The sequence below is a fragment of the Arachis stenosperma genome, chromosome 7 (genome assembly GCF_014773155.1).
Source record: "Arachis stenosperma cultivar V10309 chromosome 7, arast.V10309.gnm1.PFL2, whole genome shotgun sequence".
Taxonomy (NCBI): domain Eukaryota; kingdom Viridiplantae; phylum Streptophyta; class Magnoliopsida; order Fabales; family Fabaceae; genus Arachis; species Arachis stenosperma.
In genome coordinates, this window is record NC_080383.1 from 34,976,942 (window position 1) to 35,049,030 (window position 72,089).

The window sequence follows — 72,089 nt, forward strand, 5'->3', positions numbered from 1 at the left end:
TGCTCTTTGAGGTAAATTCTATAAGCTTTGCTAGTGGTGGAGTATCCAACAAACATTCCCTCATAAGATTTTGGATCAAATTTACCAAGATTTTCTTTGTTGTTAAGTACAAAGTATTTTCATCCAAAAACATGAAAATACTTAAGATTAGGAGGGGTTCCTTTCCATAGCTCATAAGGAGTTTTCTTCAACCCTTTTCTAATGATGGTCCTATTCAAAATATAACAAGCTGTATTTATAGCTTCAGCCCATAGAAATTTTGGAACCTCATTTTCACATAACAAAGCCCTAGTCAACTCTTGAAGGCTTCTATTCCTTCTTTCAATAACCCCATTTTGTTGAGGTGTTCTAAGGCATGAAAAGTTATGAGCAATTCCAAAATCATCACAGAATTTTTTAAAGTCTTGGTTTTCAAATTCCTTTCCGTGATCACTTCTCAAATGGGAAACTTTTAAATCTTTTTCATTTTGAATTCTTTTGCAAAGAGTTGAAAAGGCATGAAAAGTGGTGCACGAAAATTACACTCACACTATGTAATTCCGCACAACTAACCAGCAAGTGCACTGGGTCGTCCAAGTAATACCTTACGTGAGTAAGGGTCGATCCCACGGAGATTGTTGGCTTGAAGCAAGCTATGGTTATCTTATTATTCTTAGTCAGGATACCAATAGGGTTCTTTAGTTTCAATTGTAAAAAGTGAAAGAGCATGAAATGAGTAATTGTTACGCAGTAATGGAGAATGTGTTGAAGTTTTGGAGATGCTTTGTCTTCTGAATCTCTGCTTTCCTACTGTCATCTTTTTCACGCATGCAAGGTTCCTTCTATGGCAAGCTGTGTGTTGGTGGATCACCATTGTCAATGGCTACCATCCGTCCTCTCAGTGAAAATGGTCCAAATGCGTCGTCACCGCATGACTAATCATCTGTCGGTTCTCGATCATGTCGGAATAGGATCCATTGATCCTTTTGCGTCTGTCACTACGCCCAACACACACGAGTTTGAAGCTCCTCACAGTCATCCAATCCCTAAATCCTACTCGGAATACCACAGACAAGATTTAGACTTTCCAGATTCTCAAGGATGCTGCCAATGGATTCTTGCTTATACCACGAAAACTCTGATTAAAGAATCTAAGAGATACTCATTCAATCTAATGTAGAACGGAGGTGGTTGTCATGCACGCGTTCATAGGTTGAGAATGGTGATGAGTGTCACGGATCATCACCTTCTTCATATTGAAGTGCGAATGAATATCTTAGATAGAAACAAGCGTGTTCGAATAGAAAACAGAAATAATTGCATTAATTCATCGAGATGCTGCAGAGCTCCTCACCCCCAACAATGGAGTTTAGAGACTCATGCCGTCAGAGAATACAAAGTTCAGATCTAAAATGTTATGAGGTACAAAATAAGTCTCTAAAAGTTGTTTAAATACTAAACTAGTAACCTAGGTTTACAGAAAATGAGTAAACTAAGATAGATAGTGCAGAAATCCACTTCTAGGGCCCACTTGGTGTGTGCTGGGGCTGAGACTTGAGCTTTTCACGTGCCTGAGCTGTTTCTGGAGTTAAATGTCAGGTCGTAACCTGTTTCTGGCGTTTAACTCCAACTTGCAACCTGTTTCTGGCGTTCAACGCCAGAATGCAACATGGAACTGGCGTTAAACGCCAGTTTACGTCATTTATCTTCGAGCAAAGTATGGACTATTATATATTGCTGGAAAGCCTAGATGTCTACTTTCTAACCCAATTGAGAGCGCGCCAATTGGACTCCTGTAGCTCCAAAAAATCTATTCCGTGTGCAGGGAGGTTAGAATCCAACAGCATCAGCAGTCCTTTTTCAGCCTGAATAAGATTTTTGCTCAGCTCCCTCAATTTCAGCCAGAAAATATTTGAACTCACAGAAAAACACACAAACTCATAGTAAAGTCCAGAAATATGAATTTTTCCTAAAAACTAATAAAAATATACTGAAAACTAACTAAAACATACTAAAAACTACATGAAATTACCCCCAAAAAGCGTATAAAATATCCACTCATCACAACACCAAACTTAAACTGCTTCTTGTCCCTAAGAAACTAGATAAATAAAATAGGATAAAAAGAAATCAAGAAGCAATAATATCTCAGAGTTCCAAGTGAAGCTCAGATTCTAATTAGATGAGCGGGGCTAGTAGCTTTTTGCTTCTGAACAGTTTTAGCATCTCACTTTATCCTTTGAAATTTAGAATGATTGGCATCCATAGGAACTCAGAATTCAGATAGTATTATTGATTCTCCTAGTTTAGTATGTTAATTCTTGAACACAGCTATTTTATGAGTCTTGGCCGTGGCCCTAAGCACTTTGTTTTTCAGTATTACCACTGGACACATAAATGCCACAGACACATAACTGGGTGAACCTTTTCAGATTGTGACTTAGCTTTGCAAAAATCCCCAATTAGAGGTGTCTAGAGTTCTTAAGCACACTCTTTTGCTTTGGATCATGACTTTAACCACTCAGTCTCAAGCTTTTCACTTGGACGTGCATGCCACAAGCACATGGTTAGGGACAGCTTGATTTAGCCGCTTAGGCCTGGATTTATTTCCTTGGGCCCTCCTATCCATTGATGCTCAAAGCCTTGGATCCTTTTGACCCTTGCCTTTTGGTTTAAGGGGCTATTGGCTTTTTCTACTGCTCCTTCTCTTTTTTTTTCACTGCTTTTTCTTGCTTCAAGAATCAATTTCATGATTTTTCAGATCAACAATAATATTTCTCTTGTTCATCATTCTTTCAAGAGCCAACAATTTTAACATTCATAAAATTTAATATCAAAAAATATGCACTGTTCAGGCATTCATTCAGAAGACAAAAAGTATTGCCACCACATATAAATAATTAGAATTTTTCTTATTAAAAACTCGAAAAAATATTGCCTCCTTATTCTAAAAATCTGCTATTTTATTTATGTTTGATGATGATGAGAAAAATAAATTATAGCTTAATTGGAGATAAAATCAAAATAGATATACTAATTACTACTACTCATATATAACTTCTAAGGTAAATTTCTAATAAGAATAATTATCACAGAGTTAAGGCTAAGATTAGGACTTAACAACCTTTATTTTGGGAGGTGGATGCTCCCTTAGTTTGTGGAGTGCGTGGTCCTTCAAGAGACAGCTTCTGACGCTTCAGTTCCATCAGTTCACGCCTTTGCTCTTCTTGTTCCCCAAGCAGTTTGCAAAGCATGCTATTTTGATTTTTCTATTCTTCCTTTAGTTGGTCCATGGCTTCTTGCAACTTGGTAATAGATGCTTCAAGATGCTCCCAGTATTCAATTTGAGGGATTTCTGGGAGGAACTCCTGTGCTTTCCTCTTGATGGGGTCGTCCTGCACTTGTTGTCCTTCCATTGACTTTTTGGTGATTGGTCGCTCAACTGAGATATACTCAGTTACTCCCATCTTCACTCCAGCATCTTTACATAGCATAGAGATTAAGCTTGGATAAGCCAATTTGGCATCTTTGGAGTTCTTGTTTACAATTATGTAAAGTTCACAAGAGATCAGCCGATGAACTTCCACTTCTTTTTCCAACATAATCCAATGGATCATTACTGCTCTTTTGATGGTGACTTCAGAGCGGTTGCTAGTGGGCAGTATAGAACGCCTAATGAAGTCCAGCCAGCCTCTGGCGACTGGTTTGAGATCTTCTCTCTTGAGTTGTCCACTTGGTTCTAGGGAGGCATATGTCCTATAGAATTTTGTCCAAGCTCTTATCTATTCTCATCATTCTTCTATTAAAGAAATCTGGGTCATTTTGCAGTTGAGGTAGCTTGAAGATCTCCCTGATTTTGTCAGGGTGGAGGTGAACAATCTTTCCTCTGACTAGCGTCCGATAGTCATAAAAGGCAGTTTCAAGCTATTCTCTGCCTGTCTGTTTGCCACAAATTAGAGTAGAATTCCTGAACCATGTTTCTTTCCACCTTTGTTTCAGGATTTGCTAGGATTTTCCAGCTCCTGTTTCGAATTTGCTCTTGGATTTCCAGATATTCGTCTTCTTTCAGATCGAATTTCACTTCCGGGATCACTGACTTTAGACCCATTATTTTGTAGTAATGGTCTGAATGTTCTTTGGTTAAGAACTTCCCTAGATTCTAAAGTGGTTTTAGAATATTCTCTTTTTTGCCTCTTGGAGTGGTTTGTTTTCCCTTAGGAGCCATGATCTTAGTGGCTATTGGTTTAGTGATCACGGATAAACACACCAAACTTAGAGGTTTGCTTGTCCTCAAGCAAAAGAAACGAAAGGAGAGGGATAGATGGAGAGCTAAGTTCGAATGATGGAGGAGGGAAGGGAGCCGAACGTGGATTTAAAGGGAGGGGTGGGTTTTCAAAAATTTTGAAGAGGATATGATAGAAGATATGATTTGTAAAAGATAAGTATGATAGGAAAAAGATGCAATTTAAAATTGAAAAGATATGAAAGATATTTGAAAAAGATAAATCTGAATTTTGAAAAGAAGATATGATGAGTTTAAAAAGATTTGAGAAGAATTTGAAAAGATTTGAAAATAATTCAAAAAGATAATTGAGTTTTGAAAAAGATTTGAAAAGAAGTTGAAGAGGATTAAAAAAGATTTATGTTTAGAATTAAGATACATTTGATATTTTTGAAAAAGGATTTGAAAAATTAGGATTTGTAATATGTTTATGCAAGAAATAATAGATGGAAACATGAAAATTTGAAAAAAATCAAGTTGGGAACAAAAACTTCCTCCCTTCCACAATCCTGGCGTTAAACGCCCAATTGCTGCATGTTTTGGGCGTTTAATGCCCAGTTGGTGCTTGGTCTGGGCATTTAACGCCCAGCTGTTGCTTCTAGCTGGCGTTTATGTTAAACGCCAGAAACTCCTTTATCACTGGGCGTTTTTCTGAACGCCCAGGATGCTGTAAATCTAGCGTTAAACACCCAGAAGTTGCTTCTTTCTGGCGTTTAATGCCCAGATGGCTATCTCTACTGGCGTTAAACGCCCATTAGATGCTTCTTTTGGGCGTTTAACGCCCAAAACAGCTCTTACTGGCTTTTTCGCACCAACGAGTTTCTTTTTGCTGTTTTATCCTCTGAATCCTTCTGTAACTCTGTGAACTCATGAAATTGCTATTTTACCTTGAAGATAATTAATATGAACCTGTAAAATTCAATTAATTAACAAATAAGCTTTGTTAATGGCTGGGTTGCCTCCCAGCAAGCGCTTCTTTATTGTCTTTAGCTGGACTATTAGTGAGCTTTAATCAAGTCTCAGTTTTGAGCATTCTTGCTCAAAATTACTTTCAAGATAATGTTTGACTCTCTGTCCATTAATAATGAACTTTTTGTTAGAATCATTATCCTGAAGCTCTACGTATCCATATGGTGACTCACCTGTAATCACATATGGTCCTCTCCACCGGGATTTTAATTTCCCGGGGAATAATCTGAGCCTAGAATTAAACAGCAGAACTTTCTGCCCTGGCTCAAAGACTCTGGATGACAGCTTCTTATCATGCCATCTTTTTGCTTTCTCTTTCTAAATTTTTGCATTTTCAAAAGCATTGAGTCTGAATTCCTCTAGCTCATTTAACTGGAGCAATCATTTTTCTCCAGCTAACTTGGCATCAAGGTTTAGGAATCTGGTTGCCCAGTAGGCCTTATGTTCCAGTTCCACTAGCAAGTAACAGGCTTTTCCATACACAAGCTGGTATAGAGAGGTCCCTATAGGAGTCTTGAAAGCTGTTATGTATGCCCACAGAGCATCATCCAAGCTTCTTGCCCAATCCCTTCTACGGTTAATCACAGTCCGTTCCAGGATTCTTTTAAGTTCTCTATTAGAGACTTCAACTTGCCCATTTGTCTGTGGATGATATGGAGTTGCCACCCTGTGTCTAACTCCATATCGAACCATAGCAGAGTAAAGCTGTTTATTGCAGAAATGAGCACCCCATCACTGATTAGTACTATAGGGACACCAAATCTGCTGAAGATATATTTCTGGAGGAATTTCAGTACTGTCTTAGTATCATTAGTGGATGTTGCAATAGCTTCCACCCATTTGGATACATAATCCACTGCCACCAGAATATAAGTGTTTGAGTATGATGGTGGGAAAGGCCCCATGAAGTCAATACCCCATACATCAAATAACTCAATCTCCAAGATCCCTTGTTAAGGCATGGCATAACTGTGAGGCAGATTGCCAGATTTTTAGCAACTATCACAATTAAGTACAAACTCTCGGGAGTCTTTATAGAGAGTAGGCCAATAGAAGCCACATTGGAGGACTCTTGTGGCTGTTCGCTCACTTCCAAAATATCCTCCATATTGTGATCCATGGCAATGCCAGAGGATCTTCTGTGCTTCTTCTTTAGGCACACATCTACGGATTACTCCGTCTATACATCTCTTGAAGAGATATGGTTCATCCCAAAGATAGTATTTTGCATCCGTGATCAATTTCTTTGATTGCTGCCTATTATACTCTTTGGGTATGAATCTCACAGCCTTGTAGTTTGCAATGTATGCAAACCATGGTATTTCTGGATGGCAAAGAGTTGCTCATCCGGAAAGTTTTCAGAGATCTCAGTAAGAGGGAGGAACGCCCCTTCTACTGGTTCTATTCGGGATAGGTGATCTGCTACTTGGTTCTCTGTCCCTTTTCTGTCTCTTATTTCTATATCAAACTCTTGCAGAAGCAACACCCTTATGAGTCTAGGTTTTGAATCCTGTTTTGTGAGTAGATAATTAAGAGTAGCATGGTTAGTGTATACAATCACTTTTGATTCTACTAAATAAGATCTGAACTTGTCAATGGCGTAAACCACTGCAAGTAACTCTTTTTTGTAGTTGTATAGTTCTTCTGTGCGTCATTTAAAACACGACTGGCATAATAAATGACGTGCAGAAGCTTGTCATGCCTTTGTCCCAACACTGCACCAAAGGCATGGTCACTGGCATCACACATTAGTTCAAATGGTAATGTCCAGTCTGGTGCAGAGATGACTGGTGCTGTGACCAGCTTAGCTTTCAGAGTCTCAAATGCCTGCAGACATTCCTTATCAAAGATAAATGGTATCATAAAGCTTCCGGGATCTTTAAGCTTTTATGGTAAGCTTTTCAGAATGACTGCACTGCATTCCTTAGTGAGGTAAACTTTTTCAGTTTCTCTCCAATCCTTCTTATGACTTAAGATCTCTTTCATGAACTTAGCATAAGAGGGTATTTGCTCAAGTCCCTCTGCAAACAGAATCTTTATTTCAAGAGTCCTAAGATAGTCTGTAAAGCGGACAAATTGCTTATCCTATTCTGCTTGGCGGAGTTTCTGAGGATAAGGCATCTTGGCTTTGTATTCCTCAATCTTAGTTGCTGCAGGTTTATTTCCTACAGAGGTGGTTGGGAAAGCCTTCTTAGAGGGATTGCTATCAGCACTTGTATGTGTCTGATCCCTCACTGGCATTTGAATGCCAGAGTTGGAAGCTGAATTGGCGTTGGACGCCAATTCCTTCCCTGTTTCTGGCATTTGAACGCCAGAACTGAGCTTCTTTTGGGCGTTTAACGCCACTTCCTTGCCTGTTTGTGGCGTTTGAATGCCAGAACTGAGCATGGGTTGGGCGTTTAATGCCAGCCCTTCACCCTTTTCTGGTGTTTGAATGCCAAAATTGTTCCTCTCTGGGCTCTTACTGTCCTCAGAGGGATTTTGGGTAGCAGTTTGTTTATTTCTTGGCTTCCTGCTGCCTTGAAGTGAGGTATTTAATATCTTTCCACTTCTTAATTGAATTACTTGGCACTCTTCTGTTATTTGTTTTGATAACTGCTGTTCTGTTTGCTTCAACTGTACTTCCATGTTCATATTATCCATTCTTGTGTCTTGTAGTATCTCCTTGAATTCGGCTAGCTGTTTTGTTAGAAAATCTAATTGCTGATTGAATTCAGTAACTTGTTCTGCAGGACTGAGTTCAGCAGTTACTATTTTAGCCTCTTCTTTCATGGAGGGTTCACTACTTAGGTACAGATGCTGATTTTTGGCAACTGTATCAATGAGCTTTTGAGCTTCTTCAATTGTCTTTCTCATGTGTATAGATCCACCAGCTGAGTGGTCCAAAGACATCTAAGCTTTCTCTGTAAGCCCATAATAGAAGATGTCTAGCTGCACCCACTTTGAAAACATTTCAGAGGGGCATTTTCTTAGCATCTCTCTGTATCTCTCCTAGGCATCATAAAGAGATTCATTATCTCCTTGTTTAAAGCCTTGGATGTTCAGCCTTAGCTGTGTCATCCGTTTTAGAGGGAAATATTGATTCAGAAATTTTTCTGACAGCTGTTTCCATGTCCTTATGCTAGCCTTAGGTTAGTTATTTAACCATCTCTTAGCTTGGTCTTTTATAGCAAATGAAAACAGTAATAATCTATAGACATCCTGATCTACTTCTTTATCATGTACTGTATCAGCAATTTGTAAAAACTGTGCCAGAAACTCTATAGGTTCTTCCTGTGAAAGACCGAAATACTGGCAACTTTGCTGCACCATGATAATGAGCTGAGGATTCAACTAAAAACTACTTACTCCAATGGAGGGTATACAGATACTACTCCCATATGAAGCAGTAGTGGGGTTAGCATATGACCCCAGAGTCCTTCTGGACTGTTCATTTCCACTTAGATCCATGATGGAGAAAGGGAGATGACGTGGATTTATTTTATTTATTTTATTATATAAGAAAAATTTTGAAATAATAAAATAAAATAAAATAAAAACTAAAATAAAAAATTTGAAAATGTTTTATGAAGATTTTCGAAAAAGTGAGGAGAGAGAAAATGGTTAGGATATTTTTGAAAAAGATGTGATTTTTTTAAAATCTTAAAAGGATAAGATTTGAAAAATTTTGAAATTGAAATCTGAATTTTTATAAAAAAAATTCGAAATAATTGCTTAAAAATAGTTAGAAAATATATTTTTTATTTTTGAATTTTATTATGAAAGAGAAAAACACACAAAAGACACAAGACTTAAAATTTTTAAATTAAAATGTTCCTTGTTTTCAAAAATTTTGGAGGGAAAATACCAAGGCACACCAAATTTAAAAATTTTAAGATCAAAACACAAAGAAGACTCAAGAACACCTTGAAGACTCACAAGAACACCAAGAACAAAAGAAAGAACACCAAACTTAAAATTTTTAGAAAACCAAATTAAAATTTTCGAAAACTAAAGAAAAATTAACAAGAGAACACCAAACTTAAAGTTTGGTACAAGATTTAATCAAAAAAAATTTATTTTTAAAAAAGTTTTAAAAGGAAGATACCCAATTACCAAGAACACAAGCCCACGCTCTAGCCAACTGAGCTATAAATTTAACGTGTTTTAATAAGGTATTTAATAAATAAAAAGAAAATATTTTTTTTGAAAATTAAAAATTTGAAAATGCACAAGAAAAATAAGAAAAGACACAAAACAAGACAAACCAAAGATCAAACAAGAAAAATTGACAAGAACAATTTGAAGATCAAGGAAGAACAAAGAACATACAATTCGAAAATTGAAAGACAAAGAAAAGCATGCAATTGACACCAAACTTAAAACATGATACTAAACTCACAGAAAAACTAAAAATTAATAAAGAAAAATAATATTTTTAAAAAATTTTTGAAAAGAAGATAAAAGGCTCTGACCCAAAAGACAAAATTTTCCTAATCTAAGCAACAAGATTCACCGTTAGTTGTTCAAACTCAAACATTCCCCGGCAATGGCGCCAAAAACTTGGTGCACGAAAATTACACTCACACTATGTAATTCCGCACAACTAACCAGCAAGTGCACTGGGTCGTCCAAGTAATACCTTACGCGAGTAAGGGTCGATCCTACGGAGATTGTTGGCTTGAAGCAAGCTATGGTTATCTTATTATTCTTAGTCAGGATACCAATAGGGTTCTTTAGTTTCAATTATAAAAAGTGAAAGAGCATGAAATGAGTAATTGTTACGCAGTAATGGAGAATGTGTTGAAGTTTTGGAGATGCTTTGTCTTCTGAATCTCTGCTTTCCTACTGTCATCTTCTTTACGCACGCAAGGTTCCTTCTATAGCAAGCTGTGTGTTGGTGGATCACCGTTGTCAATGGCTACCATCCGTCCTCTCAGTGAAAATGGTCCAAATGCGCTGTCACCGCACGGCTAATCATCTGTCAGTTCTCGATCATGTCGGAATAGGATCCATTGATCCTTTTGCGTCTGTCACTACGCCCAACACTCGCGAGTTTGAAGCTCGTCACAATCATCCAATCCCTGAATCCTACTCGGAATACCACAGACAAGGTTTAGACTTTCCGGATTCTCAAGGATGCTGCCAATGGATTCTAGCTTATACCACGAAGACTCTGATTAAGGAATCTAAGAGATACTCATTCAATCTAATGTAGAACGGAGGTGGTGGTCAGGCACGCGTTCATAGGTTGAGAATGGTGATGAGTGTCACGGATCATCACCTTCTTCATATTGAAGTGCGAATGAATATCTTAGATAGAAACAAGCGTGTTCGAATAGAAAACAGAAATAATTGCATTAATTCATCGAGACGCTGCAGAGCTCCTCACCCACAACAATGGAGTTTAGAGACTTATGCCGTCAGAGAATACAAAGTTCAGATCTAAAATGTTATGAGGTACAAAATAAGTCTCTAAAAGTTGTTTAAATACTAAACTAGTAACCTAGGTTTACAGAAAATGAGTAAACTAAGATAGATAGTGCAGAAATACACTTCTAGGGCCCACTTGGTATGTGCTGGGGCTGAGACTTGAGCTTCTCATGTGCCTGGGCTGTTTCTGGAGTTAAACGTCAGGTTGTAACCTGTTTCTGGCGTTTAACTCCAACTTGCAACCTGTTTCTGGCGTTCAACGCCAGAATGCAACATAGAACTGGCGTTAAACGCCAGTTTACGTCATTTATCTTCGAGCAAAGTATGGACTATTATATATTGCTGGAAAGCCTAGATGTCTACTTTCCAACCCAATTGAGAGCGCGCCAATTGGACTCCTGTAGCTCCAAAAAATCTATTCCGTGTGCAGGGAGGTCAGAATCCAACAGCATCAGCAGTCCTTTTTCAGCCTGAATCAGATTTTTGCTCAGCTCCCTCAATTTCAGCCAAAAAATACCTGAAATCACAGAAAAATACACAAACTCATAGTAAAGTCCAGAAATATGAATTTTTCCTAAAAACTAATAAAAATATACTGAAAACTAACTAAAATATACTAAAAACTACATGAAATTACCCCCAAAAGCGTATAAAATATCCGTTCATCAAAAAGCATCATTTTTATGAGTAAGAAAAAGTATCCAACCGAATCTAGAGTAATCATCCACCACTAAGCCATAGTGTTTACCTCCTAAACTTTGAGTTCTTGTTGGTCCAAAAAGATCTATGTGTAACATCTCTAATGACCTCTTGGTTAAAATTCTATCTTTTGTTTTTAAAGAGGATTTTACTTGTTTGCCTAATTGACAAGCATCACAAGTAAGATCCTTATCAAATTTAATATTTGGAATTCCTCTTACCAAGTTTTTCTTAACTAGCTTAGAAATTTGGTACATGCTAGCATGACCCAATTTCTTATGCCATAGCTATTTTTCAGATTCAAGAGAGATAAAACATATTACTTTTTGATCCTTCAAGTCCTCAAGAGTTAATCCATACACGTTATTACACCTTTTAGCCTTAAACAAAATATCCCCGGATTTTTCACATACAACCAAACACACAAACTTTCTGAAAACAACTTCAAAGCCAAGATCACACAATTTGCTAACACTAAGTAAATTATGTTTTAAACCATCAACAAGAAGAACATCATTTATACAAGAAGAAAAACTTTTACCAACTTCTCCAATGGCCACTATTTTTCCTTTACCATCATCACCAAAAGTGACAAACCCTCCATCATATTCATCAAGCTTTATGAAGAAGGTTGCCTTTCCGGTCATATGCCTAGAACATCTGCTGTCCATATACCACATATTGTCTTTCCGCTTGGATGCTAGGCAAACCTACAAAATGAGCTCAAGTGACCTTAGGTATCCAAATCTTCTTGGATCCTTTCACGTTAAACCATCTCCTATGTCCCAAGCCATTGTAGTAAAAAACAACTTTGTAAATTTTGTCACCAATCATTCTTTCACCAAAAAAGCATTGAATGGGAAAGTGGCCATTTCGGTTGCATAGTCTACAAAATCCTGGAGTTGCTATTTTGTTAAAGCTTATTGGGTTTTGAAACCTTGTATCATTTGAAGATGAGGCTATTTTTTCAAAATAAGGTTTTTCAACAGATTTGAAATTCTTGTGAAATCCCAAGCCAGCATTATAATACAATAGTTTTTGACTAGCCATGATTTGATTTAAATTTTCAGAACTTTGAGTAAACTTGGCTAAGTCATTTTCAAGATTTTTAATCTTTTTCAGCAACTCTTCATTTTCTTTAAAACAATTTACATATGCAATAACAGAATGGTCACTTTCACAGCTTCTAAGTTGGGCTTTTAACTGCTTATTTTCTTCAACAAGATCAGAAGCAGTTTTGGCCTCCCTTAGCTTATCTTTGAGAAAACCATTTTCTGCCTTAAGAATGGTGATTTGTTGTTCAAGATCTTGGTTATCAAGTAGGAAACATCTAATTTTTTAAAAAAGGTGATCTATCATAAGATGGAGATCTTCGGTGTTAGGGTTATGAAAGACTACCTGTTCAATGTGATCTGCCATGAGACATGGTTGAGACTTGGTTTCAGATTCTTCATCATCTTCCGAGTCATTTTCTAAGTCCTCCCAAGAAGCCATCAGTCCCCTTTTTCTTTCCATTCTTTGGCTTCTCTTCTTTCTTCAACTTGGGACAATCGGACTTGAAATGTTCAATCTCTTTGCAGTTGAAACATGTTACCTTACTGAAGTCTTTCTTTTGCTTTCTTGAGCTGCTTCCCTTGCCTCTTTCCTTGAGCTTCACAATTTTCCTGAATTTTTTGGCAAACAACACAAATTTATTTTCAGAGGAATTATCACTGGATTCATCATCTAGGGGGTTAGTAACAGATGTAAAAGCAATTCCTTTCTTTTTTGAATCCTTTTTCAAATAAGTGTTTTCAAAAGCAAGTAAGTTTCTTCTCAAGTCATCACATGTCATGGAATCTAAACTACTGCTCTCAGATATGATCAAAGCTTTTGTTTCCCACTCTTTTGTGAGACATCTCAAAACTCTTCTCACAAGCACAGAATCAGGATACATAATTCCCATAGCATCTAAGCCAACAATGATGATGTTGAATCTCTCGAACAGTTCATCAATAGATTCTCCTTCCTTCATTGCAAACATTTCATATTCTCTGTTCAACATATCTATCCGGGTCTTCTTCACTATGGTGGTTCCTTCATGGGTGATTTGAAGTTTGTCCCAGATTTCCTTTGCAAGTGCATCGTGATACTCGTCAATATTCCTCGAAGCTGATAGCACAGTTGAGCAAGTTGACAGCCTTGGCATTGAGCTCCACTTTCTTTCTATCTTCCTCGGTCCAGCTTGCTTCGGGTTTAAGAGAGATTACTCCTTCAGCACTTGTGGTGGTTGGGAATTGGGGACCCTCCAGGATGATCTTCCAAAGTCTATAGTCTACTGCTTGCACAAAATCTTCATTCTCTCCTTTCAATAGGTGTAGTTTTTCCCATTGAAAAGAGGAGGTCTGTTGCTTGACTGTCCCTCTGTCAGGTTGTAGGAAACCATATTTGAGCCACTGTTTTCTACCATCTGGATTTTCTCTCCAAGCTGTAAAACTTGATCTCTTTGAGACCAAGCTCTGATACCAATTGATGGTTTTCAGTGGCTAAGAGAAGGGGGGTTGAATCTTAGCCCCTTTTTCACTTAATAACACTTGCTGGTCTTTGAAACAACTTCTGGAGACTTTTTTATTTTTGTCTCGTTCCCAGCCACAAGACTTTTTCTTTTTATCTCGTTACCCAGCATGAGATATTTTTCAGTTTTATCTCCTGTACAGCAGAAACAGAAATGGAGTAGAAGAGAGAAAAATTACACCCAGATATATCCTGGTTCAGCTGCTAAGTGCAGTGCAGCCTACATCCAGTCTCCATCACAACAATGATGGAATTTCACTATAATCATCTTTGATTACAAACACCAATTCTCCCTAGGAACTACCCTTCCTATCTGGGACAAGTCCAGAATCTAAATCCCAACCCTGAACTTGACTTAGTTACTGCCAAGCTTTCAACTACTAAGTGCTAACCCAACTTGCAAGGGGATTCCCACAGAATCATGAAACACAGCACAAATGTACAAAGGAACTCTAAGGACATCTATGGATTTTTTTCTTTTAATTTTGCACGCTCTGCCTTTTTTCGCTCTATGGCTTTTTCACAGAAACCTCATTGTTTGCCTTTTTTCCATGAGACTCAAGATAGACAAAATTAAATAGAAAATTACAAAATAGAGAACATTGAAGGAGAAGAACTTCTGTTTAGCTTAGGTAGCTATGTGAACACTGTGCCTTGCACTCTCACTCCTTGCTCCTTGCTTCAAACCCTGGCTATTCTCCCTTATATATAAGGGGAAGCCTCCACGGTTGAAATCAAATAAACCAAGCTAAACTTCTTCTTCTTCATGCAATCCGGTTCGGCCAGAGAGAGAGGAGAGATAACCGAATGCTTAAACCAACATGCAATTACCTCTGTGTCTTTCTTTTGCACCAAACTCCACCAATCCGAGCCCTCCATCTTGTCTTGCAACCAAGAAAGATCCTTAGCCCTTGATGAGTTTTCTGATGCATGACAGCTCCTCCTGCTCCACTTTTGCTTCCTCCTTCATGTAGCCTCCCTAGCTACCTTCTGTGATGAGTGAACCCAAAAGCAGAGACGAGCCATCCCTCAAGATCTTCTTCCTCTGACCGAAATCTTCTTCTTCCATTTTTGGTATGGAGAAGTTGAGATATCTTCACCAAATCTTACCATTTGTGATGAAAATCTCAGCCACAGCATACTTTTTGTTTTCTTTTTCTTGCCATCATTACAATGATCTTTAACTTGCTTCTAGCTTCTTCTTGATAGCTTGCAAAAGCTTCTATGGTTGATTTATATTGGGCTTGGAATTTTTCTTTTCTTTTTGGCCCAAGTAACATAACCATAATTTCAGCCACCATAATCACAACAATTTAATACCAAGGATGAATATATTTTTGACACAATTGGTCTTGTTATAATTTTTTTTTCTTTTCGGCCCAATTATAAAAACCTGCATAGCAAAATTATTTCAATTAACATATTTGAATTGGAATCAAATTAATAATTTTGTAATTAATTATATTAATAATGTTTAGTCATCACTAATATTAACTTAAACTTTTCCAAACTCATCATCATGGTATCCACCACCTCCATGGATTTTTCTGTTAGAGTGCCTATGTTCCATGTCCTAAATCTCAACCTTATGTCACTCTGACATTTACTTTTACCATTTTCTTTGTGAACTAGCTTATTTACTTTCGTCCGTTTACGAAAACGCGGGAACCCTTGCTCATTTAACACTACACCAGGGTACCGATGCAGCAGCTCTCGCTCATTTGACACTGTACGCGAGCTATACAGCGCGTTACTTTCGGACAACGATCTAGCTTTAGCGCAATAATGCCTTTGATCCATGTCATGAAGATTTGACTAAATTTTTATATTGGCTATCGAAGGCCTAACACAACCCTCCTTCTTTATCCGGGTTTAGGACTGGCTATGTACCGTAGGTGTAGCATAGGTGGAGTTATCACTAATAACATTCTAATGTAAAAAAAATTAGCAACACTTTTACATCATTTTCAACTTTTTTTTTACCATTTTAAGCATTATCTCATTATTTTTCAACCTATCCTATGTCGTAGGCATGGAATGCAAAATAGACTAACAACGCGATCGTGCACATGCTATCTGCACAATAGGAATGAATAATAGACAGGATGATGAGCGAAAACTAATGCTCACGAATGCTGGCAAGTACACAAGATCGTTGAAGTAATACTACGATGAGTGGATATCGTTTCCACGAGGATTAACGGATTGAGGCAAGCAACATCTAATTAAATCTCTAATTAGATTGATCAAACCTTAGATTTTGGATTGTAGATCTTAAAGAAAAGAAGAAACAGAGAGGAAGAGAATGAGAGAATATTTTGAAGTTGGAAGAAAATCGATAGAAGAGAATGTTGAAGGTCTCGAAGATGTTTAATTCTTGGAAGAACAATGCTTATACTTTCTTATTTACTTCATGCAAAAAACTTTTCACAACAAGTCATTTATAACCAAACCTCAATCCCTTGGTGATTTAATTTCTCTCAACCCATGTAATTGCCAATTCCTTGGACAACTAATCAAGAGAAAAGGTGAAGAACGGTTTCAATTTTAAGCCATACAATCTTCAAGAATTATCACTAGCTGAATTATATGTCATTTATTCAAACTAGATATAGAAAATTGAAGATTGTGAGATGAGTTTTAAGCTAATTTTGAAATTAATTTTCCAAATATAAAATCAGAATCCAAGACAGAATCAGAGTATTTTCCAATAGTTCTAACCATTATTGGTGAAAAACAAAATTCGATCTTGAAAAAGCAAAGAAGCATGAATTAAAATCGAACTGGACTGGCCGGTTCGATCGAAAAATTGGTGAACCAAATCCTTAGCCGGTTCGGTTTGCTCCTTGGACTGTTCAAGGAAGAAAACTGGTGTGAACCAAGGTTCAAACCAAGAACCTTAGTGTTGTAGTATCTTTCCGTTGCTACTCAGCCATCATGCTCCTTATAATTAAATATGACAAATAATAATTATATAGTTACATAATTTTATAGATATCTAATTTAATTTAATTTTGTATTTTCTATTTTTCAAATTAATGATATTTTAACGATGTATCATTATTAATATAAATATAAATTTCACTAAAAATTTATTAATTTACTTGATCTATTTCAATGCTAGTATTATGATTAAAGTTATTTGTTTTGATGCTAATGTTAAAATCTATTGATATTATAAAATTTGTTATTTTTATTATGTCAAATTAAGATATTATTGTAATAGTATAGATAAATTTTATATTAGTTATTTTTAAAATTTAAGACTTGATTCTTTATAAAATATTAATGAAAATATGTATTTTAAATTTAGTTTTAATTTTTTTATTATTTTATATTTTTTATTTACGTGAGATCGATTTTACTTATTCAACCAATAATTTCTCATTTAAACCAATAAGTTAATAAATTTGTAACTTGACCCAACTATGCGTAGAGGGCAGTTATGACATTCTCACTGCCACAACGGTCATAAACTCAATCCCTCGATTTAAAAACGGGGAAGATGAGTGTTAATTAAGTATTAACACTTTCGGTTTCTCACAATCTTACTTTGACCGCCGGCACCGCCATACCTCCGCCACTTCCGCCACCCAGTCTCACTTCCACACTGTGCTGGTTGCCTGACCTCCAACCTCCTGAGCACAACACAAATGGCAGCGCCACCACGAACTGGGCGCTTGTTTCAAGACACCAACGCCTACGGTACTCTTTCTCGTTTCTTTTTTTTTTTTTTTTCAACCGAGTTTTCTACCAATAATCTAAGTTATTTTTATCATATTGAACTCCTGAAAATTCGAATCATATTATCGAAAACTTGACTCTTGGCCGATTCCACTTTTTTTTCTCGCAAAATCAAAAACTACAAATTTCTTGGTGTGTTAACTGTTTCTTTCTGATTCTTGATTATGCAGCTCCCAGGAAAGTTAGGGTTTCGGGAAGAAAGCCTCTTTCTGATGTATCCAATAATGCAGGGAACAAACCCCTCGATGCCTCAGCCAAACCCTCTGTTTCGGTTACTCGTCCATCCAAACAGATTATTAAGTCTAATCTCGATAATAATAATAATAATAACATCTCTGTTATTATGAACGATGGAGCCGTTTTTGTTTCTTCTTCTGCAAAGGCAAAGAATCTTGAATCCAGTAACATCAGGACAGCGAATAACACGGCTTCTGGGAAATCGAAGACCGGTGGTGGTGGCAGTAGGAAGGTTCTTTCTGACATTTCAAACACAGGGAAGTTGCCTCTTCTGGAGATAAAGGAAAAGAAAACCCTGAAGTCATTGAGAGAGGAGGAACCTCTTTTTCCTACTGCAATTGGTGAAGAGATGTGCCGGCACGATCATCGGAGGTGTGTCGAAGCACAATCTAAGGCTCTGGATTTTCGCTTCATAATGAATGGTAATGATTACAAGTTCGTGTTCGGTTATTGTGTTTTGTTGTTGCTTGACTAAGGGAATGCTAGTTTTTCTATTACATGAATTTTGATGCACTTAACACTTAAGCAAGTGGTCCAATCACTTCCGTTCTTTTGTCAATGTGAAAAGAAGTTATTTTTGCTAGGTGACTTTAGGTAATTGGATACATGTGTAAAGCTGCTTTATATTCACATCACATCAAAATTAAATTTTATTTTTTATTGTGAAGTTCAGGTTGGAACATAGTTTACATATTTATTCTTTAATTTTCTTGATTTGATCAGATTGTTTTAGGGACTTGAAGGTTTCAGCTGAACCACCTTTGAATATCAAAATTGAGGTTCGATTGTAGATCCTTAACTTTTATCCTGGTCTTGGTCTTTCTCTCCTTGTCATGTTTCTATCTAACTCTCTGTCGTTTCTAGTCTGAGAGCGAGCACTGGGAATCTGACGAGGAACCTGAGCTGTCGATTCCTGAAGGGCAGTCCCGGATGTGGCATTGGAGTGGGATCAGCTCTCCAGAACACTGCAACAATGAAGAACACTTGGAACTGCCTTCAAGCCCAGTGAACTTTGAGTTGAGAGAGTAACCATAATTCTCTAATTGTTGATTTTGTAAAGAACTTGATATAGAATATAGGTTTTCTGTGCCACTAGTTTGATGACAATTATTCTGAGATGACCTTAGTGTAGTTTAGCTTTGTATGTTAACAATGTGAAATATATTTCCCTTTTGTGATTTCAATGAATTGTATTGGTTTTTATGTGCCCAAGTTTTTCTTGAGAGATGCTGCTGTAGCATACTAAGATTTTTGCAGGAAATTCTATCAAGGCAAAATCAAATATCTGGTAAATTTTAAAATCAGGTTTAGGGAACTTATTTCTGTTTGCAGATTAATTGAGTTGCTATCTTCTGCATCTAAATGGATATGGTAAAATTTAGTTGTTGAAAGGAAAATCAACAAAATTGTTGAACAATTCATCAGATGTTTTTATTTACTGAATTACCCTGTGCTAAGAAACTAAATTGCTAATGCTGAGTGAGATATTGGTCACTTGAATTATGTCGATTACAACTGCAATACAATTAAAATATCTAATATTAGGTTTAGTGCCTTACTATACACAAGTGGTTGCATCTCTGTTCCATAAACATTTAATTCTGGATATCCAAATTTGTACATCACATGCTGAGGATATTACATTTCAAATAATGAGTGTTTTAATACTTCTCCATGTTACATTGCTAATGACCAAGTGTGCTTATGGAAACATTTTTTTTCTTCTTCTGATTAAAGCATTTAAAACTTATCTTGAGAGGACAGGAGTAAAGTAAATATAAAATTAGCAGTAAGTGCTGTTAGCAGAGAATCAGTGGTTCTTAATAATCTCCAAGCATATGAAAAGAGCATTAGAAGCAGCTTCCACATTAATTTGGTTCCTTACTTTTTTGCTTCTTCACTTGGTCTTTCTTTTTCTCCATTCCCTTCAAAAACACCTATTACACCATCTAGCATTCTTTTCACATCAATGGCTGTGTCATTGCCAGAATTGCGAAGAGCCTGGTGACCAAGAGAAAGGTTGGAACTCCAAAGGACAAGGGAGCATTTGAAGAAGAATTGTCCTGCTGAAATTTCTCGTAGGGCTCTGTTATAGATTGTGGTGGAGGAGGAACTGTAATTGGTGGAGGAAGAACTGTACCCTTTGGTTTTTTGTTCCTGTGTCGTTGTAAGATATTAGTTGATTAGTTGAATTGCTTGCACGTGTATGGAAATAACTTAAAGAGAATGCAAAAATAATCATGTTTAGGAGAATAGATCGTCTCGATAATTTTTCACATGATTCTATCATGTATGACATTTCACTTGGGTCTCATATTTTAAATGAATTGTGAGATATCACACATGACAAAAGTCATCAGAAAAATCAATATGAGAGGATCTATTCTCATCGTGTCAGATATACTTTTAACTACTTATGATATTTTAATTTAAAGTATTTATATTTTATTATGAAACATCGTTCTAAAGTGGCTAAGAGCATACAAGACTACTAATCAGGAATTGAATTGAAGGGAGAGAAATGTGTTTTTGTGCATACCTATAGCTGCTAGGACAAAAAACAATGTCATATTCATAAGCTTTGCAAGTGAAGGTGCTTGTTCCATCATCAAATGCATAGCTATAGGCTCTTGGACAAGCCCTCTTGAAAATGGTGGAATAATAAGAGGGCTGGCATGTTGTTGGGTTTGCAAATGCTCCACTGCAGCAGTATTGGTCTGACCCAAATGCCTCACAAGCACTCCTACAGCCTACTACACCACCTTCATCTTGGTATCCATCTCCACCAACCACTTGAAGTTCTTTTGGACAACCTACATAAGTTTCATTTATTTTGTGTCAAAAAAGATAAAAGCTACTAGTCCCTTTTTTTTAATTAGAATATGATTCAAAGTTAAAATTACTTGAAAAACTTTGCTAAGATTAAGGGATCATGGTTAGATAATTCAAAATTATTAAAATTACAGAACGGTGTCAATTTTTTTTAGCATGATTGCTTAATATTTGAAATATAGGGTAGTACTTAAGGATTAAGGAAGCATGAATGCATGATATAAGTTATCAACTGTATATCAAAATTTAATCAACAAATTAGTTATTCATATAAAATATATACTGAAGCATAAAATATTCATTAAAAATTAGTTAATATTTATACACAAATATAATGTAGTTGAATTTTAGTATGTACATGATATTTTTGATAATTTATATCATCCTTCTATTCCATATTAACTGTCATTTTAGATTTAAATTAACTATAATTTAACAATTGTAATAAAATATTAATTAATTAATTTATATCAAATTCTCTATTTATTTTGTGGGAGGAGGGATAGTTGGTCAAAGATAAATTTGTTTCATTGATCGTTGAAAGATAAAATTCAGAAATGATTATTTTTCTTATTTCTCTTGACTCCTTTTAGATAAATATATACATGTTTTTATGCGAATGAACCATGGTGTAAAATTATTTCTTGAACTCTAAATTAACATTCTTACCTCTATTAATATCAGTAACACAACCTGTGGCATTACAAGCAGCACCCCCATATACACCTCGTGGTTGAGCAAGCAATGGTAAATTGTAACCATCTACCATACTCACATCATAATAGTCTTGATCAGTGCCTTTACCAAGCGTTATCTCAAACAAGGAGGTAGGAGGAGCAGCACCATTTCCATCACACTCAAGCCTTCCTCCGCAATCGCCGGTTTGGCATTTGCCAGTTCCGGTTGCATCAAAAGTGCAACCAGTCCTTGCCCATATCCGGCCGGACCACCCAGGAACACTTGTGAGTTTCACACTTAGGCCGGGATCTAGACGGAATCCGGTTGTTGCAAGTGACGGCGAGCCTGCGCCGGAGAGGGTACCGGGCCATATAGTATAGGGACAGTTGTTGGTTATTGTGAAAATGCTAGAGAAAGAACAAGAGAAGAACGTAAACATAACAAGAAAGAAAGTTGGGAATTTCCATATTGACATTTTTAATTATTGTAATTTGTATGGTACCCTTTGTAGAAAATTAGAACGGATAGAAATTAGAATTGATAAGCCAAGGAATGGCCAAACCTCATTATATGCTATGTATGACTTATGATTCATGCATTACAAAAACCAACAAAACGTTACTTTACTTTGATGAAATTCTCAGCCGCAAGATGTACTTTATGGGTTTAGTATTTCTTAATATTGTGGATGGCCTAATCTAGAAGCTATTCTTTGCAGTTTCATGGGAATTGTACAAAAAATGGAAAAAGAAAATTTATATTATGAAACCCATATGATTGGAGAATCGGCGTCAGGACTCAGATTCTGATCTTGCTCTAGGATGTTGACATAGGATGATCCTAAAAGGATGTACATAGGATTCCTCATACATGGAAGCATGTTGACTAGGGAATACCTCGGATGCAAACTTCTGTGCATATTTTCCCTTCGTAGCATAAAATATTAGTATATTTATAATTTTTTTTGTTTAGTTTGCAGCAGGTATACATCAAGCCGAAAACCCAATAACTAATTTCTCGGATACTGTAAAGGCATACAAAGTGGGCAACCCTCCCAAACAAGCAAGCTCCATTTCCATTCTCCACAGACCTGCCAACTTGCGTTGGTAGTATATTTATACTTTAATGTGATATATTCAATTTTTTTAATTTAATCTTAGGTAAACTAATCTGTAAATTTTGTTATAAAAAAACCATCAAATTATTTAAAAAAAGTGACAAAAATACACCTTCTATAAAGTGTAAACGTCTTATATGACAAATTAGATTATCACATTGAAAAATGATTTTCCGTTATCAGAAGAAGTCTCTAATTACAGTTGGATGTTTTTGACAGATTATTAAATTATTTAAAAATATTTTTATTAATAACAAAATTTGAAAATATTTTCTTAATGACAAAATAATACCATACATTTTTTGTAGTTTACTCTAAATCTCATTTCATTTAAGAACTATAAATGAAAAAGAAATCATTATTGATATTTTTAGATCATATATTGAATACACTTTTGAATCACGTCACATAAATATATTTTAGAGTATTTAATTGTTTCTTCGGTAGCACACCTAACACACTCCTTGACCTCGGAGAGCAATGACTTCGGGACATTGACATGTAACAACTATTGACCTTTCATGCGAAGCAAAGGAATAGTTTTACATTGACCAAGATCTCACTTCAGGTATATATATGCTAGTGATAATTACTGTTGACAAAAATTGTTGAATACTATAGCTGCTATATAAAGCATAACAGACTCCACCAAGACAACCCTCATCGTAAAAGCCAAAACTTCGGTGGAAAAGGTTAGTGTGTGTCAAGTCAGAGGTAGATTCATGTATCTGCCTAAGCATAATTTTACATGATAATATATTAACGTGATTTGTGTGTGAAACAACAATATTATGATTTAGGTACATCACATATGCCAAATTTTAAAAGAATACTTCATAATTTAAAGCAAACTATAAAATATCATCCATCTATTTCTATAAAATCATCATTATCAAGAAATTTTTTAAGCCTATTTCTCCCGTCACAGAACAGAAAAACCACTTCGAATAATAATCCTCCAAATTTCATTGGTTGAAGAATACCATAACCCAGAATAAGACATACATCACAAAACCTCTGAATTCGAAGACATTAAATTATCCACCTGCTTATGTACCAAAAAAATTTACATCAGCTTAAAAAACATACCAGAAAATATTGAGAAGAAACCAGCTGTATTGCTTTCTATATAGAGGTCTAATTATCAGTTTTTGATAGATAAATGGCGATGATGATGATGATGATAAGTATCCCGCTAAGGTCCCAATTATTTGCTCAATGCCACAATCTAAGAAAGAAAAAGGAAATAAAAGAAGATAAATAGATAATATAAATGAAAGTCAAATGCCTAATGTTTGTTAATCATGGTTATCAGAGAATAAAGATACAGCTGATAGGAATACTGAGAATCAGAAAACATATTAAAATAGTGAAAGGATGATTAAACAAGGGAAGTAGTTTACCATTAAGATGGTTATGCCACCTACTAGTAACTACTTTACAAGATATAACACACACACTACAATATCTCTAATAATGGCAGATAATTCCAATTAAATTAAGATTGATCATGCCTATAGTTTCAGCTTTCTAAATTGTTAATAACTTAATATCACTCACCCACATCATAACTGCTCTCAACTCAATCCTTTTGTTTCCACTTAGCATATCAAGATCATGATTATTTGCCTGAGCTCATCACATAACTGTCCTCTTCCTCCATATTCCAAGACAGACTCAAGCAGAATTTGCAAGCCCCTGTACCTGCATCAAGAAAATGATATTCCTTAACATTTCAGGTTATAATGTATAGGGATTCTATATCAAAAGAATTTAGTTAGTAGTCAGTATGCAACGCATGTTTCGAGTGTTCCTTTGCAGCACAAGCTTCAAAAACCTGCATGGGTTACATCTAACCACAGACATCAAGCTGAAAAGAAAATCAAAAGAGAATTAAAACAAATAAACATGTGAAAAACTATATCAGATTTCACCAGATAACCTACCGACAACCTTGTTCATATGAGGAACTGGAGGGAACCTGAACTTACAAAACTCGGTGTCTATCATAACCCTAGAAGTTAAATAATACAATTCAGGACAGTAGCATTATTAATGAGTACACTAATACCATAATATGGCTGCCTTACCATAATATGGCTGCCTTGAGAATACAGATAAAGTAGAAACTTGAATACATTTCCCGAGTATACATCATTCGGGTCAATAATCAAATTCAAGCATTCTAAAATGCCAGAACACATCCTTTTGTCAGTTTTCAAAGTCTGACTCTCAATAAGGTTAACCCAAAACTGAAACCAAAGTCAATTCATGTGCCATAAACTAGTGCATAGATACTGCTCAAATCCCCATTCAACAGTCAAGCAAAACTACCTCAAATACTGCATTACATTAATGCTAGAAATATAAGTAAGTACTTCCTACAGCACATGGGGACACATCAAGTCCACCAAATACGATCAAGTTCTGTTATCGATAGAAAAAGTAAAAAAGCAATTTCAAAAGGATAAGAGAAAATGAGTCAAATGACAGAGTCTTCTTAGTTGAATAATAGATATCTAGCTCATATCCATGCCATCTCCAACTTGGCTGCAGATAGGACTGACAGCAGAGAAGGATCTCTCGAAAGGAGACGGGTGGAATTGTGCATCACGCCTCCGCTTACAACCACAGCTATCAGCGAGCGAATTCTCTGCATCAAGCTTTCTGCGAACACCTCTCACAGCTTGTTCCTCTTCTTGCGAAAGGGGGAAAATTTTGCCACTTGCTAGGCAAAGAGAGCTATGATTATCATACAGAATTCTCTGGTTACAGTTTTTATCACAGATGTGAGTCAGCCCTGTTAGCTTGCAGCGGTACATGTTCCCGCAAACATTTTCATTTTGACATTTCCAGTCACATTTGTGAACAGGAACAGGACCATCTTGGCCCAAAATACTTGACAGATAAATAACATTTGCAGGAGCTGCAACCATAGATTTGCCATATACCTCCATTCTTTCGATCGAAAATCCAAACAGCAACTTCTAAGATTCCAATCTAATACACTCCAACTTCAAGGCCTTTCCCAAATCGTCTGCAGCCCCACCACAACAAAACAGAATGGAGTCAAACTCAACATAAACTGCCCTTCCTGTCTTTAAAGAATATAACAACGACTGCATTCTTCTTGATTCACAAACTAATTTTGCTTAACCTTTCTCGCAAACAATGAACTAATTTCACACTCTTATGTAACTATTCATTCCCTTTCAGGAAAAAGAAAATAAGGGTTATATCACATGGAATATTAAAAACTGCTTCAATAAATTCGACTTTAATCATTGAATGCAACCTATACAAAACATTAACAAGCTTTTGACAAACCATACAAATAGGGTCACACAAATAGCCACATCCATCAGACCTAAACCATGGAGAATTCAAATTTCAAAAACAATACGATATGAAAATTGACACAGCCACTGCAATAATGAATAAATAAACAATAAAATAGTAATTATCCATTAGTGAAAACCTAACCAACACTACCGTTTTTGTCCACAATCCCAGGATAACAATTCCCACAACAACTCATGGCAAAATTCAAAAAACACATAAGCATTACAAGTATAAATTTATGCTATTTAGGATCACAAGTGAACCAAACACAAAGAAAAGCCAAAAAAAATAAAAAGAAAAAAAAAAAAGAAAAGAGAGAAAAAAAAAGTCAAAAAAATAAACTCACACGCTGTTCAACCAAAATCAATCTTCCCGAGTTTTCTTCCTCCTCAGTACCTACAAAACAAGGATAGAAAACACAAACCAAAACCACAAAAACAAACAACAAAAATTGATGAAAAACAAAAAAACCTAACTCTCTCTCTAGGAAAGTCACTCTCTCTCTAATTGAAACTAAAAGAAAAGGAAAAAGAAAGCGAGGAATGAAGCACAAAGCGTGGAGTATTTATAGAAAAACCGGACTGTGATGGTGGACACTGCACTTGGAAAGAGAGTACGGACAAAACCAAAAAAACGATCAAAACAAACGCAAATGAACGCCAAATTTCGGGCAAATTGCGGTCCAAATGCAACCCGTTTCGGGTCGGGTGATGACAAGTGTCAGAATCAGCAACCATCTTTCACCTACAATTTTGGATGAACTATCGGATCACAACTCCAACTTTCTTTCTCAACCCATCACCCCTTTTTCACTTCTAATGCTTCTACGATGAGATAGACAAAAGTATACAAAAAAATATTTTTAAGATCATAAAAATACATATAATAGAATCAAAATTTTAATGTATACATCAAAAATGGTTAATAATAGACAAAATTAATCTATTATTTGAGGAGTTCTATTTTTATTTAGTTTAGTGTATATGTGGTCTATTTGACACTCTTTAGTCCTTATTATTATTATTATTATCATTATTTTCAATAGTTGAGATGGAAATTAACAATTTCTTTTTAAAAAAATATTCAGTTTGATCTCTCAAATTACACTCAAGTCTTAATTTAGTTTTTGAAGTTTTAATTGCCTCAATTTAGTTCCTAAACTTTTTAAACTTTAATCATATTAGTGCCTGCGGTGGTTTCCGTCACAAAATCAATTGAAAAGTTTATGGACTAAATTGAGGCAATTGAAACTTCAGGGACTAAATTGAAGTTCGAGTGTAATTTCAGAGACCAAATTGAGTATTTTCTCAATTTTTTTTAAAAATATTTATTTATTTTGTATAAAAGATTTTTATTAGAATATAAAAGATTTAAGTTTTCAATGTATCTATTTTACATTTATGTTCTGGCCCAGCCCATCAAACCTAAGACCTGGGCCCGGATGACCGCCTGACCCGACGGGTTACCGAGTCCGAATCAGGAGGTGACCCGAACCACATCCCCTTTTCCGTGAACCTGGACAGCTGGCGTAGGAAGTTTTCAGGAAAGAGGGTCTGTCCATGTGGGACCCGCCCTAAGTACAGACTATATAAGGGGAGGGGCCTACCCTTCCCCTAGGTACGTCACCTACCCTATACCTAATCGCCACCCCTTGTACGGACACTGACTTGAGCGTCGGAGTCCTTTTTATAGGTGGCACTCCCCCTCTTCCCACATCGTCAGCTCGAAAGAACCCCGTCGCACCTCACTCCCAGCGAGTCCTCCCAACCTTCCACTCACACGCAGAACCTGACTCGTTCTAGACCCGGTTTAACGAACTTTGGCGCTGTCTGTGGGGACGTCGATTGAATGGCGCCGTTGTTCCCACACTCTAATGAGCTTTACGAAGAAGGAGGAGCCCGCCTGAGGAGTAGGGTGAGCTCTGTGGGCACTTCTCGTGAGCAGTCGAGACCCGTGACACAAAGAGAAAAACAACGCTCCCGATCTTTTGAAAGGCGCCCTTTCAGGGGGATAGGAGACAACCATGCGAGGATCATGTAGGAGCTTAGGCACGGTGCAGAATCTCGAACGCGAGCTGGCAGTACGAGACCGATATCGCCCCTCCCGTAGCAGGGACACTCGGCCCAGCATGTCCCGCACCCGATCCCCGCTCAGGAGGGCTGATGGTGGCGAGAGGAGTCGAGAAGAGGATGGCAGATGGGTCAAGACCAACACTCGTGCCCGCTCCTGCACACCCGAAAGGACCGAGGGCCACGGGGAAATACGTGAAAATGGAGGAAGGAAAAAATAGGACCCCGTCATCATGGGCGCGACCCCTTTATATCCCTCCATCCTCAAGATCTGCCTACCCAAGCACTTCGACAAACCAACGGATATGAAGTACGCTGGGACCAAGGACCCCCCAAGAGCATCTAACGACTTTCGAGGCCAAGATGAATCTTGAGGGAGTCAGCGAAGCAGTAAGATGCCGCGCGTTCCCGGTAACGTTGGCAGGGTCGGCGATCCGATGGTTCAACGCGCTTCTGCAAGAGTCCATTACGACCTTCGTGGACATATCGCGTAGCTTCTTAGCTCGGTTCACCACACGCATAGCCAAAGCAAAGCAACCCATCAACTTGCTGGGGATCACTCAGAAACCCGGAGAACCGACCAGGAGGTTCTTGGATAGGGTCAACGATGAGTGCCTGAAAATAGATGGCTTGACGAACAGCCTGTCAAACGAGGACTTTAGGAAGCACCTCACCACCAAACCCGTCTGGACGATTCAGAAAATTCAAAGCTTGACCAAAGAATACATCAACAACGAAGAGGTTAGCCAGGTAGTCGCGGCCAATAAATGGCAGCCGGCTAACCCCCCAACCCATTTATTCAGATAAGCCGCGAGAGGTCCCCAAGGAAGGAGCATCGACAAAACAACCCAAACCGTTTCCCCCAGGTGGGGAAATTTACAAATTATACCCCCCTCACATCCCCATAATGGAGGTATACCAACAGATAGCGAACAAGGGGATTTTGTTGAAACCCCGCCAGCTGAAGGAATTGGGCGAGAAACAGAGCGAGATCAAGAGGTCGGCCCAGGCTACCCAACAGGAGGTCGTTGCCATGAAAAAAAGGAACAAGGAAATTGTGAGGGATGCGAAGAAAGTTATCCGGGCTATCGAGGAAAGGATCAAAGTTCAAATCGCTGTCCTTGCTCCCGACGTTGACACTTCTTTGGTTGGGGCTTTTAAGAAGGTCCAAGATGGCAAGATTGTGGACATCCTGAAGAAGGCGGGAGCCCCTCAGTAGCTGCACCTTTATTGCTTTGTCTTGCTTGTATTTTGTTCATATTTTGTAAATTATTAGGCCGATGTGTTGCCCTGGTTGTACAACAGACTTATTGGGTCGGTGCGTTCAATGCGCTTCCGCAAGAGTCCATTATAGCTTTCGTGGACATATCATGCAGCTTCTTAGCCCAGTTCACCACACACATAGCCAAAGCAAAGCTCCCCATCAACTTGCTGGGGATCACTCAGAAACCTGGAGAACTAACCAGGAGGTTCCTGGATAAGTTCAATGATGAGTGCCTAAAAATAAATGGCTTGACAGATTCGGTGGCCAGCCTGTGCTTAACGAACAGCCTATCAAACAAGGACTTTAGGAAGCACCTCACCACCAAACAACCGTCTGGACGATGCACGAAATTCAAAGCGTGGCCAAATAATACATCAACGACGAGGAGGTTAGCCAGGTGGTCACGACCAATAAACGGTAGCCCGCTAACCTCCCCCTCCCCCCCGTCCTCCCGCGCCAACCCATTTATTCGGATAAGCCACGAGAGGTCGCCAAGGAAGGAGCATCGACAAACAGCCCAAATCGTTTCCCCGGGTGGGGAAATTTACAAATTATACCCCTCACAGCCCAATAACGGAGATATACCAGTAGATAGTGGACATTGGGATTCTGTCAAAACCCCGCCAGCTAAAGGATAGGACGGGCAGAAACAAGAGCCTGTATTATGACTACCACAAGGGTTTTGGCCACAAGACTCAGGGTTTTTTCGATCTGAAGGACGCCTTAGAGCAAGCTATTTGCGAAGGTAAGTTCTCCGAATTCTCCCAATTCATCAGGGAGCCGAGGAGAAGGGAACGCGAAATATCTGAGGAAAACCGAAGCCGGGCCGTGAAACCGAGGCCAGCACCGACGGAGAACGCTAATAACACCCCCACAGTAGTTGTCAATGTGATAGTGGGGCGAGACATGGTCCCCAAGTCGAAGTCGGCAACAAGGAAGGACGCCAAAGTCTTGGCGTTGTCGTCGTGTAGACCCGGGACGCAATCCAGAGAACTACCTAGGATATCCTTTGGCCAAGAGGACCAATGGATTCGTGACTTCCTAGAGAACCCCCTATGGTGATCACGGCAAGGGTCAGGATTGGCTTGTCAAGCGAATTCTCATCGACACGGGCGCAGACTCGAACATCATGTTCGGGAACGTCTTCGATGCCTTGGGACTTAGGAAAGCCGACTTCAAGACCCACCAAGACGGAGTCATCGGCTTTGGGGACAACTATATAAAGCCTGATGGAATAGTCACACTCCCAGTCTGCGTGGGGTCGGACGAAGGAAAGAAATTGGTAATGGCGGAGTTCGCTGTCTTGATGGACTCCACGGCCTACAACGTCATCCTAGGAAGGAAGACGATAAACGAGCTCTCCCCGGTGATATGCACCAAATTCTTGGTCATGAAGTTTGTTACCGACAACGGATCAGTCGGATCTTTCAAGGGAGATCTGGAGACGGCTGTCGCTTGCGACAATGCCAGTTTGTCGTTGAGGAGGAAGTCGAAAGAGGCATCTGGGGTTTTCCTAGCTGATCTCGACACAAGGATAGACGACAAACCGAGGCTGGAACCCCAGGGAGACCTTGAAAAGTTTCGAGTAGGAAGTACGGAGGATAAATTCACTTTCGTGAATAAAAACCTCCCCCATAACTTAAAAGAGCCCCTCATGGAGGCCATCAGGGCAAATGGTGATCTATTTGCCTAGACTCTAGCTGACATGCCTGGGGTCGATCCTGATTTCATGTCCCACCGGCTTGTTGTAAACCCAGGCGCCAAGCCCATCACCTAAAGGCGAAGAAAGATGTCCCAATAGAGGGCCAACGAGGTGGCCAAGCAGACGGCCAGGCTGTTAGAAGCTGGGTTCATTAGAGTGCTCGAGTACTCGACTTGGTTATCAAATGTAGTCCTTGTCAAAAAAGCCAACGGGAAATGGAGGATGTGTGTTGACTATTTGGACCTCAACAAGGCATGTTCCAAGGATTCCTTCCCTCTCCCAAACATCGACGCCTTGGTCGATGCAACAGCTGGGTATCGGTATTTGAGCTTCATGGACGTGTATTCTGGGTATAACCAAATACCGATGCACCAACTCGACGAAGAAAAGACGGCGTTCATAACACCAGCAGGCACATACTGCTACAGGGTGATGCCGTTTGGTCTGAAGAATGCAGGAGCAACCTATCAAAAGCTAATAAACAAAGTCTTCGGTGACCTCATCGGCAAGTCGGGGGAGGTTTATGTCGATTATATCTTGGTAAAAACCAGCCAATCAGGAGACCTTGTCGGTGATCTAGAGACCGTGTTTGCGTCCCTTCGTAAGCACAACATGAGACTCAACCCTCTCAAATGCGCCTTTGCCATGGAAGGCGGAAAGTTTCTGGGCTTCATGATAACCTAGAGGTGGGTCGAGGCCAACCCAGACAAGTGCAAAGCTATTGTACAGATGACAAGCTCAGGATGTATCAAAGACGTGCAGAGGTTGGCCGGAAGACTTACGGCTTTATCCCACTTCCTCGGAGCCTCGGCCGCCAAGGCTCTCCCCTTTTTCAATCTCATGAAGAAGGGAATAGCCTTCGAATAGACGCCAGCATGCGAAGAAGCCTTCAATCATTTCAAGCAGATATTGTCAACCCTATGAGTCTTGGGCAAGCCCAGAAACAGTGAAGTCCTGTTCCTGTACCTAGCAGTTTCAGATGAGGTCTTAGCAGCCGTCCTCGTCCGTGAAGAGGGCAAAACACAATAGCCAGTCTACTTCGTCAGCAAAGTGCTATAGGGCACAGAACTAAGGTACACCAAGCTGAAAAAACTGGCCTATACACTCCTAACCTCCTCTCGGAGATTAAGGCAGTACTTCCAGGGGCATCAGATCCTCATAAGAACTGACCAAGCTCTCCATCATATCTTACAAAAGCCTGATCTGGCGGGCAGGATGATGACATGGGCGGTCGAGCTATCGTAGTATGATTTGAACTATGAACCCAAGCATGCGATTAAGGCTCAGGCAATGGTAGATTTCCTGGTAGAGGTAGCGGGGGACCCCACGAGAACCCGGACACACGGTGGAAGCTCCATGTCGACTGGGACTCCAACCGGACGTTCGGAGGGGCAAGAATAATACTCGAAAGCTCGATCGAAATGATTTACGAGCAGTCAATCAAATTCGACTTTTTGGTCTCAAATAACCAGGCGGAGTACGAAGCCTTGATTGGTGGCCTACTCTTAGCGAAAGAGGTCCAGGATTCGCGAGTAGAGGTCAACAGTGACTCCCAAATCGTTACCTCCCAGATCAATGGAACTTACCAGACCAGAGATTCTTTGCTTCAGAAATACTTAAAGAGGGTGAGGAGGTTGATCGAAGGTTTCGATGAACTCACGATCTAGCATGTCCCCAGGAAAAGGAACGTCCAAGCCGACCTCTTATCGAGGTTGGCAAGAACGAAGCCAGGGTCGGGAAATCGATCCCTAATCCAAGGATTGATTAAGGAACCAACGGTGACCTTATACGTGGCGCAAGCAACGAACTCCCCCTCGTGGATGGACTCAATTCTCGCCTTCTTGAAAGATGGTAACTTCCCTAGATATGAGGAGGAAGAGAAGAAGATAAGAAGCAAAGCAGCCAAGTACATGGTCATACAAGGCCAACTATACAAACGGGGACTCAGTCAACCCCTACTAAAGTGCTTGCGGCCCGACCAGACGGGTTACGTCTTAGGCGAAGTTCGTGAAGGATGCTGTGGACACCATATTGGGGGAAAAGCTGACGTTGGGATTTTTGCCAGTAAAGAATTTCATAAAAATAGTCGCGTTGTAGATATATTCTCTAAACCGACAGAAATCCCTTCGTACAAACGTTTTGGTTGTCACAAGTAACAAACCCCTTTAAAAATTGTTAACCGAGTATTTAAACATCGGGTCGTCTTCTCAAGGAATTGCAGGGAGGTATGTTCTTATTATTGGCTATGAAAAAGGTAAAATTGGGGTTTTGGAAGTAAGGGGGCAATATGTTGCACAAAAAATAATAAGAAAAATAAATAAATAACTATAAAATAAACTCTTGGCAAGGTATGGGAACTGGAGGTCCTATCCTGGTTATCCTTATCAATTGTAATGAGAATTGGATTTTTCTCCCACTTTGTTAACCTCTAACTATGAAGGTAAGTTAAGTGGATGAATTAATTCTAATTCTCAACTAACAATGAGTTTGATAACTCAAGAGTCACCAATTATTTAACCAATACCAAAAGGAAAAAAAATTGTATCTACTAGAGTAACAATATCTTCAGATTGGGGATAATAAAAAGAAAGCAAACACAATTTTGAAATACCTCAATTATATTAAATAAAATATTCAAATCATAACATGGGAAAGTTCATAAATTTAATTGAAAAAATAAATAAAAAGGAACATTGAACCTGAATCGAGAGTCACTCTTAAAAACCAAGAGAAGTCCTAAATCCTAGTTTCTAAAAATCCTAATTTCTAATCCTAATCCTAAGAGAGAGGAGAGAACCTCTCTCTCTCTGAAAACTACATCTAAAATAATAAAAATAAAATTATGAGAGTATTTTGATGAATGGGTGCATTCTCCCACTTTATAGCCTCTAATCTGAGTTTTCTAGGCCGAAAACTGGGTCGAAAACAGCTCAGAAATCGCTGGAGAGGAAATCTGCCACGCTAGTTTTTCGTCATTGCGACGCGGCCGCATGGAGCACGCGGTCGCGTCGCCTAGCGTCAGGGCCACTATTGCATATTATATATCAAATCGAAGCCCCGAACGTTAGCTTTCCAACTCAACTGAAACCGCGTCGTTTGGACCTCTGTAGCTAAAGTTATAGCCGTTTGAGTGCGAAGAGGTCAGGCTAGACAGCTTAGCAGGTTCTCCAACTTCTTGTATTCCTTCCACTTTTGCATGCTTCCTTTCCATCCTCTGAGCCATTCCTGCCCTGTGATCTCTGAAAACACTTAACACACATATCAAGGCATCTAATGGTAATAAGAGAGGATTAATAATAAGCAAATATAAAATCAAAGAAGCATGTTTTCAATCAAAGCACATAATTAGGAAGGCAAATGTAAAATATGCAAATAGTATGAATAAGTGGGTAAAGAGTTGATAAAATCCACTCAATTGAGCACAAGATAAACCATAAAATAGTGGTTTATCAACCTCCCCACACTTAAACAAAAGCATGTCCTCATGCTAAGCTCAAGAGAAACTATAAAGGAATGAAGAGGAATGGTAGAATGCATGAAATGCAACCTATGAATGCAACTACATGCGAAATGTTTCTACCTACTTGGTTAAAAGTAAATAAATCTCCAAGAATAAATATGAACTAGATTTCACTAATTCAAATTATAAAAATGAAGTACAAATAGACTTGTAGAAGAAAATAGCTCATGAAAGCTGGGAACAAAGAATCAAGCATCGAACCCTCACTAGTAGTGTATATCACTCTAATCGCTCAGGTGTTTGAGATTCGATTCTCTCAATTCTCTACTAATCTTGCTTTCTAAGACTTGCTCTTCATCTACCAATCAACAAAAAAATTAATGCACCAATACACAAATCAAGAGGTCTTTTAAGGGTTGTAATGGGGTTAGGGTCAAGGTAGGATTGTATTTGGCCAAGTGGACTAAAATTTGAATCCTTAATTAACATAAACTATTCCACCTAACTTAGGACAATCCATGTAATCATAATATAAAATCTGACTTCCCATTAACTATGTTTTCCACATATTCATGCATTCTAATTTCAAGTACAATTCATATGCATTGCTTTCACCACTTACTTTGGGGCATTTTGTCCCCTTTCACTTATTTTGCTCTTTTTTTATATATTTTTTTTCTCAATGCATATGATTAATTTATTGAATGCATGAACATGTCCTAAACATTTCTTTCACATTTTTAGAAAATTCTAACATACTCAATTCTCAAACTAAATGTTTTCAAACCCACTTTTCCCCACACTTAATTCATAAGCATTCTCACTAGTCTAAGCTAACCAAAGATTCAAATTAAGGACATTATTGTTTTTCACTTAGAGTTAATGATGTGCTAAAATAAAGAACAAAGGGGTAAAATAGGCTCAAAATTGGTTTGCAATAGATAATGAAAAGGTTAAGGCCATATGGGTATGTAAGCTCAGTGAAACAAGGCCTCAATCATATAAGTGTATGCATACATTAAATAATGGAAATATAGAATCAAGCAAGACAAAGATCATAATTTTAGAGAGAAAAACACACACCAAAAATAAAAATATTGGTTGATAGAATGCAACCAATCAAATAGGCTCAGAATCTCACTAGTTTTGTGTGTTCAAGCTTTAAACCATGTTCCAAAATAATATTTCTTCAAACAAGTGTAACATTAAATTTTATTCAAATTAGTGAAATGCTCTAAAAAGTTTCTTGAAAAAGAAAATATTACTTTAACCAAGTGGTAAAATATGCAAAAATCAAACAAATATGCAAATGCAACAACTAATCTACAAAGAAAATTTAAACATTGGTGTTTGAGACAAGAAAGTACTAACCCATGGAGATCGGTATCGACCTCCCCACACTTAAAGATTGCACCGTCCTCGGTGCATGCTGAGATATACAGGTGGGCGGGTGGCTCCGCAGCTTGTGCTCTTTGTGTTCCTTTCCTTGCCAGTGGTATAAGAGTAGCGTTCTCTTTACCTTTCTTGGTGGCCATCCTGAAAGGAAACGAGAAAAGACATTAGCATTCAAGGTTTATAGCAAGGAGAAGAATAGGAAAGGTGGTAATCAATGCACAGGTATGGATAATGATGTGAATACATGGTCATGACTACATGTGGCAAATCAACAGTAAAAATATAGCAAGTGCATGTGAGGAAAATTGAATGCAAGGTGTTTATTGGCATGCCGGCAAAGGGCATGAGAAGCATAGGTCAAGCATTCAATGTCCAAATTAGATTACCAAGTCGCTCAAATTAATAAGATGTTTGTAAAAACAATTATATCTAAGTAATAAAATAGAAAAGGGGTTTTGTGAAAAGCAGGCATATAGAGTAGTAGATTTAGAAGAAATCTAAAAATAGTGCAAAATGCCATATGGGCATTTTCACAAACACATAGCATGCATGTTAAATAAGGTATGGAAAATATTGATTAGAACATGCAATTAACCCTTATAATAATATGTAATTGTTTAAACAAATCCCAAACAATCCATAAGCAACATAAAAATAATGACCCAAATAAAATTCCAACACCAATGAAAATAATGCAATGAATGAAAGTATGCAAATAAATGAAAATGAAAGAAAAGAAGAATGAGAAGTGAAAGAAAGGAAGAAGAGGTAAGTAAGAAGGAAAGAAGAAAGAAGAAAAGATAGAAGAAATTAGGATTTGGGAAGAAAAGATAAGATATTTGGCAAATTAGGATAAGCTGTGCGGCGCAAGCGACGCGGACGCGTGGGGCACGCGGTTGCGCGACTTGCGCTGTAAGTTAATCGACGCGGTCGCGTGACTCAATTTATGCTACTGGCGCGAGGGCAGCCTCACGCTCGCACAACTCTCTGTTCAAAATCTTATTTTGCCAAATTTGGGTGACGCGATCGCGTGGATGGCCATTTTTTGAAAAATGACGCGGCCGCGTGGGGCATGCGTTCGCGTGGGAGGGCTCGGGCTTCTAGCACGAGTCCAGCCCAATTCCAGCACAACTTTCGGCCATGCACCTTTTTGACGTCGATTTTCAGGGCACGCGGCCGCGTGGGTGACGCGGTCGCGTGGGAGGCCAAAGTTCCACATGACGCGGTCACGTGGGACGATTTGTGCCATTGGCACGCCTCCAGCCACGCTCTCGCGTGACTCTCTGTTCGTTTTTTATTTTCTCCCCTCTCCTCGCAACGCGGTCGCGTCGCGTGCTCTCTTTCTTTTTTTTTCATCTGAAAAATGAAGAATGCAGTGTTAATATGAATGTGATGCAAAACTTCAGGTTCAATATAATAACATAAAATAAAACTAGAAAACAAATAAAACTAAATAAAAATGAAAAAGGAATGATCATACCATGGTGGGTTGTCTCCCACCTAGCACTTTTAGTTAAAGTCCTTAAGTTGGACATTTGGTGAGCTTCCTGTTATGGTGGCTTGTGCTTGAACTCATCCAGAAATCTCCACCAATGTTTGTGATTCCAGTGTCCTCCGGGATCTCAAACTAGGCATGTAAAGCCCTTAAGAAGCTTCAAACAGATTCTCATGCTCCCGGGGTGACAAATGTCAGAGCAGATTCCAGGATCCCAAATCTTGCCTTTACACCCATCTTCTTGTTGATCATTAGTGTTCCAACCGGGTGGCAGCCAATCTGAATTCTCACTAAAGTGGCCAAACAACTTCCTAGACCCATTCAGTTGAGCTTTGCACCAACCTTTGCGTTTAAACCTTGAGCTTCCAACCATAATGAACCTTGCAGGACAATTCTTACCACTGACCATCTTCCTCTTACCCTTAATGCCACAAAGAGCTCTAAGTTGACCATCCGTCTCCAGTAGCCCATATTCAAGTGGAATTAGAAAGCTAAGGGATATGAATTTTACCCACTTGAATGTTGTGAAGGATGATGGCAACTTAGGGGGAGGTGTTTTTAATGAAATTGCAAGCTCCACTCCCTTGTGCTCTTCTCTGATAATTACCACCTCTTTGCAAGCTTTTTCAATTTCAACCTCTTTCTCTTGGTAGCTTTCTTCCAATTCAATCTTTTCTTCGTTGCTCACCAAGGGCATGGGAGGTTGTGCTTCTTCTTCTTGAATCTCCATCTCTTGATCAACCTCTTCCAAGTCTTTAACTGTGATATGCCTTGGAGGTTGTACACCCTCCTCAACATCAAATGCAACTGTCTTGGACGGAGGCTCTATGTCTTGACTTTTCCATGGAGGTTCAGCATCTCCTAAGTCTTCAACCACTGCCTCCTCTTCTTCTTTAATAATTTCGGCTTCCTCCACTTGTTCCAATATCAAATCGTGCTGCTCACTATCCACCGGAGTTTCGAGTATCTCCTTCATGCTTTGCTCTTCTGTTGATTCTCCACATGTAGCCATGGGAGTTCTTTGAGTGCTCAGATATTGGGAAGCTATTATATTTACTAACTCGCCTAAGGTGTCCATAAAATCTTGCACACTCTTATTTCCTTTCTTGCCTTTCTGAAGAATTTTGAAGAAAAACACGAAGTCTGTCATCCATTGGAGGTTGGGATGGATATGAGGATTCATTGGTTGGGAGAGAGGGTTCATAATAGGAAGGTGGTTCATCTTGATAATTATATGGAGATGGGGAATATTGAGGTGGTAGTTCTTGTGAGTAATTGGGTTGGAATTGGGGTGGTTCTATATATGGCTCATATGGCTCATAAGGTGGTTGGTATGGTGGTTGAGGGTTAGAGTTATATGGAGGTGAATGGCGGAAAGGGGCTTGTGAGTATGGTGGTCTAAAGTCATGTTGAGGAGGGGGTTCATAGGCATATGGTGGTGGTTGTTGATAATCAAAAGAGTGCTTACCATAGCCATTGCCTTGATATGCATCACAGAATGGTTGTTGATAGTCCATTGGAGGTGGTTGTTGCCATGAGGGTTGATCAAATCCTTGTGGCTCCTCCCATCTTTGATTGTTCCAACCATGGTGCATATTATCATTATAATCTCCTCTTCCTGCAACATAATTGTAACCAGACTCATAGCCAAAGGGGTAAGAGTTCATGGTAGTAAGAGAAAATAAAAACAAAAATTAATAAAAAGAAAATATTTTGAAAAAGATATAATTTTTGAAAAAGATATGAAAATATTTTTGAAAAAGATATGATTTTTGAAAAAGATAAGATAAGATAAAAAAAATTTAAAAATAAAAATCTGAAAATTTTTTTTTTGAAAAATATTTACAATAACCAATAATAAGGCACACGTTTGCAATTCCCCGGCAACGGCGCCATTTTGACGTTGGGATTTTTTCTAGTAAAGAATTTTACAAAACTAGTCGCGTTGTAGATATAGTTTCTAAACCAACAGAAATCCCTTCGTACAAACGTTTTGGTTGTCACAAGTAACAAACCCCTTTAAAATTGATAACCGAGTATTTAAACCTCGGGTCGTCTTCTCAAGGAATTGCAGGGAGGTATGTTCTTATTATTGGCTATGAAAAAGGTAAAATTGGGGATTTTGGAATTTGGGCAATGGGTACAAGCATATTTAAATAACAAGTAAAATAAATTAACAGTAAAATAAACTCTTGGCAAGGTATAAAGACTGGAGGTCCTATCCTAGTTATCCTTATCAATTATGAAGAGAATTGGATTCTTCTCCCACCTTGTTAACCTCTAACTATGAAGGTAAGTTAAATGGATGAATTAATTCAAATCCTCAAGTTCTAGTCTTTCCTTGGGAAAGGCTAGAGTTATTGGAATATGAATTTATAAAATGAAGAAATCCAATTTTCAATCAATAATGAGTTTGATAACTATAGAGTTACCAATTATTTAACCAAGACCAAAAGGAAAGGAAATTGAAGCTGCTGGAATAAAAATGCTTTTAGATGGAAAGTAATAATCATGTAAATAAAAGAAAGCAATATTAAACTGAAATACCTCAAATAACATTAATTTAAAAGAGTAATCTGTAACATGGAAGAGTTCGTAAATTCAATAAAAATAAAGAACCTGTGATTGAGAGTCACTCGTAAAACTAAGAGAAATCCTAAATCCTAATCCTAAGAGAGAGAGGAGAGAACCTCCCTCAAAACTAGATCTAAATCATGGAAAAGTAACCGAAAATTCGGAGTCTCTCCCCATGGATGCATTCCTCCACTTCATAACCTCTGGTCTATGACTTCTGGACTTGGATTTGGGCCAAAAAGGCTTCAGAATCCGCTATGAGCGTTTTCTGCAATTTCTGGTGCGTGGCCTCTGTCACGCATCCGCGTGGGTCACGCGGTCGCGTCATTCGGAGTTCTCTTTGTCGCGCGGTCGCGTTGGTCACGTGTCCACGTCGTATGCGATTTGCTCAAGTCGCGCAGTTGCGTCAGTCATGCGGCCGCGTCGTTGCCTCTTCGCTTCTGGCACGCGATCGCATCGTCCATGCGATCGCGTGGATGCCAGTTCCTTCAGAAACTCCATTTGCACTTTCCTTCCATTTTTGTATGTTTCCTTTTCCATCCTTTAAGTCATTCCTGCCTTAGAAGATCTGAAACTACTCAACACCCTAATAACGGCATCGAATGGAATTAAAGGTGATTAAAATAATTAATTTAAAAGCATAGGAAACATGTTTTTCACATACATCACATACTAAGGAAGGAGAAGTAAAACCATACAATTAATATGAATAAGTGGGTGAAGGATTGAATAAATCACTCAGATTAAGCATAAAATATATCATAAAATATGGGTTTATCAGTAAGCAAGACGGATCTATAATTAAGTACGCCATTAATCCACGATGCTTATATCAATAACCAGAGCCTGGGATCAAGAAACAAACACCTAAAATGGTACCCCCTCTAGCAACTATCTAGCATAAACTGCCTTGGTTCAAGCAAAAACTAAACTAGAGCGAGAATGGAAGTAGCATGCATTGAGGGAATAACATTCATAAAACAGAAACAGCAAAATAGTGATCAAAAGTGTGAGACACTTACCAAGAAATACGTAAAATGGGAGATAGTCATAAGATGAAGGACTGTAAGCAAGAATTTCCTCGAGAGTAATCCAAAGCAATAAACGGTAACAAGCATATAGATAAGTTCAGAATGAGAAAAAAAGGAAAGAAAAAAGGGGTTTTTGGAGAATAGGAATGGTAACTGTCAAGAGTGAAAGCGCGAAAAGGCAGGGGCATAACAATCTTTTCCCTTGGCCATTCAAATCAGCCATGATAGGCATTAAATGCCTCGTGCGGAAATCAAGGCGATGATTGACGTCCCTAGGAACGGATAAGGATTACTTGCGTGTAAGGTGCACACCCTAATCACGGACGACCGACCTGTTGAGAATCCCACCAAGAAGGGAATTGGAGAGAACGCGCTAACTACGACACGCACCCATAGTCAACGCGTTGGGGGCACTGTTCTGGCCCAGCCCATCAAACCTAAGACCTAGGCCCGGATGACCACCCAACCTGACGGGTTATCGAGTCCGAGTCAGGAGGTGACCCGAACCACATCCCCCTTTGCGTGAACCTGGATAGCTGGCATAGGAAGTTTCCAGGAAAGAGGGTCTGCTCATGTGGGACCCGCCTTAGGTACAGACTATATAAGGGGAGGGCTCCCCCAGTTACGTCACCTACCCTATACCTAATCGCCATCCCTTGTATGAACACTGACTTGAGCGTCAGAGTTCTTTTTGCAGGTGGCACTCCCCTTCTTCACACATCGTCAGCTCGGAAGAACCCCGTTCGGACCTCACTCCCAGCGAGTCCTCCCAACATTCCACTCACACGCAGAACTCGACCCGTTCTAGATCCGGTCTAACGAACAATTTATTACATAAAAATATTTAAAAAATTTTTCTCTAAAATTCGAAGTGAGATTCGAAGTGAGACCTCTAGATGAGGATAGAAGATTATGCTATTTGAACTATAACTCGTTGACAACATTTCAAATTTTTTACTAATAGTAAACTTATCATGTGTTATAAGGGCACATGTTAACTTAAGCTTTTTTTAAAATGAATTAAAAAATATTATTAAAGAGTAAAGCGTCTTTATTAAGTATAAGTCCCAAAAAAATAAATAAAAAATCTTGGAAGAATTGATTTATCCTTATCCATAACTATTATTGTCTTCCTTCATCTTTCCATCAAAGCATTCATCATTTGGAGTCTGTACGTGTCATCGAACATGGTTAGTGAGGCACTATTGTGGATGTGTGATCCTAGTGATACGGTTCGTGTGGTCTTTATGAGAGCGTTTCATTTACAACTCGACAATAACGAAGGTAAGCACTTACTATCATTCTATCCGAGTAAATCCCCATAATAGTCCCTGAGATTTGGGTCGTTACCCAATGTGATCCGTGAGATCCCAATTGCACCATTGTAATCCTCTAGATACGGCTCCGGGCACCATAATAGTCCTTAGACTGTTTTCGGCGATGAGTCATGACCGTCGATCTGATGTGTCACGAAGATGCCACGTTGGAGAGCCAAAACGTTGGCGTTTTGGGTTGGCGCCCCAATTTGGCAAAAACATCGTCGTTTGGCCCAAATAAAAATATGAAATGCGCTTCATCAAAAATACACCATATCTTCACTTGTCTTCTTCACTTCTACCCTCTCTGTCTTCTTCTTTTCTTCTTTTTCTTCCTCCTCTCTTCATGAATGCCACTACCTTAGGGTTCCATTGGTGAGGTTGAAATTTTTACACTAAGAAGATATCAAAATCAAGTTTTACTTCATCGTTCGTTTCCTCCTGCGTCAGAAATAAGAGGTTCTGCCATTTGTAAAGGTAATTTTTTTTATTCTTTTTTTGCAATGCATGATGATTTTTGTATATGCTTGTGTTGTGTGTGTGGTTGAAATTATGATTTTTTTTGTTCTGTTACTATGGTTCTAGGGTTTGATTAGGTTAGGGTTTCATGAGATGCTCTGTTTGATTATGGTCATGCTCTGTTTTAAAATAATGCTATGTTACTTCCTTAGGGCTCCATTGGTGAGGTTGAAATTCTTGCACTCATAAGACATCAAAATCAAGTTTCACTTCATCGTTTTTTTCCTCCTGCGTCAGAAACAAGAGGTTTTGCCATTTGTAAAGGTAAATTTTTTTATTCTTTTTTTGCAATGCATGATGATTTTTGTATATGCTTGTGTTGTGAGTGTGGTTGGAATTTTGGGTTTTTTTTTTGTTACTATGGTTCTATGGTTTGATTAGGTTGGGGTTTCATGAGAAGCTCTGTTTGATTACGGTCATGCTATGTTTGAAAATAATGCTCTGTTTCATGGTCATGAGTGTTCTGTTTGATAAAACTCTTATCTGTTGATGTCTGTTATATGAGTGAATACTGCAATGACTTGTAATGTAGACAATACTATAAATACTTATGCTACAGTTATCCTGTATAATATATAATTTGTCTAATTCAGTTCTTATGTATAATGATGAGAATATTTAAAAGATCTATTTTACTTAAGCCATTTTAATTTTATTAGAATTTTGGAAATAAACAGCAACATGTTATCACAAAAGTATTCTCTTTATTAAGTTTGTAGAAGATGTGATGTTATGAAACTTGAAACATATATATTCAAATAAAAATTTCGTGTCTAGGAGTCAATATTATACTTGTCTTGTACTAAATAAAGTGACTATATCTTGCAAATATTAGTAAGACACTAAAATCTGTTTGTGTACATGTATTATTCTTTTTATTTTTTTATTGAATAGTTAGTGTAAATAGGACAGAAAAATCTATTTGTGTTTATAGTGATTGTCAAGTAATGGGTTTTGAATTTTTTTTTAGATGGAAGAGATGTTGGATATTATGTTTCATCACGGGGGTGATTTTAAAGAAGATCAAGAAGGAACAATGGTATATTATCCGGATAATAAGGCTTGTTTAGGTGACCTAGATGTGGATACGTTAGATGTCTTCTATCTAAGGAACTACTATAAAAAACTTGGTTATGATGAGATAAAGCAATGCTGGTGGCAAGTTCCTGGGAAAGGTTTGGAGAACAGACTAAGAAGCTTGAATAATGACAATGAGATAAGAGAGATGGTGAAGTGTGCTAAGATCAATAACGGAGTTATTGATGTATATTTCGAGCATGGAGCATCACTGCCAAAGGTTTTGGAGGAAAATACACAATAGAAAAAGAATTCTCCAAGATTAACACCACCATTACCCCCAAACACCAAAGTTGTCTCAAACACCAAAGGTACACAACCACCATCAACAGTTTCAAAAAATCAAAATCAGACCAAAAAACCCATTAAAAAATCAGTGGAGCCAAGCCAAACAAATCCACTGGTAGCATCCAGCCCACAAAGCCCATCAAGACCACCCAAAACACCAAAACAGATAAAACCAACAAGTCCAAGCAGCCCAACAAAAATAGTATATCTAGGAGACCTTTTAAGTTTGAACCATTATCTTAATTCAGTGCTGGCTGGTTTTCAATCAATTATGCTGCCTTCTTTAGCATATTACTGTTTTAATTAATTGAGTTATTCAAGTTTACATTCCATCAACAAACACCATTCAACAGCATCTAATACCATAATCATGTTATCATTTTTTACATATTGTTCATTTAATAAATACAGGGTATACACCACCAACTCTTTTAACTCAGGCTTTACAATACAGGATAACAATTAACACAATCAATACAGACACAACTAATACCAACAATTGTTTAACCAATTTTTGATTCCAGACATCTTCTTCTAATCTCCCAAGCCTCCAATCAAAGTTCATCTTCACTTCATGATTATCTCCATAAGATTCTGGTTTCTCAACTGGTTCATCCTGCCCAGTATCTGCCCACACAAAAAGTTCACACCATCTCTTTCCACTTGTCTGTAATCAAGCAAACATATAACATGCTCAAACTTCAGAGAAGAAGAACAAGAGAAGAACAGTCAGGTAGGTAGGAGCAATCATAACAACACAAGCAATACTGATAACTTACATTATAATTGGGACAACAAAAAAATGGTTTATTTGGGTTTAAATCTGTCCCAGACCACCTGAGAACTGGCCGACAGCCGCAACCGCACCATTCCAGCACCCCGGATCTTCTGCTCCTACTTTGCGTTCTCATCCGATGGCCACTGCACAGTGAACTAATAGAGCTTCCACCTCTAGTGCTTCCACCACCCATCATGGATATTCACTTCCAACTCCAGGAACAACAGCAACAACAAGAATAGGAAAACAACGATGAAGAAAAAGAAAAATTAACTTACTGAACATTTGGAAATTTAGGGTTAAGTATAGAGGAAGGGACCACATTGAGTATAATAAAAAAAAGAAGAAATTTATAAATTTTCACCTCAATAATCCAAAAAATAATGATAAAGATTGCTAAGTCACCCTTTTTTTTAGGCCATGTATACACTAAACTAAATAGAGACTAAACTCTTCTAATGACAAGTTAATTTTATTCATGTGTACTTTTGTCTATTTATTATATTTTTACTCTGATAATTTTACTTAGATATCTACTTAATATATTAAAACTGGGTTTTCCCCCAACTAATAAGGGTGATGTGTCGATCTCTCGTGAGTCCGTTTTTCCTCCAAAACGAATGAAATTTTTCATCTATTCTAAATTATTTTATAAAAAATACCTTTATTATAATTATATTATTATATTATAATTAATATTTAATAAATAATATATAATTATACTAATTTAGGAACATATCTTCATTATAATTATATCAAATCAATATTTAATGCACTATTAAACTACTTATCAATTATAATGCGTAATTACTGTACATAATAAAAAATTGCTTTAATAATAAGTAATTTACATATTTATTTTTGTTTTACTAAGGTCTATAAATAGTATTTTTCTGTGGTACATGAATCTAAATTTGAGAGTCAGCTCATAATTTTATATTTAGTATTTTTTTTACTACTTCATAGAATAATAATGTATTCTTCATTTTTTATTGAAGTTGATCCTTTTAAAGTACAATTTATAATTTTTTATAATATTTTTCATATACTCATTCTATTATATTATTCTTTTAATAATTTATTAATTGTTGTTACTCTAAGATATTCTTATCATCTAATGTTCCAGTTCGATTGTCTTTTACCACAATCATTTACAATGCATCACATCCATGAAATACCTCATCGAGTTGTCTTCACTGATTCAGGTTCCAACTACATGAATGTAAGCGTTCAAAGAAGGGGCAATAATCTCTACTTTACCGAAGGATGGTTGGATCTACTCACCTATTATGACCAACCTAATGAAATGTGGTTAAAGTTAGCTTTCTTGGGAGGAGCTTGATTTTTGATTGAGGAATTGCATCCACAGAATTTTATAGGACAAGTTCAAGTTCCATCCCCTCCATGCTTTTTACGTCTGCCCGAAAATCTTCAAAGTGGAGCACATAATGAGATTGAATTCTCTCAGTTTAAGTTCAGTTTTGCTAAATTCGTGACAAACTCAGATATGCAATTTCAACGATTGATAATATATTTAAATTTTCTTATTTTAAGTTGTTCATTATTAGAATAATTTTATAACATAATATGATTTTTTTCAGAAATTACCGGCTTTCTTTTGCATGCATGCAATGCCATTGAGAGGAATAAGGGTTAGTTTGGTTTCTTGGTGTGGCAATTTTATACCTTATCGCATTGCATGGATAGCGGATGATGAAGCTTATTTAACAAGAGGATAGTTTGAATTTGCACGAATTCTAAATGTTGATATTTACGATGTTATTTCAGTTGGTTATCGTTACAAGAATGATTCTATATTATACGTGACTAAGAACTAGAATAGATTCAATATTGTTTAAGTAATTTGGTTTTTATTAGTATTTGATTAAATTATAATTAGAAAATTTTAAATTATTGCCTCAATTTATATATTATGAGTATTTTTCATGGATGTACTATTTTTAAATAATTTAATAATTAATAAAATGAAGTGGTGCCAGATATATTATTTAAGTTTATTTTTATCCTTTATTTCTTTATTTGTATTTTCATTATATTTGACAAAAAATCTCTACCTAAACATATAGTTTTTGTTGACCTAAACACAATTTAGTTGCCAATAAAAATCGATTTTATCTATAAAAAATAATGAAACATGTATCTTTTGATATTATATTAATATAGTAAGTAGACATTATGATATAATAATATCTTTAATTGTATTATAATTAGCTCATAAATAATGTATGATTATATTATTTTAGAAAACGTTTTTCATTATAAGTATATCAAATCAATATTTAATTATGATAAAATATGATAATTATAATTATATCATAAAGTTATAATAATTACGATAGTTATGTTTTATATTTTAATCATTTATGTAAGTAAATAAACTAGAAAACAATCAAATCAAATCATGACGGTAAATAAATAATATAGAATAATATTATACATTTAATTGCATTATAATTAGTTTATGAATAATGTATGATTATATTATTTTAGAAAAATATTTTTATTATATATAATTATATCAAATTAATATTTAATATATTGTTTAAATCTATTTTTTATATAACAATAATATTATATATATATTTATATATCACTTTTTAAACTCATTCTTTCAAATATTGACATATAATTAATATAGATAACATATATACTTAATAAATATCTTTATTAAATTAATTATAACGACTAATATAAGATAATCTCATAAGTATAACCTAATTATAACAAGAATTTTCATAAAAATAATTGATTACTAATTTGAATATAATTGATATAGTTAAATTGATACAATCGATAAGATTGAAAATATGTAGCAATTATAGCAATTATTATATCAATTATAATAATAATTCACGTGACTTTATATACAATAATATTTGAATTATAATTGTCACATAATTATACTTAAATATTATTTAATTTTAGATATTTTATAGGTAATATTCATTATCACATGAATTATCATCATTACTCAATAATAATAATAATAATAATAATAATAATAATAATAATAATAATAATAATAATAATAATAATAATTTTGAATTTTTATAATTAATATAATTGATATAGTTCTAATTCTCATTTGTATGTAATAATTTTATTAGTATGTATTCACAATTTTAATCAATATATAATAATAATAATATTATATGAACATAAAATTAATTAGTTAACAAATTGAATTTAGTTTATGAAATTTTATTTTCTACTCAAATTTTTAATCATTAGTGATTTTATTTTTTATATTTACAGTAAATTTTGACTATAAAAAAATTAGTTTTGATTGTTTCTTATTTTATTTATTTACAGTCATAATTAAATTTAATATAATTATAGTAATATAAAACTGCTTCATATATAGCAATAATATTATAAAAAAATATTATTGCACGATTGTAGAATAAAATATAATCATATATATAAAACGAAATAATTATAACAAAAAAAATTAATACATGTGATTTAAATGTTTTTAATAGTTGGTAACATAGAGTTTAACAAAATATAATTCATATATTTTTTTATTTATGTATATGTATATAATATATATATATATATATATATATATATATATATATAGAATTATTTAACAAAATTAATATATACGTATATATAAATAAAAAAATTGTTATAATTTCTGAAAATTATACATGAATTTTTTTTCTCAAATAAATTTATTTTAGTTATATTACAATTAGCTCATGAATAATGCATGATTATATTAATTTAAGAAAATATCTTCATTATAATTATATCAAATTAATATTTAATGCATTATTAAACTACTTATAAATCATCGATATTTTTAATCATTCTAATTATATCAATTGATATAGTTCTAATTCTCATTCAAGTGCAATAATTTTATTACGAGATAATTGATGCACACATTAATAGTGACCCATTTAATTTGATATCAATTAGTGGATAATAATAATAATAATAATAATAATAATAATAATAATAATAATAATAATAATAATAATAAAATCTACACGTTACATGCATTATATTTTAAAAAGGTAAAATATATTTTAAAAAATTAGAGTATTAATAATCAATTATGATTAATATCAATATCAATAATTAATTTTTATAATTATTTTTTGTACTACTAAAGACTACATATAGTGTTTTTCTTTTTTGTAGAATAAAAAAGGTTGTAATTCATAACATTTTTGTAAAGTTATATGTATGGACACAAGATTAATTAGATAACAAATTGAATTTTAATTAATATGTTTTATTTTCTGCTCATATTTTTTCACTAATTATTTTACTTTTTATATTTACAGTAATATTGAATGTAAAAAAGAAAATAATAATATTGAATGTTATCTATTTTATTTATTTAGATTCATAATTAAATTTGATATAATTATAGCAAGTATCTAGGATTAATAATAACATGATAGTATAATTTTAAGTTGTATAATATAATAAAAAATGTAGCAATTTATATATGCTTCCTATATAGCAATAATATTATATATATATTTATATATCTCCTCTTTTAGCTCTTTCCTAAAAATATTGGCATATAATTAATGTCGATAACATATATATTGAGTAAGTATCTCCATTGAAAATATTTGTTAACTATTACCGTGTATAATTAGTGTGTGTATATATATATATAAGGATTAATAATGAATTGTTACAATTATTTATCATCTAGAAAATTCGTACTTCAGACATAGACTTCTATTTATTATTTTTCATACCTAAAGGATACTAACTACGATTCTATCAACAGTATTACCTATGATAGATTATGTAATGAAAAAGTTTGAAAAATAAAGACAAGAATTATAAGGTTATGAAAAGTCTCATCCAAATTTGACAAGAACAACACGACTTACATAGAAATGGTTCTTATGGATGATAAGGTAAGTTGATTATTTTCCATGATTCTTTCAAGTGATGCTAGGTCCATTTTATAAATATTTTTTGTTTATATTTTAAGTTTATTTGATAAATAAACCCTTGCACGAATTAAAAACAGTGCGATTTTATAGATTTATAAGTGCGTGCTAATTGCCTTTATATTTAATTTGTTTTAAAGTGTGATAATAGCTAATATATTTGTTGGTAGATTTAACTATTACTATATTATTTATGATCACATTCAGTATATATGTCGATTTATTAAAGAAAGTAGATTATTAAAATCGATTAATAACTATTTTAGAGTTAATCCAATTAATACTAAATTTAAAAAAAAAACAAACAATGCATAATATATTAATTTTTTATTAATCAAATTATTATAATTTAAATTAATTTTAAAAAATAATTTAAAATTATAATTTCAATCTTATTACGTGTATGACACGGGTAATTACACTTGTTTTATAAATTAAAAAAGATACTTTTGTAATTGTATTTTTATGAAGATAATATTAATTTATATGTTTACTAATTATTTTTTGTTCTGGTAAAAATATCAAATTTTTTATGATTTATTATTTATATTCAACTATAAATCACTAATCACAAATTAAAATTATTTTCATACTTTTATTTTTGAAACACAAGATCGATATTTTCTTCAATAGTTTTAATTACCAAAGAGCTCATCGAATATTTTCTACGTTAACAAAAATAATATTAGAAATTATTTCAAAAAACTATTTTTTGACTGATGACAACGGGAAACAAAAACATAGGTAACTATTTATAATTTATAAATTATAATGTTAAGAAATTTATAATTTAATTTTTTATTAAACAAATATTTTTTTTATGATGACAAATCTACACTGGACGCTTCCATTTCAAGTCTTCACCAATTAGGCAATTACCCTTCAATTTTGCTGGTATTTTGTTTGTTTGTTGAACGGCATACGGAAAGACTTTCTCTTTCGGCTCGAATTTGTCAACACGTGTAATTCAGCGTGCTTAATATTGTTAAGAATAAACACTCAAATTAATTTTTTTAAAAATTTATATTATATTTCAACAAATTTTTATTTTTTAAAATCTTTCAGAATTATTTCTTCCGACAAATTTATATTATATTTTTAAGGATCAATTTGTTTTATAATAAAATTTGTTAAATTTGTCTAATACAATAAAAACTCAAATTAGATCTTAAAAAATTTTTAGTCGAACACATTAGTTCTCAATAAATTTAAATCACCAAATTAAATTTGTTTGACAAATCAATTTTTGCATTAGATTATTTGTCTATATAGGAGGAATAATATGAGAATTTAAAAAATTTTTAGGCTGCATTTAGTTAGATAGACATAGATACTGTTCATACCCTGGGTCGAGCTGTCCGACACGAGATGTTCAGCAGACAAAGCAACCGACCTCTTCAGGACGGGACAACCCGACCTCTCCTCAAAGAGCTCGACCAAGTCATAGGAAAGCCCAAACGAAGGGCCCAAATAGAGGAACGCGCCCCAAATCTAAGGGCAGCCTAAAGCCCCTAGAGATAAAGGCGGTTCCCTTAAAGATGACCTCACTTCAAGATAAGATAAAGATAAGATAACTAACTTATCTTATCCGCAGGAAGCCACATCTCACCATTATAAATACACTGGAGCACCCAGGTATAACTCATACTCTGATTCTACTCAATACCTGCTTAATACCCTTGCTAACTTAAGCATCGGAGTCTCTTGCAGGTACCCCCCACCTTCCGGGGACGAAGGATCAGCACCACCACCAAGTCCAACAAGTCGGACACACCAGCTCCGGCTAATACCCACCTGCCGGACACGTCGGTTTCGACCAACACAGACGATCTCATCCAAGATCGACCTACAGTTTCAGGTAACCCTCGGAACATTGGCGCCGTTGCCGGGGAACCTGGAAGTCATCCCATTAACATGGCGGATGACCATGACAACGACCACGATTCAGGTTTGGAAGACAGAACGCCACATAAAAACGTGGACACGATACTCAAAGATACTCCAAAAACCAATGGCGACAAAAATTCATCAAATCCAGGAGTAATAGAAGCACTTCAAAATCGACTGGAGCAACTTAAGAAAGAAGCCCAACATCAACGTGAAAAAGAAGAAGATCTACGCCGGGAGATAAGGCGGCGCAGAGAACTAGAAGATAAGCTTGTAAAACTCGAAGCCGATCTTAAAACTAAAGCTACTCAATCCTCCGCAGAAGATAGCTCTCAGAAAGATCAAGATCCATTCACCAGAGAAATTATGAAAACCAAAATTCCAAAAGATTTCAAGCTTCCGGATATGACTCTATATGACGGCACCTCGGACCCCAACCATCATCTCAGCAACTTTAGAAGTAGAATGTACCTCACTGATGCCTCAGATGCAGTTCGCTGCAAAGCCTTTCCAACAACTCTAACTAAGACAGCCATCAAATGGTTCGACAACCTACCTCCAAAATCCATCTCGAGTTTCGACGACCTGGCCAAGAAGTTTCTGGCCCGATTCTCCATACAAAAGGACAAAGCCAAACACGCACCTAGCCTACTAGGGATCAAGCAAGGAGAACGGGAGAGCCTTCGCAACTACATGGAAAGATTCAACAAAACATGCATGGACATACAAAGTCTTCCAACATAAGCCGCCATTATGGGCCTCATAAATGGCCTACGAGAAGGACCATTTAGCCAATCTATATCAAAAAGATACCCGACATCCTTAGATGAAGTACAAGAACGGGCACAGAAATACATCAATATGGAGGAAAATTCTCGACTTGGCGAAACCTCAAGGTTCGGTTCTGCCTACCGAGATAAAGAATCTAAGAAAAAGGAGGATCGTTCCGGAGAGAAAATCAAAAAATATCATAACTATACTCCTCTTAGGGTATCCTTGGTAGATGTCTACAAAGAAGTCTGCCATACAGAGAAAATCCCTCCAACTCGGCCACTTAAAGGCAAAAGAGGAGGAGGAAATCGGAATGAATACTGTGAGTATCACCGACTTCGAGGGCATTCCACCAACGAATGCTTCGACTTGAAAAACGTCATAGAAAAACTAGTAAGAGAAGGAAAGCTAGATCGGTTTTTGGCCAATCGGGATGATGAACCAAGAAAAAGAAGAAGGGATGAGGATGTTAGACGATCTGAACGATCACCTCGAGACACGTTCACGTAATACACGGCGGATTTGCTGGAGGAGGAATCTCCAAATCATCCCGAAAGCGACACCTCAAAGAAGTATACCACGTCGAAGGAAAAAAGGAAGCCCCAGACATCCCAGCAATCACGTTTACCAAGGAAGACGCATCTGGAATCATCTCGGGACATGACGACCCCATGGTCATTACGATCATACTGGCAAACGCCAACCTTCACCGTACATTAATTGACCAGGGAAGCTCTGCCGACATCTTATTCAAAAGTGCCTTCGACAAACTCGGTCTAGAAGAAAAAGAGCTAAGAGCATACCCGAACAGCCTGTTCAGACTAGGAGATGCCCCAGTTCAACCGTTGGGATACGTATCGCTGCATACAACCTTCAGAAAGGGAAACCAATCCAGAACACTCAAGATAGACTACATCGTGGTTGACGTAAGCTCAGCCTACAATGCCTTAATAGGTCGGACAACGTTAAATCAACTCGGCGCAGTAGTTTCAACCCCACATCTATGTATGAAATTCCCAACCGCAGAAGGGATAGCTACAATAAAGGCAGATCAAAAGATGGCACGTCGCTGTTATAACGAAAGCCTAAACCTCCGAGGTGAAGGAGGAGAGTTCCACACAATAGAGCTCGGTGGAGTCCAAAGGCGAGAAGAATTCCGACCACAACCTGAAGGAGAAGTAGAAAGAATCTAGATCGGAGACACCTCGGATAAAATAACTAATATTGGCACGATCTTGAAAGGAGACAGAAAAGAATCACTAATACGGTTCCTACGAGATAATGTTGATCTCTTCGCATGGAAAGCTGCTGACATGCCAGGTATCGATCCCAAACTAATGAGCCACAAATTGGCAGTTTATCCGGGATCCCGGCCGGTACAACAAAGACGAAGAAAACTTGGACCAGAACGAGCTCAGGCTGTAGAAGAACAAGTACAAGCGCTACTTGAGGCCGGGTTCATAAGGGAAGTCAAATATCCACTATGGCTAGCAAACGTCGTCTTGGTAAAAAAGTCAAATGGGAAGTGGCGAATGTGCACCGACTACACCGACCTCAACAAAGCCTGCCCAAAAGACCCCTACCCACTCCCAAGCATCGATGCTCTAGTGGATGCTTCATCAGGATATAAGTATCTCTCATTCATGGATGCATATTCAGGGTACAACCAAATCCCCATGTATCCACCAGATCAAGAAAAAACCTTGTTTCTAACACCGAAAGCAAACTACTGTTACATCGTGATGCCTTTTGGTCTCAAGAACGCAGGAGCTACTTATCAAAGGCTAATGAATAAAGTTTTCTCAGATCACATCGGAAAAATCATGGAAGTTTATGTAGACGATATGTTGATAAAGACACAAAGCGAAGATACATTGTTATCCGACCTGACTCAAGTGTTTTACACTATCAGGAAACACAACATGCGGCTCAATCCCGCAAAATGCACCTTCGCAGTAGAAGCCGGCAAATTCTTGGGCTTCATGCTCACACAAAGGGGGATTGAAGCAAATCCAGACAAGTGTCGAGCCATACTCAACATGAAGAGCCCAACCTGTATCAAAGAAGTACAACAACTCAACGGGAGGTTGGCCGCTCTATCCCGATTCTTAGCAGGAGCTGCGATAAGATCTCTTCCCTTCTATGCTACTTTAAGAAAGGGAAAACAGTTCGAATGGACGACAGAATGTGAGCAAGCCTTCCTAAACTTCAAGGAGTTCTTAGGACGACCACCTATCCTATCTCGACCACAAGAAGGAGAACCGCTCATATTATATCTCGCAGTAGGAAGCCGGGCAATAGCCTCAGCACTAGTCAGAGAAGACGAACATGGGCAAAAACCCGTCTACTTCATTAGCAAAGCACTACAAGGATCCGAGCTGAACTACCAGAAAATAGAAAAGTTTGCCTACGCTCTGATCCTCACATCCCGGCGGCTTTGCCCATATTTCCAAGCGCATACCATTAAAGTTCGAACCAACCAACCCATAAAAGGGATATTGCAGAAAATAGATCTAGCAGGAAGAATCCTACAATGGGCAATCGAGTTGTCCGAATTCGACCTCCAATACGAGGCGCGTACAGCAATCAAATCGCAACACCTGGCCGACTTCATCGCAGAATTTACAGACATCCCAGAAATCCCCATAGAGTGGAACATATACGTAGACGGATCCTCGAATAAAACAGGAAGCGGTGCAGGTGTGATAATTGAGAGCAACCAAAGAACTCAACTTGAGCTCTCCCTTAAATTCGGATTCCCGGCCTCAAACAACCAGGCAGAATACGAAGCATTATTAGCCGATCTGAAGCTGGCTAGGGAGGTTGGAGCTCGAAAACTCAACATCTACAGTGACTCACAAATCATCACCTCACAAATAACAGGAAGCTACCAAGCCAAAGATCCGACCATGAAGAAATATTTGGATAAAACCAAAAAACAGCTCGGACAACTCGGGGAATATAGGATCCACCACATACCTCATGAGCAAAATGCCCGAGCTGACGCCCTTTCAAAATTAGCCAGCACCAAACCAGGGGGCAACAACAGAAGCCTCATCCAGGAGGTATTACAGAACCCGTCAATAGCGGAAGAAGAAAGAATCCTAGCCATAATAGGTCGGGATCAAGGATGGATGACCACCATAATAAACTACCTCAAAACAAAAAAATTCCCTACAGATGAAAAGGAGGCAAAGAGGCTGAAAAGGAAAGCACAGTACTACACTATCATAAACAACACGTTGTACAAAAAAGGGATATCAACACCTTTACTAAAATGCGTACCAACTTCCAACACAAAGGAAGTCTTGGAAGAAGTACACAGCGGCATTTATGGAAATCATCTCGGAGCACAAGCTCTCACCAAAAAGATACTTGATGAGCGGATAATTTGTACGCTTTTTGGCATTGTTTTTACTATGTTTTTAGTAGGATTTAGTTAGTTTTTAGTATATTTTTATTAGTTTTTAGTTAAAATTAACTTTTCTGGACTTTACTATGAGTTTGTGTGTTTTTCTGTGATTTCAGGTATTTTCTGGCTGAAATTGAGGGACCTGAGCAAAAATCTGATTCAGAGACTGAAAAGGACTGCAGAAGTGGATTCTGACCTCCCTGCACTCGAAGTGGATTTTCTGGAGCTACAGAAGCCCAATTGGCGCTCTCTCAACGGCGTTGGAAAGTAGACATCCTGGGCTTTCCAGCAATATATGATAGTCCATATTTTGCCCAAGATTTGATGGCCCAAACCGGCGTTCAAAGTCACCTTCAGATTTCCCAGCGTTAAACGCCGGAACTGGCACCAAAGTGGGAGTTAAACGCCCAAACTGGCACAAAAGCTGGCGTTTAACTCCAAGAAGAGTCTCTACACGAAAATGCTTCAATGCTCAGCCCAAGCACACACCAAGTGGGCCCGGAAGTGGATTTTTATGTCATTCACTCATCTCTGTACACCCTAGGCTACTAGTTCTCTATATATAGGACCTTTTACTATTGTATTTTCATCTTCTGATCTTTGGAATCGTTTGATCTTTAGATCTTTTGATCACTTTAGATCTCTAGATCATCTTGGTACATCTAGTTCTTAGATCATTTGGGGGCTGGCCTCACGGCCATGCCTAGACCTTGTTCTTATGTATTTTCAACGGTGGAGTTTCTACACACCATAGATTAAGGTGTGGAGCTCTGCTGTACCTCGAGTATTAATGCAATTACTATTGTTCTTCTATTCAATTCCGCTTGTTCTTATTCTAAGATATCACTTGTTCTTCAACTTGATGAATGTGATGATCCGTGACACTCATCATCATTCTCACTCATGAACGCGTGACTGACAACCACTGCCGTTCTACAAGCAAACAAGGCTCTAGTGTTTATCTCTTAGATTCCTGATACACGATGCATGGTTGATCGCCTGACAACCGAGCGCTCGCCTGACAAACGAGCCAGCCATTCCGTGAGATCAGAGTCTTCGTGGTATAGGCAAGAACTGATGGCGGCATTCAAGAGAATCTGGAAGGTCTAACCTTGTCTGTGGTATTCTGAGTAGGATTCAATGATTGAATGACTGTGACGTGCTTCAAACTCCTGAGGGCGGGGCGTTAGTGACAGACGCAAAAGAATCACTGGATTCTATTCCGGCCTGATTGAGAACCGACAGATGGATAGTCGTGCCGTGACAGGGTGCGTTGAACATTTCCAATGAAAGGATGGGAGGTAGCCACTGACAACGGTGAAACCCTTGCATAAGCTTGCCATGGAAAGGAGTAAGAAGGATTGGATGAAGACAGTAGGAAAGCAGGGAGACGGAAGGGAAAGCATCTTCATACACTTATCTGAAGCTCTCACCAATGATATACATAAGTATCTCTATCTTTATCTTTATGTTTCATTCATCATCTATACCCATTTGAGTCTGCCTGACTAAGATTTACAAGGTGACCATAGCTTGCTTCATACCAACAATCTCCGTGGGATCGACCCTTACTCGCGTAAGGTTTATTACTTGGACGACCCAGTGCACTTGCTGGTTAGTTGTGCGAAGTTGTAGTGATCACAATTTCGCACACCAATACTCCGGGCGGGATTCTATTGGCCAACTCTATAAAAGGAGGCTACAGAATTTGTAAGGACATGCCCACCATGCCAGAAGCATGCCAACTTTCACATTTCCCCACCAGAAAAGCTCATCAGCGTGACCTCACCCTGGCCATTTGCGAAATGGGGACTCGACCTTCTCGGACCCTTCCCACAGGGATCGGGACAAGTAAAATTCCTCATAGTAGGAATAAACTATTTCATAAAATGGATCGAGGCAGAACCCCTGGCCAACGCCACCACACAAAAAAGTCGAAAATTCCTATATAGGAACATTATTACGAGGTTCGGGGTACCATACTCCATCACCACAGACAACGGTACCCAATTTACAGAGGCAGACTTCAGAAAATTGGTGGCCGACTTGAACATAAAACACCAGTTCACCTCCGTCGAACATCCCCAAGCCAATGGACAAGCCGAAGCGGCCAACAAAGTCATATTGGCCGGACTAAAGCGAAGGCTACAAGAAGCAAAGGGAGCCTGGGCCGAGGAACTTCCACAAGTCCTATGGGCGTATCGAACAACCCCCCATTCTACTACAAACGAATCACCATTCCGACTAGCATACAGAGCGGAGGCAATGATTCCAATAGAAATCGAAGAAGGATCTCCCCGAGTAGTCCACTACAATGAACAAGCAAATTCCCAACTTCAGAGAGAAGAGCTCGACTTGCTACCCGAAATCCAAGAAAGAGCTCGGATCAGGGAAGAAGCTCTAAAGCGACGAATGGCTTCCAGATATAATCAAAAGGTAGTGCCGAGAAGTTTTGCAGAGAATGATCTCATCCTAATCAGAAATGACATTGGAACAACTCGACCTGGAGAAGGAAAGCTGGCAGCAAACTGGAAAGGACCCTACCGAGTCATTGAAGTACTGGGGAAGGGCTACTACAGACTGTCCGAGCTTGATGGACGAGAGCTTCCTCGATCATGGCACGCCTGCAACCTAAGAAGGTACTACAGTTAGAAAAGGTAAAGGATCTCACTAAATGGATGCGCTCTTTTTCCTGAAAAGGTTTTTTAATGAGGCACCATGTCGAGACCTAGATCATACCCGACTTAAAGGAACAAGGAAATTCCCACATGTATATATGCATTTTTTCTCTCAATAAAGTTTATTTAGATATTCTACAAGATTCCAAGACGCATTAATCTGAAGTATTCATCGTCCGATTATAAAGCAACAGGTCGACAGAAAGTGAAAAACAAATTCACTGCGCGACCACGATAAAGACAATCGTCCGATAAAGGTGAAAACGCGATTCACCCAAAGGACGATCTAAAGACGCCAACCATTTTCTACAAATCGGCAAAGATGAACACAGAATAATGTAAGAAGTTATCGAAAGCAATCCAAAAAAAAAGAACCTGACGAGGTCTTACGGATAGCTAATATAATAACTTAAAGACTGGCCGACGTTCAGAAGTCGGACCAAGTCAACCCAAGTTATAAGTAAACCCTGGAAAGAGGTCTGGCCAACCCTATTAAAGAGGATTACTTTAACTTAGAAGGGCCTGACATAACAAAGTCAACCCAAAACTAAAAGTTATACAAGTAGTCCCTGAAAGAGATCTGACAAAGATCCAAGAAAGAGGACTACGAAAAATAACTTAAAGGAGACCGATATAACCAAGTCGGACTCCTACCATTAAAAAGTTATCAAAGTAATCCCTGGAAGAGACCTGACAAAGGTCCAAAAAAGAGGATTACAGAAATAACTTAAAGGAGACCGACATAACCAAGTCGGACTCCTATCACTAAAAAAGTTATACAAGTAGTCCCTAAAAGAGATCTGACAAAGATCCAAGAAAGAGGACTACGAAAAATAACCTAAAGGAGACCGATATAACCAAGTCGGACTCCTGCTACTAAAAAGATATGCAAGTAACCCCTGAAAGAGATCTGATAAAGATCCAAGAAAGAGGATTACAAATATAACTCAGAAGAGACCAACCTAAATGAAGTCGGACTCCTACAAACAAAGTAATCCCTGAAAGAGACCTAACGAAGGTCCAGGAAAGAGGATTACAGAAACAAAGGGAATCAACACAAAGAAATCAGTTGGAGAAACACCAAAAATACCTACAAAAAATGAGAAAACAAGTCGGATCCACACAAATGCAGAAGGATCCAAGCTACAAACAAGCACGAGGCAATCCAAAAAGGTCAAAATTGCAAGGACCAACATTCTCAGAAAACAGAAGAAAATATCAAAAAACCTTGATATAATCTACAAAGTTTTAAAGCCTCGGAGGCCATCAAAAAAGGATAACGAGCTACTTTTGTTTTTCAAAAGGTTGCCAGACAAAACAACCAGAAAATGTCAGCAAATAAATAAAAAGTTTTAAGAGCCCACAAGCCGGGCCAACTAACATGAGAATCCAGAAAAAGATCAACAAACATCAGGAGCATCTTTTGCAGTATCAGGACAAGGAGAAGGAGGACGAGTCTGAATAGGCACGGCATCTACAGTTCCATCCTCCCGGTTCAGAACTTGGCAATCCGAATCAGGTGCAACCGGGGGAGCAGAGGTAGTCGACACTTTGGCAGAGGACACAGGAGGAGGATCAGCATCATCATCACCCTCGTCATCAGGGACGATCTTGCCATCTCTGACAACATTATCTAAACTGAAAAGGGTAAGATCGGCCTCGGGAGCAATGACCCGAACTTGCTCCTTCAAGTTCTCATAAGCAGCAGTCACGCTGCCGACAAGATGACCTTGGAGCTCAGAATAATCCTCCCGAGCACTGTCCAACTCCCCCCTCAGACGCATCACCTCCCGATAAGTTGTGACATAACTATCTTTATGCATCAGAGCTGTGTCCTCGGCCAACCTCAAAGAAGCTGCCAATGAAAGGGAACTCGCATTCTCATTCTCTAGATCCTTCTCTAACTTGGTCACCTTTAATTCAAGCTCCTCCTTCAGCCCCTTCATCCGGTCAAACTTTTGCTTTGCCTCCTCTATAAATGCCTTGGTGGCATGAAGAGGGAGATTTTGAGCAGTCCGGTGTATAGCGGCCGCCATAAATGCCATCTGCACGTGATTCCGGGCCATAAATTCCAAATGATGGAGGATGGACACATCATCCATCGAAATGGTACCATAGGGCCCAATTTGTTGATCTATGAACTCGATGGCATTGAAGTCAGGGGCATTAAGGTCGAAGGGCTTAACCGTCTTTTGCTTCTTACTTGGAGGGGCAGCAGATAGAACGGCAGGTGCAGGATGAGGATCCACCAAGCGGACCCGAGGTGTCGGAATCGCTTTCTTCACTATAGGGAACTCGGCACTGATGGCTTCTTGCGCACTTGGGGGGACCCCTCTCCAGCCGCCTTGGCGGCAATTTTCCTGGCAGCATTCGCCTTCTGCGCCCTCTTAAAAGCCTTCATGGATTTGTTATTCTTCATTGCCTCTGCAAATAAAACAGAAGTCAAGCTACAAATCGAACAAGTCAGAAATACAGCTACAAGTAAAACATAAACAGATAGCAAAGAAAACACAAGATACCCAGTTCAGTTCGAAGAAGAGAAGGATTGGTTAGAAATTTCTTTGTATCAAGATGGGGAGGCTGACCCCAGCGCTCTTCCAAAACAGTCACAAAGGCCCGCTCAGCCTCATCCAACATGTCCCAAGAATACCTGGAGACCCTCACATCTTTTTGCCATTCCAGGGGAAAGGCAGGCTCATCATTTTCGTCCAGAAAAAAGGGGCGAGCTCCTTCAACAGCTCGGACCTTGAAAAAGTAGTTTTTAAAATCACGGAATGACTCGTCAAACATGGAAAAAACCTTCTTTCCTTGGGTAGAGCGAAAGGAGACCCAAGCTGCCTTCTTTTTTACCACTCCGGGCTTAGTCAAGACAAACAGATAGAAAAAGAGAGATTAGGAAGCAGGGATACCAAAACCATTGCACAACAATTGAAAAATCTTTATAAAACCCCAGGAATTAGGGTGAAGTTGAGAGGGGGCAATATTATAAGACCATAACAGGTCAGTTTCAAATTGAGTAAAAGGAAGAGTAATACCCAGCGGACCAAAGAAAAAATCATAAACATGAAAGAAAGGGCGACCATCAATAACCCGAGTTTAAAAATAGACTCTCTCGTCAGAAGAAGGAGGTACAAGTTCATAGTTCTTCTCATCACCAGAATTGCTACAGACACTGTGAAACTGCCTAAGCTGAGCACAAAACTCAGAATCAGCCAGCGAGACACACAGGAGAACCATGGAGTCCACCCAATCGGCCATACCCGCAGGAACCTGGGAAGGCATCTCTACAACGTTATTTCGGGAAGACATGAGGCCAACTAAATCCTACAAAAAGAAAAGAAAAGTGGATTACTTAAAAACATCTCGGACATGGGTCAAAACATCTCAAACGGACGGATTAACCAAAAAGGGAAAAACCCCAAAACTCAAGAAGTCTTAGAGCATCCCTTGGAGGCAGTAAACAAGAAGGGTCCTCAAAATCATTTCTACAATCTATATCTCGGCACTCATCAGAATAAAGTCCAGAAAAGAAAGCGAAGGAAGCAAAAAACGCAAAAAATCCACCCTTCTACAGTTTATCAGGAAAAGCATTGCTCCTACAGTTTACCAACACTGCTGCTACAGTTCATCAGAACACCAAAAAGACCAAAGGAAAAACAGCAAAAGCACAAGCTTTTCAAAACCAAGCAAAAAATCATCATCCAAGACACAAACAGAAACAGCGACAACATGCAAAAGAAAAAGATTCAAGCAAAACAAAAAGATTCGCACCGAAAAAGAGAAAAAACTATAGTATGCAACAAGTCAAAACAGAAAGATCCAAACTTTTTCCTAAAGGAAGATCAAAAGGAAAAACTCCATCGCAAAATCAGAAAATAAACGAGAAAACACGAAATGGGACTAACCTGGAGAATAGAAGAAAACCTCGAAGAAAACTGAAGAGCAGAAGCAACAAAGCCACCCCCTCGAAAGTAGAAGAATGCAAAGACAGAAGGAGAAAACGTGGAATCAGCCCTATTCCGAAAAATGCAGTAGCAGAACAGACGAAGAAACTACAAACCCTGGGCGAGAAACAGAAAATGAGAAAGCAAAGAGAGGAGTTATGAAGAAGAAGTGAAGAAGAGAAACCGTTTTTTGATTGAGAGATTCAAAATAAAAGCCAGGAGAAAACGGGGCAATTAATACTAATTAATGAAGGTACTAAACCCTCTCACGTTCCCAAAGCAAAGCGCTGATATAAAAACGCGCGCCTTTAGAGGAAAACGTTCTACATTCAAAAGCTTCTACAAAAAGAAGAAATCGACAAAATGCTTGAGTTCGGCTTCATCATGAAAGGACCGAATTCAAAAACTCGACCTCAACAGAAAGACCGAGCTCAAGCAGGGGCACTGTTCAAACCCTGGGTCGAGCTGTCCGACCCGGGATGTTCAGCAGACAAAGCAACCGACCTCTTCAGGACGGGACAACCCGACCTCTCCTCAAAGAGCTCGACCAAGTCACAGAAAAGCCCAAACGAAGGGCCCAAATAGAGGAACGCGCCCCAAATCTAAGGGTAGCCCAAAGCCCCTAGAGATAAAGGCGGTTCCCTTAAAGATGACCTCACTTCAAGATAAGATAAAGATAAGATAACTAACTTATCTTATCCGCAGGAGGCCACATCTCACCATTATAAATACAGTGGAGCACCCAGGTATAACTCATACTCTGATTCTACTCAATACCTGCTTAATACCCTTGCTAACTTAAGCATCGGAGTCTCTTGCAGGTACCCCCCACCTTCCGGGGACGAAGGATCAGCACCACCACCAAGTCCAACAAGTCGGACACACCAGCTCTGGCTAATACCCACCTGCCGGACACGTCGGTTCCGACCAACACAGACGATCTCATCCAAGATCGACCTACAGTTTCAGGTAACCCTCGGAACAGATACTAAAACAGAGGTGACGAATGGATTTTTGACGGTTTAGAATTTCACTAATGAAATCTCGTTGTAAAGTATAGTTTTTAAACCAATCACTAATCCTTTCATACAAAAGTTGTTTGTCACTAAAACAAACCCCTAAATTTATAAACCGAAGTATTCAAACCTCGGGTCGTTCTCCCTAGGAATTTTAATAGAGTGTCTTGTTATTGGTTTGAGTTGTTTTGGGGTTTTGGAGCTTTTGGACAAGAAACATAAATGGCAAAGAGAATAAACTAACAACTAACAAGGCTCTTGGCAAGATATGAGAACTAGAAGTCCTATCCTAGTTATCCTTCTCAATTGTGATGAGAATTGTTCATTGCTACCACTTAGTTAACCCTTACTAAAGAAAGGAAAGTCAAGTGGATGAATTGACTTGAGCCACAAATCCTAGCCAACTCCCAAGGAAAGACTAGCTTTAGTGCACTCCAAACCAATTAGCAATCTCTCCAATTACCAATCAACAAAGGAATTAGATAACTCAAGTGTCACTAATTACTCTACCTAGGCCAAGAGGAACAAAATCTACACTAAAACTAAAAGAGACATTTTAACAAACACATAAAGTGCAATAGAAGTAAACAACATAAATTGCAAGAATTAAAGAGAGATCTAACTACAAAGGCAAGAGATTAACAATGGAAAAGCAAAGAAGAACAATTATTACGAATTACCTTTTATTGAATTGGAAGAAAGTAGAAAGAACAATACTAGATCTACAACAAAATATAAGAACAACATAAAGGAAATTACAACAAAAGAATAGAAGAAGATGAATGTAACAACAAGTAATTGAAAGGTAGAAGTAGAAGAAGATGAATAAAATCTAGATCTAAGAACTAATCCTAATCCTAATCCTAATTCTAGAGAGAAGTGAGAGCTTCTCTCTCTAGAAACTAACTCTAAAACTAAACTATACTAATTGGTAACTAACTTGTAAAGTATGAGAGTATGTTGATTTTCCTTCAATCCTTGGCTTAAATAGCATCAGAAATGAGTTGGATTGGACCCACAAGGCTTCTAAAATCGCTGGCCACATGTTGCTTTAAGTGAACTAGGTGGCAGCAACGGCGCGTGCGCGCCACCATACGTGTAGCAACTATAGCAAATCTTATATCGTTTCGAAGCCCCGGATGTTAGCTTTCTAACCCAACTGGAACCGCATCATTTGGACCTCTGTAGCTCAAGTTATGGTCGTTTAAGTGCGAAGATGTCGGCTTGACAGCTTTCTGGTTCTTTCATTTCTTCATGAGTTCTCCAACTTTTCATGCTTCTTTCTTCATTCCCTTGATCCAATCTTTGCCTTCTAAATCTGAAATCACTTAGCAAATATATCAAGGCATCTAATGGAATCAAGGAGAATTAAATTTAGCTATTTTAAGTCCTAAAAAGCATGTTTTCACTCTTAAGCACAATTAAAGGAGAATATACAAAACCATGCTATTTCATTGAGTAAATGTGGGTAAAAGGTGATAAAATCCCCTAAATTCAATACAAGATAGACCGTCAAATTGGGGTTTGTCAACCTCCCCACACTTAAACCAAGCATGTCCTCATGCTTAAGCCAAGAGAAAGCAAAGGGCATCAACATTTATTCAATGTAACCTATCTATATGCATCCTATCTACATGAATGCAACTAGATGCAAAATGGTTGTACCTACTTGGTTAAAAATAAATCAATCCTCCAAGTCATTCATGCACAAGTAGGGTCAAGATCATATAACGATTCATGGATCCTACCAATTCAAATATAAAAATTGAAGTTCAAATAGACTTGCAAGAAGAACGCTCGTGAAAGCCGGGAATCAAGGAATTGAGCATCGAACCCTCACCGGAAGTGTTTGCACTCTAGTCACTCGGTGTTTGGGGTTGATTCACTCAATTCTCCCCTAATCATGCTTCCCAAGATTTGTTTTTCATCTAACAATCAACAATTATTCAATGCACGTATACAATTATCATGAGGTCTTTTCCTTAGGTTGTAATGGGGCTAGGGTTAAGGTAGGGTCATATTTGGCTAGTGGACTTAGGATTTGAATCTTTGATTAACTGAAACTTTTCCACCTAACCTATATAATGACCTATGCAATTAAGTACTAATCTAACTACCCATTCCTCACTTTTTCACATACTCATGCATTTTCTTTTCATTTCACAACACTTATGCATTGATTCTTATTGAGCTTCACTTTGGGGCATTTTGTCCCCTTTTTATTTCTTTCTTTTTCTATATTTTTTTTCTTCTTTTTTTTTCTTTTCTTTTTTTGTTTTTTTTCTTTCTTCCTTTCATATACAAGAACGTCAATGCATAAGGTCTATACATTTAATCAATACATGAGCATGTACCCATTTCCCAATATTTACAACTGTTCATACCCTGGGTCAAGATGTCCGACCTGGGATGTTTAGCAACAAGCCAACCCCCCTCTTCAGGTCAGGCTATCCGACCTCTTCTTAAAGAGCTCGGCCAATATCCGACCTCTTCTTAAAGAGCTCGGCCAATATCCGACCTCTTCTTAAAGAGCTCGGCCAATATCCGACCTCTTCTCAAAGAGCTCGGTCAATATCCGACCTCTTCTCAAAGAGCTTGGCCAAAACGCCACAGAGGCCCAAGAAGGCCCAAACGAAGGAACACAGCCCAATCCAAAGGCATCCGAAAGATAAAGGCGGTTCCGTTGAAGATAAGCTGACCTCACCCAAAGATAAGATAAGATAAGATAAGATAACTAACTTATCTTATCTAAAGAAGGTCACTTCTCACCATTATAAATACACTGGAGCACCCAGGTATAACTCATACTCTGATTCTACATAAAACCTGTTTAATACCCATGCTAACTTAAGCATCGGAGTCTCTTGTAGGTACCCCTCACCCTCCGGTGACGAAGGATCAGCAGTGCAACCAGTCCAACAAGTTGGACGCGGCAGCTCTGGCCACCATCTACAAGTCAGACGCGGCGGCTCCGACCACCATCAACAAGTCGGACACAACAGCTCCGACCAGCACAGAAGATCTCATCCGAGATCGACCTACAGTTTCAGGTTACCCTCGGAACATTGGCGCCGTTGCCGGGGAACCTGGAAGTCATCCCATCACCATGGCGGACAACCATGACAACGACCATGATTCAGATCTAGAGGATAGAACACCGCACAAAGACGCGGATACTACACCAAAAGATACTCTTCAACCCACCAAAGGCGAGAATTCGCCAAAAGAGGAGGCTATGGAGGCACTTCAAGATCGCTTAAAGCAACTCGAAAAAAAGGTGGAACATCAACAAGAAGCTGAGAGAGACCTACGAAGGGAAGTTAGGTGATGCCACGAGTTAAAGGACAAGCTCCTAAAACTCGAAGCAGATCTCAAGGCCAAAACAACTCGATCCGGTCACGAAGACAGCCCCTACAAAGATCAAGACCCATTCACCAAAGATATCATGAAAGCTAAAGTCCCAAAGGACTTCAAGGCTCCCGACATGATCCCGTACGGCGGCACATTGGATCCAAGCCATCATCTCAGTAATTTCAGAAGAATGTACCTCACCGACACATCGGACGCCATTCGATGCAAAGTCTTCCCGACTACTCTAACGAAGACAGCAATATGGTGCTTCGACAGTTTGTCTCCAAGATCCATCACAAGTTTGACGACCTTGTTAAGAAGATTCCTCGCCAGGTTCTCCATCCAGAAGGATAAAGCCAAACACACTTCAAGCTTGCTGGGAATTAAACAAGGAGATCAGAAAAGCCTTCACAGCTACATGGAAAGATTCAACAACGCATGCCTTGACATACAAAGTCTTCCAACAAAAGCGGCCATCATGGGACTTATCAATGGCCTAAGAGAAGGACCTCTCAGCCACTCAATATCCAAGAAGCACCCAACATCTCTGAACGAGGTACAGGAACGGGAACAGAAATACATCAACATGGAAGAGAACTCTCGACTAGGAGAAAGCTAAAAAACCGAATTCTCCTAACCCACCACGGGACAAGGATAAAGAGTCCAAGAAAAGAGAAGATCAATCGGAGAAGATCCCACCACCTCGCCCAATCAAAAGCAAAAAGGAGAAAGAGGTCGGACGAGTTGAAGGTCCACCTCACACCAAAGAGGTCGGACGAGTTGAAGGTCCACCTCACACGGAAGAGGTCGGGCGAGTTAAGGTCCACCTCACAACAAAGAGGTCGGACAAGTTGAAGGTCCATCTCACAACAAAGAGGTCGGACAAGGTGAAGGTCCACCTCACACCGAAGAGGTCGGGCGAGTTAAGGTCTACCTCACACCAAAGAGGTCGGACAAGTTGAAGGTCCACCTCACACTGAAGATGTCGGGCGAGTTTAAGCTCCACCTCACACCAAAGAGGTCGGACAAGTTGAAGGTCCACCTCACACCGAAGATGTCGGGCGAATTAAAGGTCCACCTCACACCAAAGAGGTCGGACAAGTTGAAGGTCCACCTCACAACTAAGAGGTCGGACGAGTTGAAGGTCCACCTCATACCAAAGAGGTCGAACGAGTTAAACATCTACCTCACACTAAAGAGGTCGGACGAGTTGAACGTCCACCTCACACCAAGGAGGTCGGACGAGTTGAAAAGGACAACGGAGTACGAACAAGCCTTCCGAGATTTCAAAATTCTTGGGGCAACCACCCATCCTTTCCAGACCACGGGAAAGTGAAGAACTCATTATACCTCGCAGTGGGAAGTCAGGCAATAGCCTCAGCACTAGTCAGAGAAGACGAAAGTGGGAAACAACCCGTCTACTTCATCAGCAAAGCTTTACAAGGGACCGAACTAACCTATCAACAGATAGAAAAAGTTCGCCTACACCCTCATACTCACCTCTCGACGACTCCACCCATACTTTCAAGCTCACACTATCAGAGTTCCAACCAACCAGCCAATAAAGGGCATCCTGCAGAAAACAAACTTAGCTGGAAGAATCCTACAGAGGACAGCTCGGATAATTCGGGAGACCTTGGACAAAACCAGAGAACATCTCGGACAATTCGGGGGACTCTGGACAAAAACAGAAAATAGCTCGGACAAATCGGGGAAAATGAAGTCTGACACATAGAATGCCCGAGCTAATGCAGCCAGCACCAACAACTCGGACAAATCGGAGAAAAATGAAGTCCGACACATAGAATGCCCGAGCTTATGCATTTTCAAAACCAGCCAGCACCAACAGCTCGGACAATTCGGGGATATGAGGTCCGACACATACCTTGAGAGCAGAATGCCCGAGCTGATGCATTTTCAAAACTAGCCAACCAAGGGGCAATAACAGAAGCCTCATCCGAGCTACATTACAAGACCACAACAAATCGGTCTCGAAGGCGGTATAAGGGATGTACTCAGGGTCAGCCACAGTAACACGCATTTAAACTATGAAATCCAGCTAATCAGACACGCTGTCCAGGATCTTAGTAGACATCTTAAAGACATAGGTCGACTATGGAATTACTACCAAACAACTCGGGCAAATAAGGAAACAACTCGGACAATAACAGTAAAACATAAAGTGACAGACGTGGCAGTAAAAGGGAAACCCCAGGACTCACACAAAAGTCCAAGGGCACCCTTTGGAGGCAATAACAGAGCAAAAACCCAAATACAAAGTCAAAGCTTTACATCAAAAAGCATGCCAACTTCCACATTGCCCCACCAGAGGAGCTCATCAGTGTAACATCACCTTGGCCGTTCGCAAAGAGGGGACTCGACCTCCTTGGACTATTTTTCCAAGGATCGGGACAAGTCAAGTTCCTCATTGTAGGGGTGGATTACTTCACAAAATGGATTGAGACAGAGCCCCTAGCTAATGCCACTGCTCAAAGAAGTCAGAAATTCTTGTACAAGAACATTATTACAAGGTTTGGGGTTTCTTACTCCATCACCACAAACAATGGCACTCAATTCACGGACACAGGTTTCAAGAAAAGAGTGGCTAACTTGAAAATAAAGCACCAATTCACATCCGTAGAACACCCACAAGCCAATGGACAAGCAGAAGCTGCCAACAAAGTCATACTAGCTAGGTTAAAACGGAGACTAAAGGACACAAAGGGAGCTTGGGCTGAAGAGCTCCCACAAGTCCTATGGGCATATCGGACAACTCCACACTTCACCACGGGGGAATCACCCTTCCGATTGATTTACGAAATGGAGGCAATGATCCCAGTAGAGATCGAAGAAGGATCCCCCAAGAATGATCTTCTACAATGAAGAGGTCAACTCCCAAATCCAAAGGAAAGAACTCGACCTACTTCCAAGAGTTCGAGAGAGAGCTCCGATCAAGGAAGAGGCGTTAAAACGTCGAATGGCCTCAAGATACAATTAGAAGGTAGTACAGCGAAGCTTTGCCAACAACAACCTTATCCTAATCCGAAATGATATCGGAACAACTCGACCTGGAGAAGGAAAGCTAGCACCCAACTGGAAAGGACCATACCAAGTTGTTTAGAAGAACTGGGGAAAGGTTGCTACAGACTGCCCGAACTTGAAGGGCAAGAGCTACCAAGGTCATGGCATGCCTGCAATCTAAAAAGGGCGCCAGGCCGAGATCCAAAAAGATTGCCCGACCTAGAAAGGTAAGTACTAACATGTACACACTCTTATCTTTATATTATTGTTTAAAAGATTGCAGATTCCCTAAAAAGTTTCCTACCAAGACGCCCGACTACGGCAGGTCGGCAAGGTGAAACACCAAAATCATCGCCCGATCACGACAAAGTCGGCAAGATGAAAACCAAACTCATCGTCCGATTACAAAGCGACAAGTCGGCAAGGTGAAAACCAACTTCACCGCCCGACCACGATGAAAAACGAATTCATCATTCGATTTCGACAAAGTGAAAACAAAATTCACTGCTATACCAAGACGCATTAATCTGAAACGCAAATTTCACTGCCGGATCACGACAAGGTCGGCGGGGTGAAAACCAAATTCACCGCACGATCATGATAAAATTCGGCAAAGATGAAACCAGAATTCATCGCCCGATTTCGACAAGGTCGGCAAAAAAGTGAAAGCAGAGTTCATCGTCCGATTATAAAGCTACAGGTCGGCAGAAAGTGAAAAACAATTTCACTGCACGACCACGATAAAGATGAGTCGTCCGATAAAGGTGAAAACGCAATTCACCCAAAGGACGAGCTAGAGATGCCAACGACTTTCTACAAATCGGCAAAGATGAACACAGAATAATGTAAGAAGTTATCGAAAGTGATCCAAAAAAGAACCTGACGAGGTCTTATGGATTGCTAAAATAGTAACTTAAAGACTGGCCGACGTTGAGAAGTCGGACCAAGTCAACCCAAGTTATCAGCAAATCCCTGGAAAGAGGTCTGGACAACCCTATAAAAGAGGAATTGCTATAACTTAGAAGAGATCGACCTAACGAAGTCGGTTTCCTACAAAAGCTACAGCTTGGACCGACAAGAAGAAGTCGGACCAACGAAAACCACAGCTTGGACCGACAAGAAGAAGGACCAACGAAAGCTACAGCTCGTCGACACGAGAAATCGGACCAACGAAAAGCGTGCGCTAAAAGGGACATAGCTTTGCCCAAAAAGCCACGGCTCCATGACAAGGCTATCAAAATTGTTCAGACCAACTAAAAAGGTTCTACCAAAGAACACTAAAAAGTCGTCGGACAAGTTAGCCCCAAGGACCACCTCAACCAAGCAGAAAGTGGACAAAATCGGCAGTGATCAAAAGAGGTCGGTCAACAAAATACCGACACTCTACAAAGATCCACAAAGGGGACAAAGACATCTCGCAACGGCCAGAGGAATGCCAGGAATGCTTTGCTAAAAGGTACGAAGTCTTGAAAAAAGACACTACTTAAAAGGCAAAAGCACAAATCAAAACGGCGCTAAAAAGTCATCCAAACAGACTATAAAAGGTTTCCCATCAGGAACTATACCTAAAAAGTTGTTGGATTATGACTAAAAAGCCCGAACAGTGAAGACAAACAAGTCGGAAGAAGGCTGAAAAGACCTCTCAACAAACTAAAAAAGGCAATGCCAAACTCGCACAAGATAAAACTACTCAAGATCGACCAAAGTCAGGATGCTTGAGTACGACTTCCCCCAAAGAGAGCACGATCTCACGGAAAGATCGAACTCAAGCAGGGGCAAAGTCGTACAGGTCGACGTCAGCTAAGAAGAGGCGCAAGTACAATCTCAAAAAAGAACAAGCCAAAAGGTTAAGAAAAAACCTTAAGGCTCAAAAGTGCTTAGCTAAAAGGGATACAACTCCACTCAAAGAAGGCACAATCTCAAACAGGGCTACGTACGTCATCCGAGACTAAAAAGGTTCTATACAAAGAACACTAAAAAGTCATCAGACAAGTCACTAAGAGTCCGGATATCAAGCCGCAAGGATAACTTCACCAAAGCAGAGGGTTGTCAACACAAAAGCAAGGCGTGATCCAGAAGGCAAGGGTAGAAAACCCACACTACTACTCAAAAGAGGACGGACTGTGAAGTACCAAACCTCTAGAAAATCTGCAAAAGATTTCAAAGCAATGAAGAATCAAAGCCAGACAGATGCTTGAGCACGACTTCCAAAGAGATCGAAGCTCTGAAAAACACGATCTCACGAAAA

The 72,089-nt window shown here is 38.3% G+C and overlaps 3 protein-coding genes across 3 annotated transcripts; 1 reads left to right on the forward strand and 2 right to left on the reverse strand.

Moving 5' to 3' along the window:
- Positions 1-17,429: 17,429 nt before the first annotated feature.
- Positions 17,430-19,349, forward strand: LOC130940204 (uncharacterized). Its single transcript, XM_057868276.1, has 4 exons — positions 17,430-17,599; positions 17,809-18,297; positions 18,599-18,654; positions 18,740-19,349. Exons 1-4 carry the CDS (start codon positions 17,548-17,550, stop codon positions 18,902-18,904), a joined length of 762 nt encoding a protein of 253 aa, XP_057724259.1. The 5' UTR covers positions 17,430-17,547; the 3' UTR covers positions 18,905-19,349.
- An 11-nt stretch (positions 19,350-19,360) lies between these two features.
- Positions 19,361-24,642, reverse strand: LOC130939693 (pathogenesis-related thaumatin-like protein 3.5). Its single transcript, XM_057867784.1, has 7 exons — positions 24,593-24,642; positions 24,449-24,516; positions 24,132-24,206; positions 23,592-23,730; positions 21,377-21,792; positions 20,415-20,688; positions 19,361-20,032 (listed from the first exon to the last, which is right to left on the reverse strand). The coding sequence occupies exons 1-7, from the start codon at positions 24,640-24,642 to the stop codon at positions 19,837-19,839; spliced, it is 1,218 nt and encodes a 405-aa protein (XP_057723767.1). The 3' UTR covers positions 19,361-19,836.
- On the reverse strand, positions 23,445-26,632 carry LOC130940205 (uncharacterized). Its single transcript, XM_057868277.1, has 3 exons — positions 26,191-26,632; positions 24,063-25,539; positions 23,445-23,730 (listed from the first exon to the last, which is right to left on the reverse strand). Exon 2 carries the CDS (start codon positions 25,457-25,459, stop codon positions 25,022-25,024), a length of 438 nt encoding a protein of 145 aa, XP_057724260.1. The 5' UTR covers positions 25,460-25,539; positions 26,191-26,632; the 3' UTR covers positions 23,445-23,730; positions 24,063-25,021.
- Positions 26,633-72,089: the final 45,457 nt, after the last annotated feature.

Coding starts and splice junctions, on each gene's coding strand:
- LOC130940204 (XM_057868276.1), top strand. CDS start 17,548: ATGGCAGCGCCACCACGAACTGGGCGCTTGTTTCAAGACACCAACGCC. Junction 17,600..17,808: donor TCAAGACACCAACGCCTACG/GTACTCTTTCTC, acceptor TTGATTATGCAG/CTCCCAGGAAAGTTAGGGTT. Junction 18,298..18,598: donor TTTTCGCTTCATAATGAATG/GTAATGATTACA, acceptor TGATTTGATCAG/ATTGTTTTAGGGACTTGAAG.
- LOC130939693 (XM_057867784.1), bottom strand. CDS start 24,642: ATGTATTCAAGTTTCTACTTTATCTGTATTCTCAAGGCAGCCATATTA. Junction 23,731..24,131: donor CAGTTATGTGATGAGCTCAG/GCAAATAATCAT, acceptor TTTCTTTCTTAG/ATTGTGGCATTGAGCAAATA. Junction 21,793..23,591: donor TTTCTTCTCAATATTTTCTG/GTATGTTTTTTA, acceptor TTCTTTCTCTAG/CATTTTCACAATAACCAACA.
- LOC130940205 (XM_057868277.1), bottom strand. CDS start 25,459: ATGGAGGTATATGGCAAATCTATGGTTGCAGCTCCTGCAAATGTTATT.